Below are 72,089 nucleotides of genomic sequence, written 5' to 3' on the forward strand. Positions count from 1 at the left end.
CTCTGGTTCCTGTGTTTGGCGGGCGTCCTGAATAGGGAGGGCAGGGGAAGGTAGGGCAGGATGGGCACCCAGGGGAGAGAGGAGACTGCCCAGTGAAAGAGCCGCAGCAATGAGGAATTTCACGCCTGTTGGTTGGGAGTGGAGCCCCCTGAAAGGGGCAGTCTGTGCGAACATCGGGGGGGGGGGTCACCATTGTGGGGGTCCAGAGAGGGGATATGGGAGTGACATCATCATCATTAATGCCAATGAGAACAACAGCTGTCTCATGGAGTGCATATGGAAGCCGCTGTCTCTTCTATTCATACTTTTCTGGTGTTAATTAAGTCTACATAATAAGTTATAGTTAGTTTATTACTGCTGTAGCATATTGTCAACTATCACAACCAATATCTAACCCTTGGCAATAACTGAAATTGAGTCACCAAAAGTTGTTTTGTCTGCTTGAATGGTGATCTCTCTCTCTCTCTCTCTCTCTCTCTCTCTCTCTCTCTCTCTCATTCTGTCTTTATTTCGCTCTCTCTTTCTCTGAAAGGATGAGTTGTTGTAAAGAAAGATGTTTTACTCTGAAAAAAAGCATCTGTCCCTTTCTCTGAGCTACAGATTCAAACAGACCTTGGGTTCTTTTGGGTCACTGCCGCCATTCTCTGTCCTGTGTGCCAGTAGCCTCATCAGCCAATCAGATGCCTGCATGCTGCTTGAAGATCTTTACCACAAAGACATTCTTTGAAGTTATTCATTGTGACAGTGCTCAGCTGACATCTTTAAACCTAACGCACCAAAGCGCAGCTTATACTTTAACTCCAAAGTAGGCTATACAGTATCGTGGTGGGTTCTCTTCTTTTCAGTATTGGAATTGCTCTCAGATCTTCTGGACACATTTCCTTTCAGACTTGCTGCCATGCGTTCAACCGAAATGCAGATTCCACTTCTCCATTGAATCTTTGCTTCTTTCCTTTCAGTGTGAGCAGTGGGTGAAGTGGCGGAACGGGCTGATCAAACGTGGACTAGCCTGGGTGCTTGGACCCCTTTTGTCCCGCTAGCTTGTACAAACACAGTCCCCTCTGGCTCACTCAGAAAGCATAAGAGGAGGAAAAGATGGTGTGGATATATATAAGGTGTAAGGATATATAAGGTGCTGTAACGCCTGTCGTCGGAAGGAGTGGACCAAAGCGCAGCGTGAAAAGTGTTAATGATTTTTTTTTTTATTATCAAAAAACACGAAAAAAGTAACAAAACGAAAGAGAACAGTTCTGTCGGGTAACAGAGACTCAACAGAAAATAACTACCCACAAATACAGGTGGAAAAAAGGCTGCCTAAGTATGATTCCCAATCAGAGACAACGATAGACAGCGGCCTCTGATTGGGAACCATACTCGGCCAAAACAAAGAAATAAACAACATAGAATGCCCACCCCAAATCACACCCTGACCTAACCAAATAGAGAAAGAAAACAGCTCTCTAAGGTCAGGGCGTGACAGGTACAGAATATCGTATTACACTATATGTTGATAAAACTGTCAGTTTGGTCTACACAGCCATAAAGGTGGCCAATAATGGATAATATGACACCATATATCCTTCTGCGTTAACAAATACATTCAATCTCTCCCTATCCCAGTTTGCTGTCCCCACTTGCTTGAAGATGCCCACCATTGTTCCTGCACCCAAGAAAGCAAACGTAGCTGAACTAAATGACAATCGCCCCGTAGCACTCCCTTCTGTCATCATGAGAGGCTAGGATCATATCGCCTCTACCTTACTGACATCCTACTGCTACCTCAATTTGCTTACTGCCCCAATAGAACCTTAGACAATGCGATTGCCATTGCACTGCACACTGCCCTATCCCATCTGGACAAGAGTAATACCTATGTAAGAATGCTGTTCATTGACCATAGCTCAGCTTTCAACACCATAGTCCCCTCCAAGCTCATCATTAAGCTCAGGGCCCTGGGTCTGAACCACGCCCTGTGCAACTGGGTCCTGGACTTCCTGACAGGCCGGCCCAAGGTGGTTAAGGTAAGAAACAACACCTCTACTTCGCTGATCCTGAACACAGGGGCTCCACAAGGGTGCGTGCTCAGCCCCATCCTGTACTCCCTGTTCACCCATGACTGCGTGGCCTGGGACGGCAATGGCACCACCCGCAACCGCAGGGCTCTCCAGATGGTGGTGTGATCTGCCCAACACATCACCAGGGGTACACTGCCTGCCCTCCAGGACACCTACAGCACCCGACAGGGAGGCCAAAAAGATCATCAAGAACATCAACCACCCGAGCCACGGCCAGTTCACTCCGCTATCATCAAGAAGGGTAGGTCAGTACAGGTACATCAAAGCTGGGACTGAGAGACTGAAAAACAGTTTCTATCTCAAGGCCATCAGCCTGTTAAATAGTCATCACTAGCCATCACTTGCTGTCTACCACCCGGCTACTCAACCCTGAACCTTAGAGGGTGCTGCCCTATATACATAGAAATGGAATCACTGGTCACTTTAATAATGAAACACTAGTCACTTCAATAATGTTTACATACTGATTTACTAATTTCATATGTACATACTGTATTCTATTCTACTGTATTTTAGGCAATGCCACTACTGTTAGACTTGTGTGTATTGCTGTGAATTGTTAGATACTACTGTATTGTTGGAGCTAGGAACACAAGCGTTTCGCTACACCCGCAATAACATCTGCTAAATATGTGTATATAGCCAATAACAATTGATTTGATTTGAACACATTTCCCACCAGTTGAGAATAATTCCTGGAGTAAAGTTTTTCCCCTGTTTTTATGACTGATAGTAACGGAATCTCCCCTGATATTTAGTTTATACCCACCTTTTTATTGGATCCACACATTGATATTTTGGGGATCAGAGGGGGTTGCCAGAGAGAAGAGAGACTGGTCTCTGTTTATCTCAGTGAAGAACACATGGTCATAGTAGTAAAAGGCTTTGAGACATTGCCAGAGAGTTTTCCAAATTGGTTGCTTGTCTCGACTGGGATAAGGAACTTTTTCCACAAGAGATGAATGCCTTCAAAACGAGGTGAAGGAGAAAAGCTCACCAACAGAAATGTAACAAAAAAGCATCTCGATCAAGCATGTCTTGAATATATTTATTTTCATATTTAGATTTAGATTTATGAACATATTTATTTTTGTGGAGTAGGGCAATTTGTTTGGTGCCGGAGCGCAAAAAAGATATATAAATTACATCATCATTTCACAGTCAACGTTTGTCATCCTCACCAACAGGCCAATGCAACATATTAAAGATTTCTTTTATTTTTACAAATGCATCTACAAATGAAACATCTGCCTATGCCTATACACACATTGGCTCAAAGATTTTTCTCTTCTAACACCCTCAAGCACTAAATTAGGCTCAACTTATTTCAAAATAGGCATCACTGACATTGATTTACCTTTGATCAACCTTCAACCTTTCCTCAACAATTCCAAACGGAAACTGTAAACTCATTGCTGAATCATAGCGACCGAACAGGTTTTATCAAAGGAAGACATCAAACAACATGCCTAGTCACTATTAACGGTATAAAATCATTTAACACGGCACAGGCGAACCAGGCAAGGATGTCCACACTCTCCCTCACTATTTGCTCTATTGATCAAACCACTTGCCACTGCTATACGACAAAGTGAAAACCTCACTGGAATTCAGACTCTCAATTACAAACCACAACATCAGCCTTTATGGAGATGCTATACTGCTGTGCCTAGAACATCCATCAGACTCACTACAAGAAGCCATTACACTCATAAATACATTCTCTGTTATATCGGAATACTTTATAAACTGAACTAAATCCACAATTCTACCCCTGAGTGGAGATTCATGCAGATCTCCTGGAGGAGTCCCATGCAGAATGCATTAGTCTACACTATCTTCCCTTAAACAGATCAGCTTTTCTCTCTAATGTGGACATTGTGATTAAATCAACATAATATCAGTCCCTTTCAATGCAACAAAACAAAACAAATCTAACTTTGCAAGAGTCTGTGATTTTGCTGTAGGCCGAGGAGCGCATTGGAGTAGCCTTTGGTTGTGAGTAGCCTAGATGAGTAGACTTTTGAGATTATAGCACAGCCACTGAGTGTAGATGTGTGTGCACATTTGTTAATATTCTTTGCTGGTTTGCAAGTTAATAGCCCAGTTATAGCTAGTTTTGGTCAGTAATGGAGGAGTGATTGTTGCCTGCAAGAGCACAAACTTGTACATATCTAACTCTCTTTGAAAATGAAAAAGTCAATTCAAGTCAATTAAAAAGCTGTTTTTGTCTTAAAGGGGAACTGTCTTATTTTGAGACAGGCTTAAATGCAAATAAGCCAAAAGGCAGAGGGTAGCATACATTTTTGTCTGATTCTCTGTGTGGTAATAATAATGATAACAATAACTATTTTATTTTGTAAAATGGTTGCTTTCATCATATAACACAATACAACACCATTTTCAGTCATCTATTGGGCCAATGATGTTACGGATCTTTTTGTATTTTTGGAAAAGTGATTGGAGCTTTCGGGAACAAGTAAAACATCCATCCTGAAATGGTTCATATCAAGTCTCTATGGGGTGCCACAGGGTTCAATTCTCGGGCCGACTTGCTGCGGGCGATTCCCTGATCCACCTCTACGCAGAATACACCATTCTGTATACTTCCGGCCCGTCCTTGGACACTGTGCTATCTAACATCCAAACGAGCTTCAATGCCATACAACACTCCTTCCGTGGCCTCCAACTGCTCTTAAACGCTAGTAAAACCAAATGCATGCTTTTCAACTGTTCGCTGCCTGCACCCGCACGCCCGACTAGCATCACCACCCTGGATGGTTCCGACCTAGAATATGTGGTCATCTATAAGTACCTAGGTGTCTGGCTAGACTGTAAACTCTCCTTCCAGACTCATATCAAACGTCTCCAATCTAAAATCAAATCTAGAGTAGGCTTTCTATTCCGCAACAAAGCCTCCTTCACTCACGCCGCCAAACTTACCCTAGTAAAACTGACTATCCTACCGATCCTCGACTTCGGCGATGTCATCTACAAAATAGCTTCCAACACTCTACTCAGCAAACTGGATGCAGTTTATCACATTGCCATCCGTTTTGTTACTAAAGCACCTTATACCACCCACCACTGCGACCTGTATGCTCTAGTCGGCTGGCCCTCGCTACATATTTGTCGCCAGACCCACTGGCTCCAGGTCATCTACAAGTCCATGCTAGGTAAAGCTCCGCCTTATCTCAGTTCACTGGTCACGACGGCAACACACACCCGTAGCACGCGCTCCAGCAGGTGTATCTCACTGATCATCCCTAAAGCCAACACCTCATTTGGCCGCCTTTCGTTCCAGTTCTCTGCTGCCAGTGACTGGAACGAATTGCAAAAATCGCTGAAGTTGGAGACTTTTATCTCCCTCACCAACTTCAAACATCTGCTATCTGAGCAGCTAACCGATCGCTGCAGCTGTACATAGTCTATTGGTAAATAGCCCACCCAATTGACCTACCTCTTCCCCATACTGTTTATATTTATTTACTTTTCTGCTCTTTTGCACACCAATATCTCTACCTGTACATGACCATCTGATCATTTATCACTCCAGTGTTAATCTGCAAAATTGTAATTATTCGCCTACCTCCTCATGCCTTTTGCACACAATGTATATAGACTCTCTTTTTTTTTACTGTGTTATTGACTTGTTTATTGTTTAGTCCATGTGTAACTCTGTGTTGTCTGTTCACACTGCTATGCTTTATCTTGGCCAGGTCGCAGTTGCAAATGAGAACTTGTTCTCAACTAGCCTACCTGGTTAAATAAAGGTGTTCTCAACTAGCCTACCTGGTTAAATAAAGGTGTTCTCAACTAGCCTACCTGGTTAAATAAAGGTGTTCTCAACTAGCCTACCTGGTTAAATAAAGGTGTTCTCAACTAGCCTACCTGGTTAAATAAAGGTGTTCTCAACTAGCCTACCTGGTTAAATAAAGGTGTTCTCAACTAGCCTACCTGGTTAAATAAAGGTGTTCTCAACTAGCCTACCTGGTTAAATAAAGGTGAAATAAAAAATAAAAATAAAAAGCCAAACATAATGTTGCCCCCATTATTACCCAAATAATGATCATGATCAACGGACCAGCCAGTCTGGCATTTGCCCAAACTGCCCCATTTTTTTTACAGTGACACATACCAAACACAAACATCCCCAAAAATGAGGGTAAGGACATGAGCAATATTTGCAGGTCGACACCTCAATGTGATAATGTAAAAATTTTAAAAAATTAAGCAATTTCCAGAGTTGGACATTTCATCATACTAACTTAGTCATTCTATCTTCAGAAGTTGGTAAAAGTGTGTCCCTGTCGATAAATAAAGACATTAGTCAAACGAAGCCATTCGAGACAATGCATTCATCCACATTTGAGTATAGTAACTAATACGACTCCATACTTGACCCGTCTTACTGGTTTGATTGTTCTCAGCGACTGTCTGTTCAACAAGCTCTCACAGTCTCATTGCAGAATTAGACATTTATCCACGTTGCTCCAAAAGTCCCATTTCAAAGTTGCCCTTCCTGCTCTGTAACATTTCATTTCTACAAATGTCAAATTTCAAAGTTAAAGGTGAAGTTTAGGCAGTCAATCCCGAATGGTTAAGGTAACCTAAGGGTTGAGGGACAGGTAAAAAAAAAAAGGGATAGGTAAAAAAAAAGGGATAGGTAAGAAAAAGGGATAGGTAAGAAAAAGGGATAGGTAAGAAAAAAGGATAGGTAAAAAAGGATAGGTAAAAAAAAGGGGGATAGGAAAAAAAGGAGTGGGATAGGTATAAAAAAAAGGGATAGGTAAAAAAGGGATAGGTTAAAAAAAAGGGATAGGTAAAAAAAAGGGATAGGTAAAAAAAAAAAAGGGGATAGGTAAAAAAAAGGTAGGTAAAAAAAAGAGCCAGAATGATGGGATTACACCCATGTGCCATCCCCATCCACAATGCCCTCGCAAAACCCAAGTCTACTAGATGGCTAGATGGTAATAGTGTTGCCACTAGTGTCTGGTTTTGGAGGCTGTGTGTGTGTGTGTGTGTGTGTGTGTGTGTGTGTGTGTGTGTGTGTGTGTGTGTGTGTGTGTGTGTGTGTGTGTGTGTGTGTGTGTGTGTGGATATCACAGGTGTGTGATGGATTCTGCTATAATATTTAGATTTACTTGCGGCAATGCACCAAATTCAGGTTTCAGCAGTGGATCCTGCCTTGATAAATCGACCTGCTGAAGGACAAACAGAGTTGTCTGGGCTTATCGCCATACAGATGGCTCTGAGTGTTCAGTGGGGTTTGGCGGTGGCTCGCGCCTGGACGTGCTATGGTGGTGATGAAGAAATGCTGGCTGATCCCCAGTCAGGGAGAAGCAGTAACTGAAAGATGGGGAATATAAGGATTAAAACCTCTCCAGGGGGAGAGAGATAAAGAGAGAAATGGGTATAGTCTTCATTTACTCCTTTCACGTGGGTAGGTATGTCCACATTTCACCATATGTTAAAATATTAAATCAGCTGTGTTTGTTACTTCTAGACAAGAACGAAAGACTGCACATAGATTGGCCACCGCTGTTTTTGTAGGTCAAGACTCACGGCATAGGTACATGGCCATCTAAACCTATACAATCCAAGTTGCTAATTTATTGGTGCCTGGGAGATGTGGTCCCACTATTCCCTCTTGGCTTATGTGGACATCTCAGACCTAGAAGTGGTGTTCCATTAGTGGCTCAGTGAGGGTAAACTGACTTGGGCCCATATCCACAACGTATCTCAGAGTAGGAGTGCAGATCTAGGATCTGTCCATTTAGTCTTATCCATTATGTTTCTTGAAAAAGACACAACAGATCCTAGATCAGCACTCCTACTCTGAAACACTTTACGGTCCTACAAGTCCCCACACCCTCCCTCCCGGAACCAGGCCCCAGACCCTAGATCCCAGCGTCAGATAAACCAGGTCTGAAGAGGTTATTAATTAAAGCCTGAGAGAGTGGCCGACCAACTGGCCGCTCCACTGCTTGACCTCTGACCCTGACCAGCTGCCCTGACCTTCCCAACCACATTCCCCTGATAAGACAGGAAGATAAAGAGAGAGGAGGGGGGGGGGGGAGAAAGAGGGGGGGTCCAGAGCTGTGGAAAGGGAAGATGGAAGGGGAAGGGGTGAGAGAAGGGGGAGGTGTGCATAGAGAGGTTGAGGTAAGGCAGGGGTGGAAGAGGGAGAAGAGGGTAGGGTGGAGAGGAGAAGAGAGACTGAGTGGGTGAGATAGGAGAGAGGGAAATGGACGGTGGGTGAGAGATAAGAGAGGAAGATAGATGAGGCAAAGAGGAAGAGAGAGAGAGTGGGTGAGAGAGGGGAGAGGAAGAGAGGAGGTAAGGGGGAGGATAGTGTGCATTTCAGCTTTCAGGCGGGCTGCCCTGGAGGCAGTGTTATCAGACCTGTCACTACACACTGATAGGACACAGTGTTCTGGTTGTCCCCGGCTCCAAACAACACATGTAAGGACTCAGCATTTGTGCCTCCAGTGATAGTGAGGAAGATACTGGAGATAAGAGTGTTGGATTAATTGGTGTCTCGCTCACATGAACTCACACACTCAGACACACACACACAAACACACACACACACACAACCACAAAGATTCACAAATACATTCAGACACACACACTCACTCCCCAGACATACCTCCCATATTCCCACACACTGACCTCACAGACTCAGAGAGCCTCCCTGATGTATCATGCATTGTGTAACATTATGAGTGTACTGCATCACTGCATTAGTCCAGAGGAGATAGAGTCATGAAGACAAAGGGAACGCAGCCAGTGGTCTCTGACAGTTACATGTGAGTTATTGTGGGTTGAGATGATTGTAAATCAACGTTGTTTCCAGGCCTGTGACGGAGTTAGGAGTGTAGAACTGTATTTGCCAGGGAATGCATCGGCCCAGTACAGGGAGTTAAAATATGCTCTGGTGTCCTGGCTTGTACACAAACACGCACACACACACACGGCGCACACACACACACGTATCTCACACACACACACATACCAGTGGTGGTCATTAATGTTTAAGATTTTATTATTATTATTATTATTAAACCTTTATTTAACCAGGAAGTGCTCATTGAGATTTAAAATCAATTTTTCAAGAGCGTCCTGGCCAAGATAGGCAGCACCAAGTCATGACAAGAATTACAGACAAACAACATGAACAACTACAAGTAATCTAGTAAAAACCATAGAATTCACAAGAATATAACAAAATCAAAAGCAGTGTGTTTTAATCAGTTATTTGGTTACATTAATATATTTAGTACAGTTTTATCTAAAAAGGATATCTTTTTTCATGTTCACTATTTTACAGTTTTTTTCAACTGTTTACACAAGTTTTCAAAACTGTCTCCTTTTTTTCAAAACTCTACACACAATTCCCAAAACTGCACACACAAAATACAAAATGCCTCACATCTCCTTCAAAATGTAACACTGCATTCAAAATGCCATAAACACATGTCAGAATGAAGCATTTGCATCAAATGGCAAACACTGCTTTCATAATAGTACATTTTTGGATATACCATGTAAACACTGTTGTTCTAAATCTAAAGCTCCTTGGTCTTTCATAGGCTTATATCTACATTTCAATACAATGTTCTACAGTGAAAGTAATCTGCTGAGAGGGGTAACAAGTATACTGTAAACACCAATGCAATGTAGAAACAGAAAATATTTATTAGGCCAAACATTACTGTTGTATACAGTAGCATACAACAAAACCATAAACATATGTAAACCAAAAGTATATTCTTTAGAATACAGTAAAGAACACAATTTGTGTGTGTGGGGTCCGGGGGGTCAGTCCAGGAATTGGTAGGGGGGGGGGGGGGCCTGAGTCTGGCCTGAGTCTGGCCACAATACTTCGTCCACATCACAGGATACGTTTTCTCTTGCCAAACATCGAGGGAAGTATCTCCTAGCATGGCGTATCCAACCTTGGACAGAGGCAACCTCTATGTCCCCTCATAGACCATATTTATAATTGCAGTCTCTTGTACATCTGTAAACAAGCGTCCTCGTCCTCCATGATGTCTTTGCCTTTCCACTCTGTACAGAATTCAAACACAGTATGTGTTCAGCATAGGAACTGTAAACAATGTACAAAAAAATGTAGTACAGCATGATAACCAACCTCATTCATTCAATGCAGTGCAGTAAATGGATGGCTTAGAGTTACAAATGTTTATGCAATACTATGCAGTCATACGTATTTTCCAGTACATTACTGTAATGCTAAAATAGTCATTAGGTAGTTGCATACCTGTTCTCATTTCTGAAGGTTCGAATTATGGATGCCACTGTAAATCAACTCAAGTTGGGCTGGACTCTCAGTCCAGCCTCTCTCATGGTCAAACCGTGGTTGATCACATGATCAACAAGTGTTGCCCTAATCTCATCAGAGATGGCTCTCCTTTCCTTCTCTTCTTTGCCCTCGTCATCTTCTTCCTTTTCCTCTCCCTCCTACTCCTCTTGCTCTCTGTCCATTGTTGGCATCCATTGTTCAAAACAGGTCATCTGACCTTTGACCTATTTATAGGCCTATACTACAGTAAAGCAGTGATTGGTTAGTGATCAGTTAAGCTATTAGTGTTTGCACATGTGAGGAGTGTGTGTGTGACCTGGTGAATAATTGTAGCATTTTGATTGGTTGTGTTTGGAAAAGGAAAGCAAGTCACTTCCTGTTCGATTTTTGTGTTTTAGGTCGATAATTGTGTGTAGTGTTTTGAAAAAAGTGTTTTATGCAATTGACAACTGAGTCAAATGCTGAGGAATAGCTTATGGTTTTGGATATTTGGTGTGTAGTTTTGCACTTTGAGTCAGAGGTTTCAAAAATCGTGTGACATGAAAAGATTTTGTGTGTAAGCAGTTGGAAAAAACTGTAATTGTTGTGAAATTCACTGAGGAGGATGGTCCTCCCTTTCCTCCTCAGAGGAGCCTCCACTGACACACACACACAAACACACACACACAGATTGAAATTGACTGTAAGTGAGGTTACACAGCTCATTTCGCTACATACTGTATGAAACACACCCCCGGAAAGAGGAGAATGTCAATTTTCTTGCTTATCCACCCATGACATCGTATTGTAATGACACCTTGCACTTCCAAGGTGTTACTGTAAATTAAAACTACAAAACATTACCAAGGACCTAATCATTTAGGACAGATTTCTAAAATTCAGTAAAACTAAACACGTTTCCTGACAGCTCAGGTATGAGTTTGAACCTGAGGTTTAGTTTTGAAGCTTGGAGTTGTTTTTCTTCCCAACTCACCCATACCCAAGCCCTCTCTGTATATCAGGCAGGCAGACTTCCTTCCCTAGTTGGCACACTGGGCAGTGTGGGCACAATGAACTCAGATGTCCTCACCCTGGGTGGCATGGTTGCGTGTGCTGGGTGCCCAGACAGTGCCTTGCATGCCCACGGCGTGTGCTGATTACTTCCTTGTCAAGAGCCAGTCACCCACAATGCCCTCTGATAGCATCAGGACTGATGGGAATCTGGTTGGATTTTTCCCGGCCCCATGCTCCTCTATGGCATTCCTCATTCCTAAAGAAAAGGCTCTTTTTAGGTTTGTTTAAGAATTGTTCAACGCAGTTGTTCCATGAACAATGTTTTCTTTGTCGTCAAAAACTTGTTTAGAATTGCTTTGTGATAATGACGTCTCTGTATTTGTGTGTGTGTGTGTGTGTGTGTGTGTTTGTGTGTGTGTGTGTGTTCTCCCTCATTCTGTAGTATCTGTGTGTGTGTGAGTGTAGAATGCAGGGCCGTGTAGAGAGCTGGGGAAAGGGGGGGGGGGGGTCAGGAGAACCTGGGTGACTGCCAGACGACCTTGGAACGACCCCTGACTACATCAGACAGAGACAGACAGAGAGAGAGCAAGAGGGAGGAAGAGAGAGAGGCAATTCAGAGCTTCCATTCTTACTCCCCTCTCCCTCGTCACCTTCTTTGTGCCACGCACGTGTTGCAGCCTTGTAAAACTGGCGCCTTGTGGGCCCGGGTATTAGGGCATTAGGGATGACAGGGCAAGGGCCGCCACCCTGACTCTCTTTATTTGAGTCTGTGTGTCTCTCTATCGTTGCCTCAATCCACCCTCAATCCAGTCTGTCTGTCTGTCTGTCTGTCTGTCTGTCTGTCTGTCTGTCTGTCTGTCTGTCTGTCTGTTTGTCTGTACCTCTCTCTCGCTCCCTGTCTCTCTCTCCCTGTCTCTCTCTCTCTCTCTCTCTCTCTCTCTCTCTCTCTCTCTCTCTCTTTCTATCTCAATTAATCAAATCCAATTCAAAAGGATTTATTGTCATGGAAAGTATTACCACATACGCTGCCAAAGCAAATATATAGAAACATATCAAATAAATGAGTAACAACAGGACAACACAGTAATATTGAATGTGGACAATAATTCACTAATGACCGAGGCAAAGGCAGCAATGTTATTGGCCTGGCTGGTCGTTCCACTGGCTGTCCCTACACTCACAGAAAATAAATGCTATCTAGAATCTAGAAGGAGAAGCCGTTGAAGAACACATTTTGGTTCAGGGTATAACTTTACATTTTTTTTGTAGAACATATGACCCAAAAGACCTCTACCTGAAACCAAAAAGGGTTCTACCTGAAACCAAAAAGGGTTCTACCTGGAACCAAAAAGGGTTCAACCTGGAACCAAAAAGGGTTCTACCTGAAACCAAAAAGGGTTCTACCTGGAACCAAAAAGGGTTCTACCTGAAACCAAAAAGGGTTCAACCTGAAACCAAAAAGGGTTCAACCTGAAACCAAAAAGGGTTCTACCTGAAACCAAAAAGGTTTCTACCTGAAACCAAAAAGGGTTCTACTTGAAACCGAAAAGGGTTCTACCTGGAACCAAAAAGGGTTCAACCTGGAACCAAAAAGGGTTCAACCTGGAACCAAAAAGGGTTCAACCTGAAACCAAAAAGGGTTCAACCTGGAACCAAAAAGGGTTCAACCTGAAACCAAAAAGGGTTCAACCTGGAACCAAAAAGGGTTCTACCTGGAACCAAAAAGGGTTCAACCTGGAACCAAAAAGGGTTCAACCTGGAACCAAAAAGCGTTCTCCTATGGGGACAGCAGTGGAACCCTTTTGGAACTTTGTTGTATTAGTGTACGAGTGTGGCAGGAAGCTACTTATTTACAGTTGCTGTCTCTGCTCTCTCTGTAACTCTTTCTGGCTCCAAGAGAATTGGCTTTAATGTTCCAAACCCTCATTGGTTTGAGTAACGTCAGCAATTTCTATATCATATTCTTTTGAATTTAACAATATGAATTGGGGTATTTAGCGTACTATATTGAACAGAACAAGGCCATGTCAATAAAGCCTTGTTCAGACTGCAGGCCTTAATTCTCAAATAATTTTTTATTTTTCTTTAAAATCCGTTTGGAAATACTCACTGTCCAAAACAGCAAGTTAACAAGTGACCACATCGGATGTGTGGGTTCAGACATTAATTTGCTGACATGGCTACGCTAGTTGTCATAGTAACGACTGGTGTGCGCTCAGCAGTTATAACTCAGCAGTTATGTAGCAAGCTAAGCTGAGAACAATGCTTTCCATGGACGTTTCCTAGTTGCTTTGAATGTTCAAAGTCATAGTGTAGGAACACGTTTAAAACCTCAAAGTATCCAGATGATCCGTCTTTCAAAGTAGTTATTTTTGGCAAGCCACAGCAGTCACTTAGCTAGCTAGGTAGCTGATTACCTTTCGAGTACATTCACTCATTTGTTTGTAAATAAATAACAAGCTAGTTAGCTACCACATATCCTTGTCAAACTGTCAACAGAGTAGCTAGCAAGCAACAGTCTATACCAACAGTATAAAAACACCTTGAGGGCAAATAAATCAGATTTGACCTTTCAGACACAAGTCACATGGCCAAGAATCAGATTTGTATGTAACTTCAAACCACCTGCGAAGGTGGTTTAAAATGTGGCTTGAAATAGCCAATTCCATGTGCTTTTTCACTGTTCAGACAGCAGGAAAAAGAACAGATTCGAATCAGATATGCAAAAATGTTCGATTTGAGTCACTTCAAACTGCCAATGTGAAGAAGGCTTTACTCTTGACAAAAAAAAACAGATAGAAGCGTATAGTCCCAAGCTCTTGCATTGGCTCTCACAGACTCTCATCTGTGATTCTGCCCCCTCGAACACCTACCCTGTGTGCCTTTGAAACCACTGTCCCACTGTCACATTCACTCACTGAAAGAACGCCATCAGTCAAAAATGACAGTAAATGGACAATTACGGGATGGACATAACCAGAAGTTCAGTTCCCTGCTTGTCAGCTGCTAGCTGTCTATCTGCTCCATAGTTAGGGGTCTGTCTCTGGGGACACACTTGCTCTCTCCCCTCCCAAGATGTTGACAGTCTGTTGTTAACACAGTACACAGTGGGGTTCCTGGTAAGACATCTCTCTCTCTCTCTCTCTGCTAGCTTGCCACACTGTCAGCTGAGCTAGACTATACCCCTTAGGTCTCTGGCTCCATATCTAATGCAGCCAAAGTCTGTTTACATTGGTTGTGAGTTAATCACATGATATGTGGCTTGTTCTCCCATTGGATGAAGTCTGTCTCGTTTTGACTACATAATATTCCAGATATGTAGAATGGCTGGTGTGTGTTTTCTACTCGGTGGTGAGTAGGTATAACCTTCACTCCTCTATGCCTGAGAACCACAGTAAAGTACACCCCATCCGGTGTCTCTCTGTCTCTCTTAGGTTTTTACCATTTTCACAGACTTCTAAATCACTTGAAAGCTACTGGTTGAAGTGAATGTGTGTAATAGTTTGGTAGTTGTGTAATCAAGTGGATTGCGTATGAGGAGAGATTTCTTGGATGTATAAACAGTCATTAAAGTGCTAAGAACACACTGTAGAGCTGGCCAGTAGCAGACCACAGGACGTTTCATACCTGCTTCTGGTTCTGTGTTTCTTTTCTCCCATCATAGATTCTAAGAGCTTCCATGTGAAGCAGCAATCCAGATAATTAGCCTTTGCCCAAGTGTGAGCTGAGAAAATAAAGTGTTTCTCAGTGGAAGCTACTCAGAGGAGGAAGGGGAGGACCATCCTACTCCTCTAACATTAAAAAAGTTATCATTTTTAGATAAAACTATACTAAATATATTCACATCACCAAATAACTGACTAAAACACGCTGTTTTGCAAAGAAGGTCTACAGTATCCTCAACAGCACTCTGTAGGGTAGCACCATGGAGTAGCTGGAGGACAGCTGGCTTCCTTATTCCTCTTGCCGGTACATTGACTTCAATACAAAACCCAGGTTCTGGGTTCTAACCCCGTTCCATAGACTTACACAGTAATGATGACGACTTCCAGAGGACGTCCTCCGACCTATCAGAGCTCTTGCAGCATGAACTGACATGTTGTCCTTCCAGTCAAAGGATCAGAGAATGAATCTAGTACTGAAAGCATAAGCTCCAGCTAGCTAGCAGGGGAGTGCATAACGTGTGGTGAGTAGTCTACTCAAAGACAAAGAAAGACAATAGTTGAACAGTTTGGAACAAAATAATATCTTCACAAATTAAGGAGAAGCAGCAGAGAGAGAAAGAGAGAGAGAGAGAAAGAGAGAGAGAGAAAGCTTGCTTGTTATTTACTCAGCTAGCTAATGCAGCTAATTTAGTCTACTCAACAACCTGACTCAAACAGAGAGGAATTATATTTATGTTATATAGCTGGCTAAGGCTATCCAGCACTGCAACTCTTCCAACTCAAGGGAAGCTTTCGATTTTATTCATTTATTGCCACCGGAGCCCACCGGTGTAACTGCTAAACTGCTTGCTGTACACTGTACGGCATGATTGTACACATGGATTGGATTGTGTGTTTACTAACGCATTAGCTGTGTAGAGGTAAGCGGTTATGGTATGACGTTTTGGCTTGGAGAGGTGTTTTCGCCTGGTTGCAGTCAGCTGTTGTGTTGTGCACTGAAGTCCACAAGTGAAGGAAAAAGGTGACAGGAGGAGAACACGTAGATGCGAGAAGGAACAGGCAAAGTGCCGATGCTGGTTGAGGCTGCTATGAAAGTGAACTGTGTGTGCGGTTGATCAGGGGTGTATTAATTCTGCTGATTCTGTATGTGGCTGCTATGAAAGTCAACTGTGTGTGCGGTTGATCAGGGGTGTATTAATTCTGCTGATTCTGTATGTGACTGCTATGAAAGTGAACTGTGTGTGCGGTTGATCAGGGGTGTATTAATTCTGCTGATTCTGTATGTGGCTGCTATGAAAGTCAACTGTGTGTGCGGTTGATCAGGGGTGTATTAATTCTGCCGATTCTGTATGTGACTGCTATGAAAGTGAACTGTGTGTGCGGTTGATCAGGGGTGTATTAATTCTGCTGATTCTGTATGTGGCTGCTATGAAAGTGAACTGTGTGTGCGGTTGATCAGGGGTGTATTAATTCTGCTGATTCTGTATGTGACTGCTATGAAAGTGAACTGTGTGTGCGGTTGATCAGGGCCCTATTAATTCTGCTGATTCTGTATGTGACTGCTATGAAAGTGAACTGTGTGTGCGGTTGATCAGAGGTGTATTAATTCTGCTGATTCTGTATGTGGCTGCTATGAAAGTGAACTGTGTGTGCGGTTGATCAGGGGTGTATTAATTCTGCTGATTCTGTTGCAAAATGTTTCTTAAAAAGGAAGCAAACAGAACGTAACGGGATGGACCTACCTGAATTTGAATGTTTTGCAACTGTTTGGACTAGTGATTGCCCAGATCCACTAGATGCAGGCAAGAGTGTGCATGGCGGTATTGAATGTGTCACTGTCTGTCACCTCGATTACTCCAATTTGTCTCTCGACCTGTGTGCACCTACGTTATAAACTTTCATTTTGTAGGCTCGGTTGTAGCAACCTCATGATGGGTATAGGAAACATTTTAGCATCCTGTAGTAGCCTAAACCTATGGATGTTCCACATCGCTGGGTAAATGGAATGTGAATGACTGTCATCCAATATGCTGTCATAGAAGTGGTCTTCAATGCTGTAAAAGATCCCGCTCATAAAGAATAGTCTCAAATGGCCCCCGACCGCCACTGGAGTTACTGGTTCTTGGAAGTGTGTGTGTGTGTAAGGCGGGGGGTGCAATGCGCGTATGTATGACAGCGAAAGAGAGTTGAAAGACCAAAAGAAAGAGAAAGGCAGTGCAGGTAATACCACTTTCCTCTATATCCCTCCATCCCCACTCACCTCCAGGCCACTTGATGCCTAGATTGAATGTCATGTTCCAGACGTTCACATGTAGTCACCACCAACAACTGCTGCCATTGTTGCCTCTCTCAACAGTGCTAGAGAGAGACACAGGATAGCTGAGACAAAGGCAGGTTTTGAGAGCCCCTGTGACAGAGGACAATGCTGCTACTGTTGTCGGCCCTTAGGGCCACAGTTGGGCCTATGGGGCAAGTGCAGCCAGCATCCATTGTGAGGTGCAAATCAGTGGAGGCTGCTGAGGGGAGGACGGCTCATAATAATGGCTGGAACAGAGCGAATGGAATGGCGTCAAACACCTGGAAACCATGTGTTTGATGTCATTTATACCATTCCACTCCAGCTATTACTACAAGCCCGTTCTCCCCAATTAAGGTACCACCAACCTGACACACACATGCACACACATACATTTATTTTTTATTTATTTTTCCTTTATTTAACTAGGCAAGTCAGTTAAGAACAAATGCTTATTTTCAATGACGGCCTAGGAACAGTGGTTTAACTGCCTGTTCAGGGGCAGAACGACATACTGTACATACATGCAGACACCCACAAACACATAACACACACACTCCGAATAATGTTCTGCATTGAAGTGTGATTCATATGGTGATCTGCAACAATACCATCGCCCAATGCCCAACTTCCCTCTAGCTCCAACCTGCCTATAGCTGCCATGTCCCTGTCTGTCTCTGACATATCTGTCTGTCTCTCATTAGCAGCCTTTAGCCCCGAGGAGGCCTTCTGGCCCTCCCTGCCCCTTCCCCTCCAGCCCCAATCTAGTCCCCCCTGGCCCCCAGGCTCCTCCCCAGGAAAAGCCCTAATCCCCCAGGCCAATAAAACACAGATGCTCTCTCTGGAGACACTCCCCTCACTCTTCCTGTCCCTCACACAAAAGACGCTAGGCTAGGAATAAGCCTTACTCTCTCTCCCTCCTTCTCTCGTTCCCTCTCTCTCTCTCTCTCTCTCTCTCTCTCTCTCTCTCTGTGTGTCTTTCACTCTATCCCTCTCCTTCTCCTCCCCCATTTTTAACTGGCACCAAAGCAACAACGTTTTCCCTCTGACATGAAATCAACCAACTTCAGACCTGTCCCTCTTGATATGAAGCACATGGCAGGTGTCTTCTTATTTGTCTTGTGTCCAGAAGAAAGAAAGCGGTCTTCCCACTAGCTTATAATACACAGCAATCACACACATTCATGCATCAACAGCCGCATACAAGCTAACACATACAAGCCCAGATAGACAAACATGCTCTAAACAAACCGTTAGCGTCACCACACACACACACACACACACACACACACACAAAAACACATGTACAGACACAGTCTCTACACAGACACATTTCGTTACATATTATGCTGGTTGGTTTGTTTTGGAGCGAGGGTTTTTGGGGATGGCTGGCCCGGGTTTACTGGACTCCCAGGCTGTCTGTTATATGGAGAACAGCTGCTGGTACACTGGAACACACCAGTCTATTAAACAGTACTACCAGTGGTTCCAGTCCAGGGGGGACTACATGCGTGACCACAGCCCTATACCTGCTGTGAGTGGGGTCGGAATGTGTGAGACCGTGAAGGCATTTGATTAATAATGTCTACAGTGTATCTACTCACACTGATTTACTCACATTGCACACCCTGGGACAGGAGAGGTAGATTAAGCAATATGGCCCGAGGAGGTGTGGTATATGACCAATATACCACGGCCAAGGGCTGTTCTTAAGCACGACTCAACGCGGAGTGCCTGGACACAGTCCTTAGCCGTGGTATCTTGACCATATATCACAAACCCCCGTGGTGCCTTATCGCTATAATAAACTGGTTACCAACGTAATTAGAAAAATATATATATATGTTTTGTTATACCCGTGGTATATGGTCTGATATGCCACGTCTGTCAGTCAATCAGAATTCAGGGCTCGACCCACCATGTTGTCTAACTGTCATTAACATGAGTAGACCTGCACAATCACTTTAGTGTGTTGTGTCTGTAGATCACGCCATGCTTTACCGAGACTCCTCCATTCCTTTCCCAGAGTCCTCCTTGCCCCTCTTCTGAAAAGGTCCTCCACACTGTGTGTGTGTGTGTGTGTGTGTGTGTGTGTGTGTGTGTGTGTGTGTGTGTGTGTGTGTGTGTGTGTGTGTGTGTGTGTGTGTGTGTGTGTGTGTGTGCGTGTGTGAGTAAATGTGCATATGCTTGTCACTCCCTGTATTTCTGCCCCAGTTACCCTGTGACCAAAATCCCCACTGATTAAGTTGTAGAGAGTATGTGTGTGTTGACACAAGCAGCCTTTGAACACTCAATGGGAAAAAGGATTCCCCTCTATAGGATGCTCCCAGAGTCCCATGGCCTCCCTCTCTCACTGTTTAACAGCCTTTCCCTTTGTCCTGCCCACTCTGAGGTGAAAAGGTCAGGGGCCAAAGGTCACACGGACTCATTTCCACTGGAACGGTCAGACAAAGAGCCTCACAAACACACACACACACACACACAAACAGGCCCTCCCTACACGCACACTTCATGAAGAGTTGGGGAGAGTAAACCAAAGAGTGTGTTCTCTTCATTAAGATGTTGTTTTCTTTCCTGGGTGCTTGAAGGGCCCCTTCAGGACTTCCATTGGGTGCCCTTAGCCCCACAAGCAGGCCCCCACTACCCTAGCCCCCTGGCTCTGTGCAGCTCTTTAAGCCAGTGACCCAGGACCGGTCCAGATGGGCTGCAGGCCCATGCCAGCTTCCAGGGCCTCTTTAACTCGCACTCCGTCCAAAATAGTTCCATGATTGTAAAATTATGTTTGTTCTCAAAACACACACACTCTCTTACTCCTTTTTTTGCAGACTTTTTCCTTTGCATTATTCCTTCTTACATGTTTCCCTCTCTAGAAGTGAAGAATGAGAAACACATCTCCATGTGTTTGTGTCTTTTGTTTGTTTTCACAATGGGCCAGTACTCTGGGGTGATTCCAGAGAAATGTGTCCTCAATTATTTCATCAGATGACAGGTACATCAGATGGTATGGGCAGCATTCACTAGGCCAATCAACACCATCACTGGCTGTACTGTACCCCTACAGTAATAACCTGTACTGTTTACTAAACAATTATCTACCGTCTATATACAGTGCATTTGGAAAGTGTTTCCACATTTTGTTAAGTTACAGCTTTATTCTAAAATGGATTATATTGTTGTTTTTTCCCCCTTCATCAACCTACAAACAATACCCCATAATGACAAGCGAAAAAAACAGGATTTTAGAAATGTTTGCAAATGTAAAAAAAATATATATTATAATTAAATATCACATTTACAGTACATAAGTATTCAGGGCCTTTACTCAGTACTTTGTTCAAGCACCTTCTGCAGCGATTACAGCCTCGAGTCTTCTTGGGTATGATGCTACAAGCTTTACACACCTGTATTTGGGAGTTTCTCCCATTCTTCTCTTCAGATCCTCTCAAGCTCTGTCAGGTTGCAGCACAGCTATTTTCAGGTCTCTCCCGAGATGTTAGATCGGGTTCAAGTCCGGGCTCTGGCTGGGCCACTCCTGCATTGTCTTGGCTGTGTGCTTAGGGTCATTATCCTGTTGGTAGGTGAACCTTCGCCCCAGTCTGAGGTCCTGAGCGCTCTGGAGCATGTTTTCCTCAATGATCTCTCTGTACTTTGCTCCTTTCATCTTTCCCTCGATCCTGACTAGTCTCTCAGTCCCTGCCACTGAAAAATACCACCACAGCATGATGCTGCCACCACCATGCATCACCGTAGGGATGGTGCCAGGTTTCCTCCAGACGTGACTCTTGGCATTCAGGCCAAAGAGTTCCATCTTGGCATCATCTGACCAGATAATCTTGTTTGTCATGGTCTGAGATTCTTTAGGTGCCTTTTAGCAAACTCCCAAGCGGGCTGTCATGTGCCTTTTACTGAGGAGTGGCTTCTGTCTGGCCACTCTACAATAAAGGCCTGATTGGTGGAGTGCTGCAGAGATGGCTGTCCTTCTGGAAGGTTCTCCCATCTCCACAGAGGAACTCTAGAGCTCTGTCAGAGTGACCATCGGGTTCTTGGTCACCTCCCTGACCAAGGCCCTTCTTCCCCGATTGCTCAGTTTGGCCGGGCAGCCAGCTCTAGGAAGAGTCTTGGTGGTTCCAAACTTCTTCCATTTAATAATGATGGAGGCCACTGTGTTCTTGGGGACCTTCAATGTTGCAGAAATGTTTTGGTACCCTTCCCCAGATCTGTGCTTCGACACAATCCTGTCTTGGAGCTCTACGGACAATTCCTACGACCTCATGGGTTGGTTTTTGCTCTGACATACACTGTCAACTGTGGGACCTTATATAGAAAGGGATGTGCCTTTCCAAATCGTGTCCAATCAATTGAATTAACCACAGGTGGACTCCAGTCAAGTTGTAGAAACATCTCAAGGATGATCCATGGAAACAGGATGCACCTGAGCTCAATTTCGGAGTCTCATAGCAAGGGGTCTGAATACTGTAAATAAGGTATTTCAGTTTTCCATTTATTTATAACTTTGCTAACATAAAAAAAAACAGTTTTTGCTTTTTCATTATGGGGTATTGTATGTAGATTAATGAGGGGGAAATATATTTAATCAATTTAAGATAAGAATGTAATGTGACAAAATGTTTTCCAAATGCACTGTATATACTACATATGGTTTTTCTGTAATTAAATAAAAAGATCTGTAACTCAAATAATCACAGACACACACAGAGAGAGAGAGAGAGAGAGGAGAGAGAGAGAGAGAGAGAGAGAGAGAGAGAGAGAGAGAGAGAGAGAGAGAGAGAGAGAGAGAGAGAGAGAGAGAGAGAGAGAGAGAGAGAGAGAGAGAGAGAGAGAGAGAGAGAGAGAGAGAGAGAGAGAGAGAGAGAGAAGAGAGAGAGAGAGAGAGAGAGAGAGAGAGAGAGAGAGAGAGAGAGACACCAACACACACATGTCTCATTTGCCACAAGTTTTGTATTTTTCCATATAAAAATAGCCATCTCATCATTGTCATCATTATATACATCAATGAACAGCCTACACAGTGTTAAAGCTTTTGTAGAATTCACTTTTGGTTAAAAGAAATTCACAATGTTCTGCTTTCACTGAAAGCAAGAGCTCTTTGATACTTGTCTGATTATTTATCTAAAGGTTCATGTCACATTTCCTTAGGAAATTAGAATAGATGGAGATTACTTCCTGCTGTGTTTGCTCTAAACCCAGGGTCATATTCATTAGGGCAAACCATTGCAAAGCGTTTTGCAACAGAAAACGAACATTTGAATTTATTTTGGATAAGTTTGGGTAATCCCTTCCTGTTTTAGTCCCTTTTGTTCCGTTTGGTGCCTAATGAACGCAACCCAGGAGTGGGACAGGAGCCAACACACACTGTCCTCAATAAATACAAAATTATCAAAAAAGTGACCCTCTCAAGGAGGTCACTACACTACATTACATTTGGTCAACATGCAAAATCAACAATGACACAATATTCCAAACAAGTCCTTGATTTTCCCATACGAGAACAATGCCTTTGTTTTCATCAACATAGGATTGAAATGAAAGATATTTGATCTGATAACTCAGCTGTTACAATCCCCTGTTCTATAAGAACAGATTCTTCAGCCACTAAGACGTGGAAATCGATCGCTTATTGAGTTGCTTTTTGAAAGCATAGAGAACCCCTGTTTGACTTAATCGAAAAGTGCTGTGGATCTAACAGAAGACCGAGGAAGGGAAAGGAAATAGAGAGAGAGAGAGAGGAGACAGGGTCGGGAAGGAGGGAGAAAGTCTGAGCAACACTCAGGCGTCAGAGAATTTAAAAAAACAAGAGCTTATTCACTGACTAAGACGTCACAGTAACACTGGAACATCCGTCCTTTGCCAATACCTTTGTTAAAGCCTGAACCTTAGAATAAAGCCTGAACATGGCATGAAGACGCATGAGGGCTCGATTCAGTCTGTATCGCTAAAATGTAAAGGTCATTTCCGATTGAGCCGACATACGCAGCCTTTACCGGGAATGCAATCTCCGCTCACGCGGGAACACTGCCTTTACATTTAAATCACGCTTATAGCACTGACCTTCAGCGATACAGATTGAACCCAACACTAATTTGGAAGTTTTTCTGGAATGTGTTTGTTGAGTACCTTTCCTATGGTTCGATGGTTGACTGATGGTTCCTACTGAGGCCGCCTCGAAACCTTCACAGAATGATGATTAAACACTCTACAGTACCAGAAGGAGATCCTTTTGACCAGATATGTGAAGGTAGTTTAGGGGGCACAGGAGGGGCATCTGACCACAGGGATACATTCTCACCCCTCTTAGCTAGGAGGGTAACCTCAGCATACCCTGAGCTAAAAGCCTGCACAACCCGAACAATAGTCACGTTTAAGCATTGAATGGAGGACAGATCATCAACATCTATGTTACGATAAATGTTCTCCTTGAGTTATTATTGCACTTCAGCAGGAGCTGGTTTGGGTTAGCCTTCTTTACGGCCCGTGGAGGTTCACACTGGAGGGTGTGGTCTAGGATCCATCTTACATTCCCTCTGCCCGACCCATCCAATGGGGTGGCTCACTATGCTGTGAGGGCATGCCCCAGGATCAGGTTAGCCAATCAGAGGAAGGTTTGGTAGTTAAGTCTCCTCCCTCTCCTTTGGTTCAGCTGCCCACTCTGACGTAGGTGACCCGTCCCTTGGCAGAGTTTAGACTGGCAGGGCCTGTCTTGAAGAATACAAGCTGGTGACCTGTAGACAGAGAAGAAGAAAAAAAAAGTAAACGTGAATAAAAAGTAGAAAAGTAGGAGAGACCGTAAAGTTGAAGACTTTATGTTAAATGAACGGAATGTACCCTAGCACGTGCTTCCCTTCTACAATGTATGGTTGGTTAATTGCATGAATGCGATGACAATCGTACAATGCCAGGGATGCGGTGAGAGATATACTGTATGACAAGGGGAGGAGAGGATGAAGAGTGAAGAGAATGAATGTGAAAGTGCTGGCCTGGTTCAATAACGATTAGTGATTGCCATGCTGATGTGCCCCCTTCAGACTGCGCTCCAATTAAGTGTGTGTGTGTGTGTGTGTGTGTGTGTGTGTGTGTGTGTGTGTGTGTGTGTGTACAATACAATGATAACACTGTAGCGTGAACACATTCATTTAACTCTTACCTGTCCAGGTTGTCTGATTGGTCAGTACAAATGCTCGGCACTGGGCGTGGCTCTCACATACACCAATAGCCTCTGTGATGCTGTAGACTGACAGCAGACATCCATCGTGCTGATAGGATGGCCAGCAGCGGTAGTTCTCCCCAGGAATAGAGGCATCCACTACACGCTTATAGTCTGCAGCGGAGAAGGAATTTAGTTAGCAAGGAAGGGTGTGCGTGTGTGTGTGTCTGTGTGTCTGTCACTGGCAGGGTGTAGATGCACTGAGGGTCCTGCACGCGTGTAATGAGGTAGGTCATTGTGTGAGCGTGGGGGCTCTGTTTTGTCTGTCTGTCAGAGGGAGTGCCATGGAGCTATTGGGGAGTGAGAGGCTGACATGTCTTCTGTGATCCTCGACGCCACCCCCCCTCTCACCCTCCCCCCCCCACACACACACACACACACAGAGACACGGCACACACACACTCACACTCCCCTTCTCCTATCTCACTCTCCCTTTGCCCCACTAACTGTCTGACACACATTGTAAAGGCCACTTTTCTACAATGGTTGCCACGGCAACCGCGACCCTGGGCAAACTGAACTCAGGAGTGACAGAGAGAGCAGAAGAGAGAAAGGGGGGAGAGAGAGAGATAAAGGGAGAGTGGTCTGAAGGGCCCAGGAATGAGGACCACACTAGAATACCTCTCAAATTCTTTCTTTTCTCTCTATTTGTCTTCTCTGTTTTTATCATTCTAATCCTAAATCTTAAAGGGACACTTTAAAATAGTATTATATATACTGTATATATTTTTTTTTACCTTTATTTAATTAGGCAAGTAAGTTCAGAACAAATTCTTTTTTACAATGAACGCCTACCCCGGCCTAACCCAGACGACACTGGGCCAATTGTGCACCGACCTATGGGACTCCTGATCACGGCCGGTTGTGATACAGCCCGGGATCGAACCCGGGTCTGTAGAGATGCCTCTATCACTGCTATGCAGTGCCTTAGACCGCTGCGTTACTCAGGATCCCTAAAATAGAAAAGGGCGATTGATTTAAAACATACAAATCAAATGAGATTACATTTCGATGTAATACATGTGTAGACCTAAGTTGCAATTTAAATGTACATTTACCATGGCAATATAGTAACATAACTTTCATCAAATTGTATAATAGAGTGAATTAAAAAAGATCAAGATTGTTTTAACCAGATTCAGAGTTCCCCTGAGGATCCACTAACAATATACAGATGAAGTCAGAAGTTCACATACACCGTAGCCAAATACATTTAAACTCAATTTTTCACAATTCCTGACATTTAATCCGAGTAAAAGTTCACTGCCCTTAGGTCAGTTAGGATCACCACTTTATTTTAAGAATGTGAAATGTCAGAATAATTGTAGAGAGAATTATTTATTTCAGCTTTTATTTCTTTCGCCAAATTCCCAGTGGGTCAGAAGTTCACATACACTCAATTAGTATTTGGTAGCATTGCTTTTAAATTGTTTAACTTGGGTCCAACATTTTGGATAGCCTTCCACAAGCTTCTCACAATAAGTTGGGTGAATTTTGGCCCACACCTCCTGACTGAGCTGGTGTAACTGAGTCAGGTTTGTAGGCCTCCTTGCTCGCACATGCCTTTTCAGTTCTGCCCACAAATGTACTATAGGATTGAGGTCAGGGCTTTCTGATGGCCACTCCAATACCTTGACTTTGTTGTCCTTAAGCCATTTTGCCACAACTTTGGAAGTATGGTGGGGGGTCATTGTCCATTTGGAAGACCCATTTGCGACCAAGCTGACTGATGTCTTGAGATGTTGCTTCAATATATCCACATAATTGTCCTCCATCATGATGCCATCTATTTTGTGAAGTGCATCAGTCCCTCCTGCAGCAAAGCACCCCCACAACATGATGCTGCCACCCCTGTGCTTCACGGTTGGGATGGTGTTCTTCGGCTTGCAAGCCTCTCCCTTTTTCCTCTAAACATAACGATGGTCATTATGGCTAAACAGTTCTATTTTTGTTTCATCAGACCAGAGGATATTTCTCCAAAAAGTAAGATCTTTGTCCCTATGTGCAGTTGCAAACCATAGTCTGTCTTTTCTATGGCGGTTTTGGAGCAGTGGCTTCTTCCTTGCTGAGCGGCCTTTCAGGTTATGTCGATATAGGACTTGTTTTACTGTGGATATAGATACTTTTGTACCTGTTTCCTCCAGAATCTTCACAAGGTCCTTTCCTGTTGTCCTGGGATTGATTTGTACTTTTCGCACCAAAGTATGTTCATCTCTAGGAGAACACGTCTCCTTCCTGAGCGGTATGACGGCTGCGTGGTACCATGATGTTTAAACTTGCGTACTATTGTTTGTACAGATGAACGTGGTACCTTCAGGCATTTGGAAATTGCTCCCAAGGATGAACCAGACTTTTGGAGGTCTACAATTATTTTTCGACGTCTTGTCTAATTTCTTTTGATTTTCCCATGATGTCAAGCAAAGAGGCACAGCGTTTGAAGATAGGCCTTGAAATACATCCACACGTACACCTTCAATTGACTAAAATGATGTCAATTAGCCTATCAGAAGCTTCTAAAGCCATGACATAATTTTCTGGAATTTTAAAGGCACAGTATGTAAACTTCTGACCCACTGGAATTGTGATACAGTGAATTATAAGTGAAAGAATCTGTCTGTAAACAATTGTTGGAAAAATGACTTGTGTCATGCACGAAGTAGATGTCCTAACCGACTTGCCAAAACTATAGTTTGCTAACAAGAAATTTGTGGAGTGGTTGAAAAATGAGTTTTAATGACTCCAACCTAAGTGGATGTAAACTTCCGACTTCAACTGTACGTTTGTCGACGAACATTAAATAAAAGCAAAAACTGCAATCTAAAATAGGAAACAAATGAACAGTAAAGTCAATAGAATGAAATAGTTTTCCTTTGCCCAGACCCATATCAAACTACTGCTGCTAGCCAACTGTTAATAGCTGTATGTTGTACAAATTCAAAGTCTTTTTCTCTATTAGAATAGCCTGTTTTAGTGTCCTGGGTTTTATGCTCAGTAGAGCAAGTCTTATATCTCAGAGTGTTCTCACGTGGAACAATAACTACATAGACATACTGTACAACCAGAGTACATTACTGATTAAGCCCGACCAGACATGGTTAGCTGGATCTGAGATGGAAAAGATCCTATTGAGTGCATGGCTACCTGTGGAACAGTCTTTGCAACTTAGATGCAACTAACCGTATACAAGTATACAAGTATCAGTAAGTAGTTTGAATGATCAGACTTCAACAATGTATATGATACTTTGGAATATGCACATGGTCATGCTCTGGATTTGAGTGTTTTCTACAGCAGGAAAATAATCCTGCAGCAACAGTAAATGTGAATTATTATGTGGATTATATTAATGGACATTTTTGTAGGGGCTGATACATTTTTTGTGAGGGAAAATCAAGTCTGAAATTTCTAAATGGAAATTACAAACTTCAGAAGCCTTTTTAAATGTCAAATACACAACGAGTTTTACATTCCCTGAAAGTTCTCCTGCAACAGGGTGATCAAATTAAGATCCTACATATGTAGCTTGATTGATGTGTGGCAATTGTCATTCTCACGAAGTTAAGTAAAATAAAACACAATTGTTCTATGCTACTTTTTCTAGTAGTTAGAAACATCACTGACTATGATTACAGGCCATTGTTATGCTGGCCTTAGGATGCTAATAGTGAGGTTTTCCTCTGTCTCATCCCAAATGGCTATGATTACACTGTGGTTCTAATGGCTAGAAACCACACTCTACACAGTCCAGTCAGCAGGATAGCCGTGTGTGTGTGTGTGTGTGTGTGTGTGTGTGTGTGTGTGTGTGTGTGTGTGTGTGTGTGTGTGTGTGTGTGTGTGTGTGTGTGTGTGTGTGTGTGTGTGTGTGTGCACGTGCATATGTGTGTGCACGTGCATATGTGTGTGAGTGCATGTGTGTGTGTGTGTGTGTGTGTGCGTCTGTGTGTGCTTGTATGTGTGTGCTTGCATGCTTGTGCATGTATGTACAGTGCCTTGGGGAAGTATTCAGACCCCCTGACTTTTTCCACATTTTGTTACGTTACAGCCTTATTCTAAAATTGATTAAATATTCAAAAATGTTCATCAATCTACACACAATACCCCAAAATGACAATGTGAAAACAGGTTTTTAGACATTTTTGCAAATGTATTAAAATAAATAACAGAAATACCTCATTTACATAAGTATTCAGACACTTGCTTTGAGACTCGAACTTGAGCTCAGATGCATCCTGTTTCCATTGATCATCCTTGAGATGTTTCTACAACTTGATTGGAGTCCACCTGTGGTAAATTCAATTGATTTAACACGATTTGGAAAGGCACACACCTGTCTATATAAGGTCCCACAGATGACAGTGCATGTCAGAGCAAAAACCAACCTATGAGGTCGAAGTAATTGTCCGTAGAGCTCCGGGACAGGATTGTGTCGAGGCACAGATCTGGGGAAGGGTAACAAAACATTCCTGCAGCATTGAAGGTCCCCAAGAACACAGTGGCCATCATTCATAAATGGAACAAGTTTGGAACCACCAAGACTCTTCCTAGAGCTGACCTCGGGGAGGTGACCAAGAACCCGATGGTCACTCTGAAAGAACTCTAGAGAACCTTCCAGAAGGACAGCCATCTCTGCAGCACTCTGCCTTTATGGTAGAGTGGCCAGTAAAAGGCACATGACAGCCCGCTTGGAGTGTGCCAAAAGTCTCTCAGACTCTCAGACCATGAGAAACAAGATTCTCTGGTCTGATGAAACAAAGATGGATCTCTTTTGCCTGAATGCCAAGCGTCACGTCTGGAGGAAACCTGGCACCATCCCTACGGCGATGCATGGTGGGGGCAGCATCATGCTGTGGGGATGTTTTTCAGTGGCAGGGACTGAGAGACTAGTCAGGATCGAGGGAAAGATGAACAGAGCAAAATATAGAGAGATCCTTGATGAAAACCTGCTCCAGAGCACTCAGGACAGACTGGGGCGAAGGTTCACCTTCCTACAGGACAATGACCCTAAACACACAGCCAAGACAACGCAGGAGACAAGTCTCTGAATGTCCTTGTGTGACCCGAACTTGAACCTGATCGAACATTTCTGTAGAGACCTGAAAATATCTGTGCATCAATACTCCTCATCCAACCTAACAGAGCTTGAGAGGATCTGCAAAGACGAATGAGAGAAACTACCCAAATACAGGTGTGCCAAGCTTGTAGCGTCATACCCAAGACTCGAGGCTGTAATCGCTGCCGAAGGTGCTTGAACAAAGTACTGAGTAAAGGGTCTGAATACTTATGGAAATGTGAAATGTGAGTTTTTTTATGTTTAATAAATGAGGGAAATTTATTTAAACTGTGTGCTTTGTCATTATGGGGTATTGTGTGTAGGTTGATGAGGGGAAAAAACAACAATTGAATCCATTTTAGAATAAAGCTGTAACGTAACAAAATGTTTAAAAAAGTCAAGGGGTTTGAATACTTCTCCGAAGGCACGGTATGTGTATGATAATGAATGTATGTATGTACTGGTTAGTATGGCTCCATGAATCAGCAAATAAATCATTATTTCAATAACCTATAAGTTGTGATTTTAACTGAGACAGCATTCATGCTGTACATGAAGCAGTTTGAGCATCTGTACTTCCTCTACACAATCAGGACCCACTTTTCCTCTCTTCTGTGGCTTTAACTAAGCTTCACAGGACTGTGACAATGGGCCTAATGAGAAGGGCAGCTCAAAGCAAGTCCCCCCGCTCCTTTAAAAGCCCCCCAGCCTATGAAGCATGAATCATTGAGTCCAGCTTTCTCTTTCTTTCACTTTCTCTCTCTGCTACCTACTATGTTTCTGTACTTCTCTTTTTTTTTAAGTGTCATGCCTGGCTGGACCAGGAGTAGTCCTGGTGATTTACAGGGAGGGTTTACATGCCTGGCTGGACCAGGAGTAGTCCTGGTGATTTACAGGGAGGGTTTACATGCCTGGCTGGACCAGGAGTAGTCCTGGTGATTTACAGGGAGGGTTTACATGCCTGGCTGGACCAGGAGTAGTCCTGGTGATTTACAGGGAGGGTTTACATGCCTGGCTGGACCAGGAGTAGTCCTGGTGATTTACAGGGAGGGTTTACATGCCTGGCTGGACCAGGAGTAGTCCTGGTGATTTACAGGGAGGGTTTACATGCCTGGCTGGACCAGGAGTAGTCCTGGTGATTTACAGGGAGGGTTTACATGCCTGGCTGGACCAGGAGTAGTCCTGGTGATTTACAGGGAGGGTTTACATGCCTGGCTGGACCAGGAGTAGTCCTGGTGATTTACAGGGAGGGTTTACATGCCTGGCTGGACCAGGAGTAGTCCTGGTGATTTACAGGGAGGGTTTACATGCCTGGCTGGACCAGGAGTAGTCCTGGTGATTTACAGGGAGGGTTTATATGCCTGTTTGAAGAGGAGGAAGAAAGATGGCCTTTAAATGGAGGGAGGGGGGAAAGGAGAGTATGTCTCTCCAGGCACACCTGTCCGCGATTTATTATGTGGAGGTACACATATGCACACACACACACGCACGCACGCACGCACACACACACACACACACACACACACACACACACACACACACACACACACACACACACACACACACACACACACACACACACAAGCTGCCCCCCCTGCATGTGTGGCAGCAGACAATCAATAACTGCAACAATTGGACACTTTATGGCCATATTTAAATGCTTAACGTAGCTCTCACTTTCTGCAAATGTAGGACTTAATAGCTCCAGGAATGGCATGACAGGGAGAGGGAAGGGGAGAGATGGAGGAATGAAGGGAAGGAGGGCGCAAGGAAGTAGGCATGTCCATGTGTGTAATTGCAGAAAAATCACATGATGCAAGGCCACATTCCACAGGGAAGCCCTGCATGGGCGAACACTTCCCCAGCAAACACATAACGTTCTGAGAACCATATGTTTCTTAGAGCTTGGTGAGAGTGTGGTTGTCCTATGGTTAGTTTGCATACAACTAGGGCTGTGGCGGTCACAAAATTTCATCAGCTGGTGATTGTCAAGCGAATAACTGTCAGTCTCATGGTAATTGACCGTTAATTAGCATATACACATTTAGCATCTCCTGGCTTCCACCTCAAGCCACTGATGCAGACCTTTGGAACATCTACATTTTAGAAAGTCTAATAAATCCATGTAATATAGTCTACACCTTCACAATAAATCCAGTATTTATTTTAGACAGATCTAAAGAAACATTATATGAAGAAAATATAGTATATTTCAGAAGAACAGAATAAGATACTGTGAGTTGTCCTTATGTTAGGTCCTGATCTGGTTATGCCATATGGCTGTATGCTACACTGGCTCATTTAGCAGACAAGATTTGTTTAGAATTCCATGGCATTATTTAATATCATTTTATAGTATGAAGAATCAAATTTAACAAAGCTGAATAAAATGGAAAGGATATTTTCTCCAAACGATTTGAGGGAATTCGCACATGTCGCTACTGTGTTGAGCAGTTAAAAAATAAATAGGTATTCCAATATACTTAATTTAGTTATTAATGTAACTTTAGTCGTTTTACAAACGTTGTGCTATATGTTTTGTTTTTTAATACATTGTAAGGCTGCATGATGAGATTCTAATGACGATTTGAGTAAAGTCGCTTGAAAGGCAAGAGCTCTGCTTAGTTTTTTGCGCAGGCTGTACACACTTCATCAGTCTTTCATTCACATTTTGAGAATTTCTTGACGGCATCCCCTTTGTGTGGCCGTAATGCCTTTTGCAGCCCTTCTCCCTGAGTGCATTCCCCGAAGCACCTCTCACTCACATGGCTACGGGTCTTTCTCACAGGCTACAAGTGAAGACAGACACATCGGGAACGCAACTGCACGCATCCTTAACCAATTCCGAGGTGCATATTGAAGACGTTGGAAAAACTGTCCACATTTACTTTTCGTCAGCCAACAAGATGAGTAGGCCTAAAGAACAGTAAAAACACTAGCCTATGTCAATCTACTATCCCCCAGTACATAGGTTGACCTACTCTATTCTGTGGGAGAAATACATATTCCAAACATAGTCTGGGACAGTTGTGGGATGCGATAGATCCCAAATTAACACAACCACTATCATCAAAAAAACTTTTTCAAGCAATGAGGCCGACGCAACAGATCAGAACGTTTAGCTTAAAATGTTGATAAAAAATTAGGCTATTTATTCACATTATAAGCACAAACACAAGGGAGTAGGCTATTAGCGTGAAAACACCATTATCAAAAGTGACTACAAATGTGTGTAATGTTTTTATTATAAATGTGCATTTTTAAGGTGAAAATTATCTTCCCCAAACTGCGTATGTATGCCAGTTAGGCTCTACACCCCCTGTAAAGCAGATTAATGTGCTTCATTTTAAGAAGTTATTTGTCCACTTTAGTTGTGATACCTTATCAAAACATACTGTATAGGCCTATGGTCTAGGCTTCATAAGGTGTCCGGCTATGATTCGATAAAGTCACACAAAAAAAGGCATTGTTTCTTGCCTTGCGCTGGTCATCATTCAGTGATAGGCTAATATTGTCATCCATCAGACTATTCTTGAATTAATCTTGTCTTTACATATACTAAATAATAGATTTAGAATGGACCATTATCATGCACCTGTTTCGAAACAGAGGCAGGGGAAAAAATACATGTAATCTCTGCACTTAAATAGCAAATGGAGGACGCTTTTCCCAGTGGCTTATTTTCATGCCAGCCAGGTAGGCTATACTCCTGTTGTAAATAGAAGCAATGTGCTTAATATTAGGAAAGTTGAGAAATAAATATAGTAGGCCTAGCCTATAGAAAGCTGATGGAATCCTCCTATTTTTAATAGAGGCCATCAACTGTTTTCTTGCACAATTGCATAACCTATAGAAATGTTGCGCAACATGAGCTCATGAACTCTCATGAACTGTTTGATTAGATTTCCAATTACAATTGCATTGATGTCAAAGTGATTAGAGAGTGCTGAGTGCCAGGCAGTTGGCAAGTTTGGTAGGCTACTAATGACCAGCAGCAGCATCAGAGCTTGGAGAAGCCTAATTACCGTGACTAAACGGTCACGTAGAATTTAATTGCCTTCAGGTGTAGCAGTGATACGGTCACCGCAACAGCCCTACTTACAACCTTCCCACAACTTTCTGGGAATGGTGCAGGATAGTTGCTTGGCTTTGGAACATTCTCAGGTTCTCTGTATTTCATTACTTTAACAGAACGTTTCCTAAAAGTTCTAGGAATGTTCTCCAACTGGTTTGGCATTGGGAATGTTCTCAAATAGTTCAGAGACTGTTATGAAACAACGTTCTTCTGTGGGAATTTCAGTTCTTCAGCATAACGTTTCCTACGGGTTCCCTCATGGTTCTATTCAAAGTCATGCTCTCAAATTGTTCCAAGAACGTTAAGAAGCAACGTTCTTCTGTGGGAATGTCAGTACTTCAGCATAACGTTTCCTACAGGTTTCCTCATAGTTCTATTTAAAGTCATGTTCTGAGAAAATATACAAATGTCCATAAAAACCATAAGGAAACATCAGTAACTTTCAGAAAACGTTCTATGCATGTTATTTAAAAACATAAACATACTTTCTCCATCTTGTTAAGGGTGTTCAAATGTGTTGTCCACACCTGATCTTAATGAGCGCTTGTTTAATTTGAAATGGAGTCTGTTTGAATAGACTAAAATGAACAGCATAACATCATGGCATGCTAGCTCCATCCTGGTGGTGCAGTGGACTAATTACATGGATAGAGAAGAGAAGATTATAGGTTTGAATCTCACTGATGCCATATAAAAATGTGTGTTGCATGATGCTTAAGGAAATGAATTTCTATGTGTCCTAGAATAAGCTAGCAGTGTTTTTTAAAAATCTTATTGAAACATTCAGTTTAAGGAAGTTATTAAAAAACATCCAAATAACCTATAATTACGTTTTCATAGTGTTAATAAAACCCAGAAAAGGCTAAATTGTCACTTCTGTTCTCATTTCAATTTTACCATTCAGTAAATGAATGGCTTTGTTCCCACAACCAATGTGAAACCAAAAGCATACGTTCCCCCAACTTCCAAGGAACCAAATGTGATAGCTGGGTAGCCACTGAGAAAGACCCTGCCTGTGTTCCTGTGTAATAGTTATAGTAATAGTGTTCTGTGTCAGTGAGAGAGGAGCTCAAGGTGCGGACTGGGGAGTGAGAGGCCTACTGGAGAAGCAGTGTCTTTGTGAATAGCTAAGCAGACCCAGTTGTGTTGGGCCCTTGGGCTGCGAACACTCGTCAGTCAACAACTGTCTGAATCTGCTTTACACTGCCAATGGAGGGAGGCGATTCGACACGAAGGAATGGAGAGAGAAAGAGCATGTGAAAGTAAATGAAGAAGAGCAAGGGACACCAAGTCAACATTAGAAAATGAAAACTGACTCCTTCAGATAGAGGAATGGAGAAAGGTGAAAGGATAGAGAAGGAAAGATTTCGAACATACAGTAGATGAGAACTGAGCGGGAGAGAGGGAGAGCTCACTCAGTCTAACCTCCCCCCCCCCCCCAAATGCACCCTGGGATTACCAGAGCTGTCCGTCTCTCCCATCCCCCACTGAGTTCCCTCCCGTTATATGAAGTGGAATCTTTTTAATCTCATTCCATTTGTCCGCATCATATCTGATCAGACTCCTCTTTCTCTCCTTACTTCACCCCACTGGGCCTCTAGGCGTACTCACCTACACACACACACACACACACACACACACACACACACACACACACACACACACACACACGCACACGCACACACACACGCACACGCACACGCAAACACACACACACACACACACACACACACACACACACACCAGCCCCTCTAAGGGCAGTCCATATATGGCCATCTTCACGGGCCCTCCAGTCTGTTATGTGGCAGTTCCAACCCCAGACTTAGGCATTAGTGTGTTCGTCGAGGGGATAAATGCCAGTAGCCCAGACATATAGCCAATTGAAAGGGGTAGTCCAGGACACAGAGAGTCCAGGGGAGTCCCGCCAGTTATGTAACTATATTACCATATGAGCTGATATCTAGCACAGTGTGTGTGTAGGATGCACTGCTGGTTTTAATTACATTAGACTGTTATCTTACACAGGAATGCATGGGAACAGAGGAATGATGTACTGGATTTGCTGTGGTATGACAGTGTGTATGCGTGTTTGGCTGTGCGTGTGCGTGCATGTGTGTGTATGCGGGTGGGGGTGGGTATGTATGTGCATGCGTGCACATGTGTGTGCACTGTATGTATGTATTTGTGTTTGCATGCATATGTACCTGCTCTGTGCGTCTGTGTGCTGTTCTGTAGGTAAAATCCATTTCTGTACAGGTGCAACACTTCCTCCAACTGAAGTAGTGTCTCATCTATCCCCCATATCAGCTCTCCTGAAACCAACACAGGAAGAAACATTCAGATAGTGCAACACAGTTTAAACTCTACACCTTCAAACAAAATTCCACATAACAAGGTTAAGACAGACATTAAAGCATACAATTGAACCAAAATCTGGTTGAAACGCGTGTACAATGGCACAAACAAAACAGGCGCCGCTCAGTCTTTGAACATCAAGGGACATGGGGCTGTGTCTGTGTTGGCTATTCTTATAGCAGGGGTTCTCAAAGTGGGTCTGCGGAGGGACTGCAGGGGGTACGCAGCCAGATCTGAATTATTTTTTAAAAAATGAATACTACTAACAACAACAGATTAAATACATTTTGGCCAAGGGATCCATGGAATAAGTTTAAAGGGTGTAATACAAGACAATACAATGTAATATTAATCTAGAATGTTCTTAACCCTGGGTAACATGGGCCTGGGAAGCTCACAGGGATATTGGTGTCCACACCTATTACGCACTCAAAACTTGAAATCCTAAAAATAAAAATACAAATGTTTTTCATAATGGACTGTGATTTAAGGTTTAAATAAAACTGCAAAGTTTTCACAACTGCCTCATGGCAAAATGTGTAGAATTGCAGGAAATTAGCTTCAAAACTGAAATATGATCTCTCCGATGCCAAGAGGCGTGCCTTTTAAATGTTCCTTCCCGGGGCTCGAGACTTGGTTCATCAGGCCATGGACTGCCAAAGTCATGGTAAAGTCTTAGTAAAAATCATTTTGTGCACACAAAAAATATCTCACTCCAGTTTTGTTCTGATTATGAGGAGGTCCCTGATGAATTTTCTATCACAAAAGGGGTCCCTGGCACCAAAACGTTTGAGAACCCCCGCCTTAAAGGAAAAGCTGCTCGGAGGTTGTGAAGCTGTCTGTCCGATAGGCTGACTGGGAGAGATAGGATCACCTGACTCATCCTCCAGTTGGCGCACACACTCACAAACACACAGATGCATGCACACACACATGCACGCAGACAGAGACACACACCGCCCGCCCACGCGGCCTGGCCTTCACGGCCTGTTGTGTCCCAGAAAAACAGATTTCAAACCACAGGCTGACATACCATTAACCTGAGGATAAGCCAGATAGGGAGGAGGGGGAGGGAGGGGGAGAATGGAAGAGGGAAGGGTAGAGAGACGGGAAGCAAAGAGAAGGGTAGAGAGACAGGGAAGCAAAGAGAAGGGTAGAGAGATGGGGAAGCAAAGAGAAGGGTAGAGAGACAGGGAAGCAAAGAGAAGGGTAGAGAGACGGGGAAGCAAAGAGAAGGGTAGAGAGACGGGGAAGCAAAGAGAAAGGGAGAGAGACGGGGAAGCAAAGAGAAAGGGTAGAGAGACGGGGAAGCAAAGAGAAAGGGTAGAGAGACGGGGAAGCAAAGAGAAGGGTAGAGAGACGGGGAAGCAAAGAGAAGGGTAGAGAGACGGGGAAGCAAAGAGAAAGGGTAGAGAGACGGGGAAGCAAAGAGAAGGGTAGAGAGACGGGGAAGCAAAGAGAAGGGTAGAGAGACGGGGAAGCAAAGAGAATGGTAGAGAGATGGGGAAGCAAAGAGAAGGGTAGAGAGACGGGGAAGCAAAGAGAAGGGTAGAGAGACGGGGAAGCAAAGAGAAGGGTAGAGAGACGGGGAAGCAAAAAGAAGGGTAGAGGGACGGGGAAGCAAAGAGAAAGGGTAGAGAGAAGGGGAAGCAAAGAGAAGGGTAGAGAGACGGGGAAGCAAATAGAAAGGGTAGAGAGACGGGGAAGCAAAGAGAAAGGGGAGAGAGACGGGGAAGCAAAGAGAAAGGGTAGAGAGACGGGGAAGCAAAGAGAAAGGGAGAGAGACGGGGAAGCAAAGAGAAGGGTAGAGAGACGGGGAAGCAAAGAGAAAGGGTAGAGAGACGGGGAAGCAAAGAGAAAGGGTAGAGAGACGGGGAAGCAAAGAGAAGGGTAGAGAGACGGGGAAGCAAAGAGAAGGGTAGAGAGAGACGGGGAAGCAAAGAGAAAGGGTAGAGAGACGGGGAAGCAAAGAGAAAGGGTAGAGAGACGGGGAAGCAAAGAGAAGGGTAGAGAGACGGGGAAGCAAAGAGAAGGGTAGAGAGACGGGGAAGCAAAGAGAAAGGGTAGAGGGACGGGGAAGCAAAGAGAAGGGTAGAGAGACGGGGAAGCAAAGAGAAGGGTAGAGAGACGGGGAAGCAAAGAGAAGGGTAGAGAGACGGGGAAGCAAAGAGAAGGGTAGAGAGACTGGGAAGCAAAGAGAAAGGGTAGAGGGACGGGGAAGCAAAGAGAAGGGTAGAGAGACGGGGAAGCAAAGAGAAGGGTAGAGAGACGGGGAAGCAAAGAGAAGGGTAGAGAGACGGGGAAGCAAAGAGAAGGGTAGAGAGACGGGGAAGCAAAGAGAAAGGGAGAGAGAGAAAAAGAGAGGGCAGGGTGGATAGAACGGGATCCAGCTTAAGCAGATAACGTAGAGAGCACTGAGGCAGACTATGTATACTGGTAGCTAAAGTGGCTTCATCCCGAAACCAAACAGGAACTAGTGAGAAATGGGAAAGAGAGAGAGAACAAACACCCACTAGGCACAAACTGGTTGATTCAAGGTTGTTTCCACATCATTTCAACAACAACAAAAAGTGTGATCACGTTGAATCAACGTTGAATGTACAGGAATTTCAAGATTTGGGGTATTTGCTTCACCCCCTCCAATGACATGGTTCAAAGTTCACGTTAGTTGACAACTCAATGAAGTGTACATACAAAAAAGGTAAGTTGAACTGATGTCTGTGCCCAGTGGGCACTCACCTGTGGAGTTAACTATCTTGTCCAGTAGGGGTCTTAGAGTGGGCGGGGCACTGTGAGGCAGCAGGTAGGTGAAAAAGAACCTGGAAATCAAAATCAATGCAGTTTCAAACACCACAGCCAAGATTCCTTAGACTCCAACAAATCCACCCCCACATTCTGAAATTGCATTCTCCCCCCCCCCCCCCCAAGTTTTATAAATGGAATGTGAAACAAAACGAGGCCCCGGTGTGCTTAAAGACCTGCAGACGCCTCAGAGCAGTCGGGTAGGCTGTTTAGAGTGTTTACCCGACTAGATAATTATTTTACTTTTATGCGCCCCTGACTCTCAAAGGATGACGTAACTAATTCAGAGGAGGCTGGTGGCCGCTAAAATCGGAGGAGGCAATCATTGTCATGGCTGAAATGCAATGAACCCAACCAATCCTCGGATTACTCCTTCCCCACCAGTCTTCCCCGAACTAATTGGATGATCCTCTAAAATGGCGGGGGTCTTGATTCTTCTGTCAAATGGCAAAAGCTTGCTCCTCACCTATAGGCGTTGTAGAGATTGCGCTTCTCGTTGATGCCCAGGCAGCGGCCTCTGCTGCAGGGGAGGGTGAAGTTGCGGGCGGGAAACTCCATGACGCAGTCTGAGGTGGAGGAGGGTGAGCAAGGGGCCTCCTCGGTGCTGGCGTCGTCCAGGTCGGTGACTTTGAGCTCTCCCGCCACCAAGACAAACTGGCGTGGTCTGAAGTCCAGCAGGGTCACAGAGCCTAGAGGAGAGTGGGCCAGGTAGTGGAGAAGACGTACCAGACTCAGACAGATCTACAGCAGAGAGAGGAGAGAGAGAGAGAGAAGTGATAAAGAGAGAGGTGGGAGAGAGAGTAATCAAACGTTAACACACATTTACATCACATCGTTTACAACCCATTCAACTCCTCGTTTATGCAAGCAACTGCACTTTCTTTCTTTATGTGGCAATTCTCTAAATCCCTGAGAGGACCCTGTGTGTGTGTGTGTGTGTGCGCGTGTGCGTGTGCGTGTGTGTGTGTGTGTGTGTGTGTGTGTGTGGTGTGTGTGTGTGTGTCCCTCTCTCATTGTGTGTGTCCAGGGGGCAAGGGTAAGGGCTGAGAGTAGCAAGAGGACGTGTGAAAGGGGGACTTGAGACCTATAGAAGATATACTCTGAACCACACAGAGAGAGGGATTGAGACGGAGAGAGAGAAAAGAGGTGAAGAGGAGGAGCTGAACAGCTCATTTATTTTCGGGCAAGACAAAATCGTTTTTTAATGTACTGTGGATTATTAGTGAGTGGGAGAGGTCAGACTCAGAGCACTGAGGCGTGAAGGAAGTCTCTTTCTTACCCTAGTGAAGGAAGAGTAGTGCTGGAGGGATGCAATACTATGTCACACTGTGCTTAAATGCTGGGTCATAGTCCATATTTCAGTGTGGGTCCTTCTCTGTGTACAATGATGAGGCTAAAGCTGGAATTGAATCAGACTAGTCACAGGGTTGTTGCAGTGTCTTTGCTTACAAACTTCTCATAGTCTGTAATCAGATTTTTTTTAATGATTGATTTGATTGATAGTCATGGTTTTTTTTTAGAACCCAAAACTAATCTTGTTTGACCATGGTAAAAAGTGCTACTGTGTATTGTAAATTCTACTATTACGGGTTTGATTGAATTCAACCATTAGTTCATAATATCCATACATGTAAATGAGCAGAAGGTTGACAGACTGCTGGGTGGGAGTGGTTGGTGAGGGAGGGGGAGGGGCTAAGGGGGATATGGGTGTGTCTGTCTCACTGACAGGGGCTGCAGGCCGAGGCCATCAAAGCCTTCATCAACGCTTACAGGAAATGGCTACAGACTTACGGTAAATGGAGCGTTTGAAATTCAGTGGGTTTACAGCGGGCCTCCCTAGAGTCTATTAATGTCTCATGCGAATTGCAAAGAAGCGTTTTTTCTTCACTTTGCACTCCACATTTCAAGGGAAGGATCTTGGGTGAGAAGCGGGAAAGATACCTGACACTTATGTTGTGGGGAAACAAAGGAGCAACCAAAAACAGCACACACTGATGCCTCCACGAACACACACATCAAGATCCATAGACAGTGTGTGGTGATACTCCAGTCAAATATTATTATTATATTAAAGCTGCAGTATCTCATTTTTGGGGGCGACCTGACCAAATTCACATAGAAAAGTCAGTTACAGATCTGTGTTTCTCATTGAAAGCAAGTCTAAGAAGAGTTAGCTCTGTTCTATATGTGCTATTTCTAAGCTTCCCATTCCATTTCTATGCGTCTTTTACTTTCGGTTTTGTACACCAGCTTCAAACAGCTGAAAATACAAAATGTGGGGTTATTGAAAATATATTTCACAGCCGTTTAGATGGTACAATGATTCTCTACACTATAAATTGCTTGTTTTGTCACATAAATTGAAATGGGGCGAACTATTCAAATTTTTGAAACCAGGAAATGACGGAGCAATTTCTGCATATTGCACCTTTAAGTAAAAATATTTAAATGATCATCTCATTACATTTTTCTAACCTCATACTCTGATATTGCATTACGGTAAAATCGAGTTACACAGACAAAAAACATATATTATTTAAATGCATAGTTTCTCTCAAAGGAAGACAAAGCCTTTTTCCAACTGAGCCTCAGATCCAGTGAGTAAACCGCAAAGACATTAAATTAACAGAGCCATTTGGAGAAAAGCACGATTTTTATGTGCAAATGAAAGTTATTTGAATGCTGTTGCTATCCTACTTACAATAAGGAGCCAGCACTAGGAAGGAGTCTTAAAAAGCAGGTATTTCATGGTTGCTGTTTAAAAGGTAAAAGGGGGAATTTATTTCACTTTCCACACAGTGGCTTAGAAACCTTTCTGGCTATCATTCAAGGCCCAGGAAATCAGTGGAAAGTTACCTCGATTTATATACCAGAAGGCTGATGTATTTGATGTGTCTAACTACACTATGCACCTCCCCGAAGGAGACAGCTCTGACTTTGGTTAACCTTTTACTGCAGTGGACTAAATCACTGTCACACAGTGTTTCTTGGTAGTCTTAAACAAATCTACTTTGAAACAAAAGTATACACCTCACACACATGGTTATGGGCATAAAAATGAAGACACCTGTACAATGTCAGATATTGAGTTGAAATGTCTTTTTATTTTTAATTGCATCCCAATATTACACTTTATATACATCACAGAAGACTGAACTATAACAAAACCATTGACATAGAAACACTGGATTTTGGGCATTTAAAAAATATATATGTTTATTAATTATGAAACTATGAAATATATTAATAACATTCCACCCATGAGGCCACTGGGTCATTTGACTGCAGGAAAGGGATAAAGTTCGCCTCTTCTCTACAAATACAGTGTTGATTAAGGGATGAAACAAATAATGCTTTAGGAGGTCATAAACTAGTGTGATGACATGTAGATGGGCGTAGTGTGTAGTGTTATAAATGACAGTGATGACACATCCAAGGACGTGTTGAGCTGTGCATGTGTCAATGGTTACACTGGGAACTCTACAAATAACTCCCCCATGCCCAGGTCCCAATCCACCCCTAGCCCCTACACCCTAGTCCCTACCCCCCAGACACTTATTCAAATCTGAAAGGATTGGATAGATGTAAATGATATGGAAGCCCAAGACACTTAAGGAAGCCCAAGGCCTATCGGAGGGCAAGGTGAAGCTAATAACACATTTGTTGTATATCTATCCATTCTATGTTTTTGTATATCTATCCATTCCTTTCAGATCCATAAGTGCCTACAGCTATACGATTTGGATTTGGCAAACAATCTCAACTGAACTTTCCCGCCCCGTATTCATCACTATACTTTTCCGTTGAAGGACGTCTCTCAGTAGAAGAGCTGCCTGTCTCAGGGAATCTCCTCCAGTCTTGCCAGAGAGAAATGAAAGAATACCTAGTAAGTTGTACAACTGAAAGAGAGCACTTGCTGGTGATTTCATGCACTGGAGCTCTTCCATCCTCTGTGTGGCAGGCGGGTGGACACTCCCAGGCCACAGGAAGCAATAGGGAATAATTAGAGTGTGGCGCTGTGGCGATAGTGATCGGCAGACCAGGCCCAGCAGCCCCAGCGGCCCAGTGGCACACAGGCCCATGCTGCTAAGCTAGTGAGGCAGGAAACTGGGCAGGCTCTGGAAATACCATCTGCTGTACCAGTAGTGTCCCTATAAACCAAGTCAAGCCAGCCAATGCTACAGCCAATTCGCTCTGCACTCAGACAGCCTGTAATGTGTTTGAGTCACAGGAGGCTCAGTAAGACCACTCATGCATGTGATCCACCCTCAGTCCCTCAGTAACCCCAACCAGCATTCAGCCTACTCTGCTGACTCAAACATGTTGCACTCTGTTCAGTGAGAGACAGAAAAGCACAAGAAGCGCACAAGAGAAGTGTTCATGTTAATGTGGCATTAGATGAAATACTGGTAGTGCTTTAAGTGAGGGTCTGTGTTTAAGTGAAGTGTGTGTGTGTGTGTGTGTGTGTGTGTGTGTGTGTGTGTGTGTGTGTGTGTGTGTGTGTGTGTGTGTGTGTGTGTGTGTGTGTGTGTGTGTGTGTGTGTGTGTGTGTGTGTGTGTGTGTGCATTGTTATCACTCACCCTGAAGCGTTCCTCCCAGGAGGTCTGCAGTAGTTGGATCATCTCCAGAGGACTACCGAGCTCTGTAATGGCTGTCACTGTGTCCTGGATGTCATTGCTGTCCTGGTAGCAGTAACCATACAACTGGACAGGGACAAAGAGATACACTGGTTATTCATGTATACATACTGTACATGGTATAAATCTGAGCGGTCAAATGCAAACAATCTCTATCAGAGGATGACATTTGTGTATGTCAATTGCATGCATTCTGATTCTGAAAAGGCAATGACACATGAGATAGCTTTGGCACTGATGAATGTTTCTTTTGGTCGATTCCAGTTGTTTACTCTACTCTGTATTACCATGGCGACAGCCTCCTAGAGAATCTGGCTGGCCCTTTGCTTGCAGAAACATTTACATAAGATCATTTGTGCCCAGAAGAAGTCGTTTGAAATTAGGGGGCATGAAATTCAATCTAAAAGCTAAGCAACCGACATCGCCGTCAACCATACCACCAAACCAAATCAAGGGGAAAACATTGACTATGCAAAACAGAGGAGGTGGCATTGCGTGTTGTTCTTTGGTTAATAAAATGCTTCACATGTGAATGATGTGAGAATGTAGCGTGTCGGGGAGTGAAGTCAAGGGTTCATACACCTGGAGTCCGACTAATGTTTGTTGGCAGTTTTGGTGCATCTGTGAAGAGCAATGTGAAGAGCGATGCAGAGACATTTATAGCAGTGGTGTGTGATAGGAAATGTGAGGTGCCCAGTGGGTGCCAACCCTGTGGGAGGAAAGGAAGGGCCTGTGGGCAAGGCTGGCAGAGTGCCCCCTCACCCCACTCATGGGTGCTGCACGAGAAATACAAGGAGAAGACTTCACCCTTGGCTTCTTTGCACTCGCGCTTGTCTTTTCCTACCAGCACTAACTTTCCTGATAATGACTTTGTTAAGGAAAAATGTACACTCTGACTGTGATATGTGGTTGTCTCATCCTAGCTCTCTTAAGATGAGTGTAAGTCGCTCTGGATAAGAGCGTCTGCTAAATGACGAATATGTCATGTAGATGTACACTTCCAGAGCTTTATTCAGGCCTCCAGGATAAGTCCGATTCAATATTTTCCCTGTGCAATGAGAATTGCAAGTTTGAACTGATAGAGTTGAGTTTTCTAGTTTTGTGGTCTCTTTTATTACTCTATAAATAGTGTTTTGTTGAGTACATTCATCCAAAGTGCATTTTTGCAGCAAAGATTTGCTATCTGAGATTAAATTCACATGAATTACTATTATCACCCTACTCCATCTCCCTCTGATTCAGAGGGGGTTGGGTTAAATGCGGAAGACACATTTCGGTTGAACCCATTCAGTTGTGCAGCTCCCTTCCCAGATCGTGTGCGCGCACCACATCTGCAGCCTGTGCTGAAGTTGTTGGTATCGTGCAGCAGAGGCTTTCTTATGCGAACATGACTGCATCTGGGCAGTGTTGTTCCTCCGTGGCAGACTAGATTCATCGGCAGCTCCGCATGCCCTGAGTGAGACAGCAGCTGTACGCATGCTGGGGCAGTGTTTGTGTTTACTCTGAATGTGGTGCCATTTTGTCTGACTGGAGTTCAGAGGTCACTCACCTCGGTGGTTTGCTAGAGTCTTTCTACTGAGAAAGGCATCACTGAAATATTTTAGGGAAATGTTTTTTTTTTTTTACTGATCTGTTGTGAGTTCAGGCTTTGATATGTCTCGTTTTTTTGCTGGAAGAAGTGATGTATCTATTTGCATTGTTGGACGGGTGTATATGGAGCATGACAGAGCGTGGCTTCCAGTGGAAAGGCTGAGAAGCTGTGAGGTGAGGTAAGTGTCAAAAGGCAGGTACGTTAGGAACAAAGCATGGTACGCCAATCCCCTGGCAGTTCTCCCCTTTCCTGGCCACAGGCAGGAGTGAGTCAGCATGGTACGCCAATCCCCTGGCAGTTCTCCCCTTTCCTGGCCACAGGCAGGAGTGAGTCAGCATGGCACGGCTCGGCATGGCCTCACCAGGAACAGAGAGAGGGGACCAAGGGCCAGGGCCACAAACACACACCAGCCCAAGGACCAGATACACTCACACAGGCCATACCCTGGGGTTTAACCCCATTGGCCAATTGGCTGTACACACAGGAAGTAAGTTGAAGGAAGGAAGTTCTCTCTGTTCTTACTAAACCGAATGTAGGGTAGTGGGAATGAACATTTCAACTGAGACAGTCGTATAGAGATATTATAGAGAAGTGAGAGATGAAGATGGACAAAGAGAAGGAATCCATGCAGGTTCTGCTGGAGGTGGGACTGGGTAGTGGTCAAAGTGAGACGTTTCAAGCAGCCAAGAGGGGGTGCTGCTGCTGGAACAGTTGCCCCGCTCGAGAAGCAGATGAAATAGTCGAGAACATATGCTATACGAGTCATAATATGCCAACACATCAGTGCTCCACAAAAGCATTTCTGTGTGGGACATTATTAATGTGTAAATAAACGCGGGGGCCGGCAGGGCAAGCCGAGCTGGCTGTTACCCCATTCACCACACTTTCTTTAACGAGGGCCTCCTGGTCCCTGATCAAACCGGCCCCGGGGCGGACATGTTTGTCCAGAGATGAAATCCCCAGCATCTGCCAGAGCCCAGAGCACACTGCTGCTATTCTGTTGGACAGGGTCACTGCAGGACTGAGTGTCAGGCAAACAAGAGTACCTCTATCATACGAACAGGATTCTCTCTGGATCTCTGCTATGGGCTGGTGGGGACTTACTATAAGCCCAGGTCAGGTCATAGGCCCAATAAAAAGGTAGAGATTTTAATTTCACTCACAAATCATGTAATATTTTGATTATTATTCATGTGGAATTCATCAAATCCATGTGTGAAGAGTATTCATGTAGAGTATACGGGTTTAACTTAGCGCTCCTGTGTGTGTGTGTGTGTGTGTGTGTGTGTGTGTGTGTGTGTGTGTGTGTGTGTGTGTGTGTGTGTGTGTGTGTGTGTGTGTGTGTGTGTGTGTGTGTGTGTGTGTGTGTGTGTGTGTGTGTGTGTGTGTGTGTGTGTGTGTGCGTGCGCATATGTAAGCCTGTGTGTGTATTCTGTGTGTATCGCATGAAGTTAATGGTTGAATTTTTTATGCCTTGTTTTAATCAGAGACTTGGGCCAAGTGCCACTGGCAGAAAAACCTCTAATGTCATTTTTATTTTCCATGTGAATTGATCCTAGTACATTAAATGGATTTGAGACTTATAATGCATTAAATAAATGAGGGTGAAATTGTTAAAACCATACGTTTGGGTGCATAAAGAGGTTTAAAAGTTTTGAGTTTCGATGATTAGACTCCGTTTATTACATTTTCCCCTTATATAATTTGCATGACTTCATATGGTTGAAAACACAGAGTTTGGGAGAAAGTGTTCGGGCAGCAAAGACGTATGACTGACTTAGTATGACTAAGTTAGGGACTGTACGCTATTTATAATGAGCCATACCGGAGAAAATCGGACCTCTGAAATGAAATTGGATGGCCCACCCTTCAGTAAAATATTTTTTTATCTGACCATCCCTGAACGCTTAAAAAAACGTAACTTGGATAGCAGAGAACATGCCTACCATTTACCCTCACTCCCAGGACAGACCCAGAGACTTAGATATGCAGTTTTGGAAACTGTTCTTCGTTTAGCCAGAAGGTTGTGGATTCGCAGACCACCGCGGACAAGGGTAGGGGAGAAAAGATATCCATTAAAATAAAAGCACAGCATGAATCTATCAACTTATTTGCGCTGAGAAAAAAATGTCCTTTTATAAACGCATTTCATGCCATTTTAGATCATTTTACATGATTGGAGGCAAGCAGAATCTTTTTTTATTCCACGACAGAGCATGACAACAAATGAGTGCAATGCTGTTGCACCGGAGACGTATACAGGCTATTGTTTAAAAAAAGAGGATAGTCTAAGTTTGGAACAGTGTTGAAGTCGTCTGTAAGCTGTAAAAAATGTTGCGCAACAGAAGCGTTTACAACTGAAATGTATCTGATCGTCAGTGGTTGTTTACTACAGCAGCCGCATATCATCAGGTAGACCGATATGCATTTGGGAAACTATCATTGTGTTGACTGTGATTAGGGCCCGCGAATACAAGAGCAGCTGCTATGGTAAATGAACAAACTAGGCATGCATAGCTCACTGCATGATCCTCAAACCAATGACTGGCCAAACTCTTGTTTCTAAAGGGGATTTCAAAGGCACCGTAGAATGACTGTACAGCCTAAAAAGGCATTTTGCGTTTCATTATTATGTAATTCGAAGTAATTGTGTTTTCAATTATGTCACAAATGCGTCACAGTCGATTTCCTAAACACCAGGCTATAGCCTTGAAATAATAACAACATAGTCTAAATAATAAATGTTCATTCCTTCTTAGGCTACCTGGCTTTGCTCCTGACTGATTTAGAGTTGGCGTATTGTTTAATAGCCTGTTGAAATGTCGAACGTCAATTGATAGCGACAGAATCACACATTATACTTCCAAAGCAAAGTTACATTTTTGTCTCCTCGGCTACAGAAGTTTGTAGTGCAGCTTCTGAATGTCATAGAGACAAACCAAAGATATCTCAAAATATATTCCCCAACATTGTATAGCTTGTTTCTAGTGTAAAGCATTGCGGACAAACATGTTGTCTTAGATCGCTGTATATAATCAGGTCCATTAAAAGCTTAAGCTAACAAGGGGTAGGCCTATGCTTTTAGCTATTTTTTTTAAACAAAAGCCACCCTCACATACCCCCTTAATTCAAGCCCTGGTTTTAATTTAGAAGACCTAGCTCTTCAGTGACACTGAGATATTTAAGGGGTGCATGGTGACTGAAGGAATTGTCTGACCAAGTCTATGGATGGTAGACTATGATTTCATCTGTCAAAAAAGTAGGCCCACCTCTTATTTCGTGAATAGGAAGAAGTAGGCTCAACAATAAAGCCCTCTTCTTGTTAGAGGCCTAAAGTCAAATTAAGATGAAGACTGTATGAATTAGGCCTCCTCGAATTAGCCTACTTTCAGCACCCATGCGCTGTCTATTCCCGCGGCTGCCGCTTCATGTAAATGACTCGAATATGGCTTATTGTGAGTTCAACAATTCTAATAAATAGACGTCATTATGGGCTACGAAACATATTGTTTTTATTCAAATAAATTATAACAGTAACAAGCTTTACATCCGGTCCTCCTTCTCATCTTCCGCGCTTTCCCTCTAAAAACTGAACAGGACATCGGTAGGCCTAGTCCACGCGCAGAGATATTGCAATTTGGTTAGGCAGCACAAAAGGGTTTACATCAGCAAGAGCAGGGCAGGCCAGGGCTCATGATTGTGAACGCCTATCCATTGCAGTGTGTAATGCAGAGTAACCTCCTTTCATATATACCATCCCAGCAGCGCCCAGCAGAGAATCAGGGATGAGGGGCATCATCGGGGGGGAAAAAAAATCGAGATTCTACAATAAGCAAATCATTCTCAAAACCTGATCAATACAAAATCAAATCAAATTGTATTTGTCACACGCGCCGCATACAACAGGCCTTACCGTGACATGCTTACTTACAAGCCCTTAACGAACAATGCAGTTTTAAGAAAATAAAAGTAACACGATAAAATAATAATAATGAAGCTAAATACAGGGGGTACCGGTACCGAGACAGGCTAGTCGAGGTCATTTGTACATGTAAGTAGGGGTAAAGTGACTGCACAGATAATAAACAGGGAGTTGCAGCAGTTGTAAAAATAAAGGGGGGGCACTCTGTGACTTGGGTGACTGGAGTCTTTGACATTTTTTTCGGCCCTCCTCTGACACCACCTAATATATAGGTCCTGGATGGCAGGAACCTTGGCCCCAGTGATGTACTGGGCCATATGCACTACCCTCTGTAGCGCCTTAAGGTCGCATTCCATACCAGGCGGTGATGCAACTAGGCAGGATCTTCTCGATGGTGCAGCTGTAGAACTTTTTGAGGGTCTGGGGACCCGTGCCAAATCTTTTCAGTCTCCCGAGGGGGAAAAGGTGTTGTCGTGCCCTCTTCACAACTGTCTTGGTGTGTTTGGACCATGATAGTTTGTCGGTGATGTGGACATCAAGGAACTTGAAACTCCCGACCTGCTCCACTACAGCCCCATCGATGTGAATGGGGGCGTGTTCGGTCCTCCTTTTCCTGTAGTCCACGATAATCTCCTTTGTCTTGTTGACATTGAGGGAGAGGTTGCTGCCCTGGCACCAAACTGACAGGTCTCTGACCTCCTCCTTATAGGCTGTCTCATCGTTGTCGGTGATCAGGCCCACAACTGTTGTGTCGTCAGCAAACTTAATGATGGTCAGTGGTGGAAAAAGTACCCAATTGTCATACTTGAGTAAAAGTAAAGATACTTTAATAGAAAATTACTCAAGTAAAAGTGAAAGTCAGCCAGTAAAATACTACTTCAGTAAAAGTATAAAAGTATTTGGTTTTAAATATACTTAAGTATCAAAAATAAAATTACAAGTATAAATTATTTACAATTCCTTATATTAAGCATACTAGACAGCACCATTTTTTTGTACGCATAGCCAGGGGAATACTCCAACACTCAGACGTCATTTACAAACAAATCATGTGTTTAGTGAGTCACCCAAATCAGAGGCAGTGGGGATGACCAAGGATGTGCTCTTGAGAAGTGTGTGAATTGGACCATTTTCCTGTCCTGCTAAGCATTCCAAATGTACCGAGGACTTTTGGGTGTCAGGGAAAATGTATGGAGTAAAAAGTACATCATTTTCTTTAGGAATGTAGTGAAGTAAAAGTAAAAGTTGGCAAAAATATAGATAGTAAAGTACAGATACCACAAAAAACTACTTAAGTAGTGCTTTAAATTATTTTGACTTAAGTACTTTACACCATAGATGATGGTGTTGGAGTTGTGCTTGTCTACACAGTCATGGGTGAACAAGGAGTACAGGAGGGGACTATGGTGTTGAACGCTGAGCTGTAGTCAATGAACAGCAATCTCACTTAGGTGTTCATTTTGTCCAGGTGGGATCTGTGGATCTGTTGGGGCAGTATGCGAATTGGAGTGAGTCTAGGGTTTCTGGGATGACAGATTTCAAAGCCTTTTAAAGTACTTCATGGCTACCGACGTCAGTGCTATGGGGCAGTAATAATTTAGGCAGGTTACTTTCGCTTCCTTGGGCACAGGTACTATGGGGGTCTGCTTGAAGCATGTAGGTATTACAGACTCGGTCAGGGAGAGGTTGAAAATGTCAGTCAAGACACTTGCCAGTTGTTCTGAGTACACATCCTGGTAATCCGTCTGGCCTCACGGCCTTGTAAATGTTGACCTGTTTAAAGGTCTTGCTTACATTGGCTATGGAGAGTGGAATCACACAGTCGTCCAGAACAGCTGGTGCTCTAATGCATGCTTCAGTGTTGCTTGCCTCGAAGCGAGCACAAAAGGCATTTAGCCCATCTGGTAGGCTCGTGTCACTGGGCAGCTCATGGCTGGGTTTCGTGGCTGGGTTTTCCTTTGTAGTCTGTAATAGTTTGCAAGCCCTGCCATATCCAACGAGCGTCAGAGTCAGTGTAGTAGGATTCAATCTTAGTCCTGTATTGGCTCTTTGCCTGTTTGATGGTTCTTCTGAGGGCATAGAGGGATTTCTTATAAGCGTCCAGATTAGTGTCCCGCTCCTTGAAAGCGGCAGCTCTAGCCTTTAGCTCGGTGCAGATGTTGCCTGTAATCCATGGCTTCTGGTTGGGATATGTACGTACGGTCACTGTAGGGACGACGTCGTCAACGCACTTATTGATGAAGCCGGTGACTGAGGGGACATACTCCTTGTTGTACGCATCTCTGTGTGTGAAGTAAAGGTAAAACTGATTTAAGTTTGCCTGCATAAAAGTCCCCGGCCACTAGGAGCGCCGCTTCTGGATGAGCATTTTCTTGTTTGTTTATGGCCTCATACAGCTTGTTGAGTGCGGTCTCAAAATACATGACCCTCCCCTGGACTAAATTTAAAAAATACAAAATCATGAAATTGAAAAATCATGACCCTCCCCCCATTTTCCTCCGGGTAACAATTGTGTACATTTCGACCGCTCCCTTAGCGCTCTTTTGATGACTGTAAAATGGGCAGAAATATGTTTTTGGTGCCTTTATCTCAGTTAAATATAGAGAAGGCAGCATATTGAAATATGAACAAGTTTGATGAGTTAGAACTGTCAACAACTTGTTTTCTCCAGCCGTTCAGTAAAATAAGCAACATTTCAAACGGTGTCAGGGAAGGAGAGAGAGAGAGATGACAGAGAGGGCTGCACACATGAGGCGTTTTGCAGAAAGAATTGACTCCAATACTCTGGAGTTATCTTCATCTTCTCATGTCCTCTTTAAACACGTCTAATGGTTTCTCTAGGCACAAATCAATAACTGAACTTCAGATTACCAGTTAACAGGAGCTGAAGATGTTCTCCGGGGAAATGAAAGCAATAAGTTACAGAGCTTTAACTAATGCAAATGATGTGGGAGACTCGCTGGCCCTATCAAATAGTGTTCCACACAAATTGATCGTCATCTGATCAAATCATTTTTCATGTGTCTGTTTTAAGACTGGGGAGATATCCTTAGATATTCTGTGAGCACTTCTAAACGTATCTTATCGTTCCTTTACTTCAACTATTACTTTTGAAGGGATGACATGTATGGATTGCATATTCTTTGAAAGTTTCAGAACAGGAAGAGAAGCAGAAATGGCTTGTGTTTATGTGGTGAGGGTGTAGGGGTCTTGGGGGAACCCTGCTCTCCCTGCAGAGTGTGGGGGCTGCAGGGCTGTTGAGCCCCAACAGACCCAGACCCACAGCAGGGGTTGATCAGAAACAGGGCTGAGGGCTGAGAGAGGTATTGCAGGCATTGGACCACATTTGTGTGGCGTCCCCCCCCCCCCCCCCCCCCCCCCCCAGCTTCCTTCCCGTGGAAGTCGGAGGTTAAAGTGTTAACCCTGGCTTAATTGCAACTCTGTCTCCAGCTCACGCCCCCTCTGCACTCCCCCCACCCCCCTCATCCTCAAACTGACCCCAGGGCCTCTGTGGCCCGGGACACCCAGCTTTCACATTAACACAACCTGGTTACTGATTCCCCAACTAATGGAGGAGATCTACAGAGCAGGCCCTGGGGGAGAGAGGGAGAGGTTGACAGAATGACACGCTCGTGTAAATATAATCCAACTACATGGCCAGAAACAGGCCCAGACCCCTGCAGCAGCCCAAAGGTCCCACCACTCTCAGATCATCTGTATCCACCATACCCACATGCAAGTGTGCGTACGCTGACACACACACACAATTTCTCTGAAGGATAACCCTTACCCTTCCACCTCCCTCTCCTCCTCCTTCCCTCCCTCACCCTACACACACTCAGGCAGGCAGGCCGACAGCCCCTCTCGTTATCTTACTCTCTGATCAGCTCAAATTCATCTTGTTCACACTCGCTCTAACATGGACGAGGGGAAAGAAAGGCGGTCCGCGCCTGCCACGCGTGCTGGTGTGAAAAGACGTGTCCACAATCCACATCCAACTACACCGCCCAGTCAGTCACCTACCCCTTCTCTCCTCTCCCAAGGAGCGTCCCCCATCTACCCTGGACAAGCAGTATCAGTCAACATGGCTATTGACACCACAAGTGTGCTGAGTTAGGAGAACAGAGATGAACTGCTTTGGTTTCTACCTCTGATCCCATCTGTGGTAGTTTAAGGGGTGTGAGTCCAATAAGATCCCACCATCTCTAGTGAGAGAAAGCATGGGCCTCTGTCTCTCCTCTCATAGTGAGGGACTGGCCAGAGGCAGACACTAACCAGACAGTGTGTTGGAGACTGTTTTGCTCAGACGGAGCCAGACATCATCACTCTAACAGGATGTGTTGGATCGGCGGAGCGGGACATGAATTGCTCTTTGTGACATTAAAACACGCTAAATAACGGTTAAAAATATTCTTATACAGACAGATTTCAAGTTGCGATTCTAGTAAGTCAAGTTAATGTGGACCGAGGTCGGCTAAAAATAAACATTCCTTTTTTCGAAGTGAGATGCCGCTGTAATTCAGTTTTAAAGTTAATATATTGTTAATTTGTACAGGTAGTGGAGCATGTCAATAGAATTGACCAGAAGTCATTCAGACATTATTTCCTGGTGCACAAAAAAAGGGCCTGGATTAGCCTTAAGGCCAGTGTGCTGTTTTAAATTCCTTGCATATTCCTCATGTTCATAGAGGGATGAACAATTAATAATCCTTTCCCTATGATTTGAAAGAGACATCTCAAACCCTTTTCAGTTTATGTTAACATGTTCTAAAGCTATTCCAGTAATCCTTCAATATATCTTCCATGCCAGAAAATGAATTTTGTTATTTTTTTTATGTTTATCCTGAAATAAATAATATTGCTATTATTTGCTTATGACAACGATGAGAGAGTGGGATAAAGCCAAAGTCCACTTTCCAGTCACGCAATGCTAGCGTGTACATGTGTGTGTAGAACTACGTGTTTATATATAGGCCTGCGCACGCTGTGTGTGTGTGTGTGTGTGTGTGTGTGTGTGTGTGTGTGTGTGTGTGTGTGTGTGTGTGTGTGTGTGTGTGTGTGTGTGTGTGTGTGTGTGTGTGCGTGCATTGCAGCATGATGGACAGAAAAGTCTGAGTGGACAGAGGGCATATGTGTCACCTTTGACCCTGACCGAGTCCACTCCCACACAAACCAAGACTCCAGTATCACAGTCAATATCAATGTAAATATATACCTAGAAAGTACACTATCACAACATGGACTTGTACGAAAGCGGTGAGAGATGGGCCGCTGCTATTGGCTCTGCTCCCCCTTGACTCCACAATGGAACTTATATAAAGAAAATAACTTCCCATCAATGAACAAGCCAAGTAAAAGTAGAAGACACAGGGATGTGTAATAACGTAGAAGAAAAACAGCCCATGTAAAAGTCGTGCTCTTTTTAATGCTGTTGTCAAAAAAATGATCTCTGGTTATAGTGGTCATCAGATTTTGATGAGAGTTTTGATTAGAGTTCATATTTTGAAATATCCCAAATATTTAATGCAAATCAAATGACACATTCAGTTATTGCAACAAGTGTTTTGTTGTTGTTTGGTAAATGTAACTAAGTCAGTTAAGAACAAATTCTTATTTATAATGATGGCCGACACCGGCCAAACCCAGATGATGCTGGGCCAATTGTGCACCACCCTATGGGACTCCCAATCACAGCCAGTTGCGATACAGCCTGGATTCAAACCAGGGTGTCTGTAGTGATGCCCCTAGCACTGAGATGCTGTGCCTTAAACCCGTGTGCCACTCGGGAGCCCAAGTTCAAATATGTATTATGCCTTACTAAAGTCTATACATTTTATGTACATTATCATCTTGGTTTTATATTTTCATTTGGTATTTTAATTCAGTATTAATGTAGGTTTAACATTGTTTGACAATTATATGTCCTTTGCAATACTACACATGAGAGAGTGATATTTCTTTATTGTATGAAATTTAAATCTTGATAAGAATGTAAGCTACATGTAAAAGCATCAAAAAGGGTAAATAACTTGATTATTACCAAATATTCTCTTATATCCTCGGTTATCATACATTATTATCTTCAAATTGTTCTCCATTCACCAATGCACAAAAAAAAATGTAAAGGCTGATAGAATTTTTTCAAAGTAAGTGTGACACGTTTCGTTTTGTCAATGTTTAAACAGATACCTTCCCATTCGAATGTGCAAACCAAATACTAATGTGTAGAAATTCGGATCAAAAGGTCACAGACGTATAATATTGTCCAGAAAATGATTTTAGGGAGTATAATTGATTACATTTGCACCACGCTGTAGATAGATTTTTATATTGTGCTATTGACTGTACGTTTGTTTATCCCATGTGTAACTCGGTGTTGTTGTTTTTGTCGCACTGCTTTGCTTGATCTTAGCCATGTCGCAGTTGTAAATGAGAACATGTTCTCAACTGGCCTACATGGTTAAATAAATGTGAAATAAAAAAATTAAAACGTATTGTATTTTAATAAATGTTCTGTATAGACTATTTGGCGGCTGTCTTGGTTCCTTTGTATCGTCCTAAAAACAGTATAGGCCTATCTTGAAAACATACCACTTTTTACTTGGTTAAAGTGCAACACTATTTCTTACCTTGAATTACCCAATATTTATTCAGTTATAATAACTATCCTAAACTTTATTTCAGAACATAAAGGCACGTCTTTCACTTGTTTGGTGGCTACTTATCTATCCATTCAGTAAAAGTTGCATTGAAGGCAGGAAGTTCCCTCAACAACATCGTTTGGATATTTTAATTGGGCCTCATGCGGTGCATATTACAAGCACTAATTTAGGCTCATACTGTAGCCTAGAAATGACACTGTAACCAGTACTTCAAGGTCCTATATTTTTTTATCTAGTATTAGCAAAATATGTGAAATAGTAGAAGAACATTTTTCTAATATATGCCCTATAGGCTATTGAAAAATTGGACATTCGTGAGTATAAAGGCTTTCAGATGACATGTTCTAGGGATACTTGTACAGGCATAACTATTTGTAGACCTGTATTGTAGGCCTAGATGAATTATACATGATTCGTGTGGATATTGATAAGGTCATTTTGCAGATTTATCTCGGTTTGAATTGTAAAATCGTCCTTTACGCATTTATTTAGAATATGTGGTAAAACGTTGACTGGCGCTTCTTGAAAATATACGAACAAAAAGGGCCTAGGTGTAGAAAGACAAGCTTGTATATAATTACAGGAGTTAAAAGGCCTTTTTCTTGTTTACAGAACTTGTCTAAATGCAAATAAATACGAGGTAGAATGCGACAAAGCCTCGGGCATCTCACCGGCTGGTGCGCCATGCAGAGCCAGCAATCTGCTGATCGGATTTAATCCACAGGGTAACAATGGAGCGATGGCCCTCATTCAACTGTTTAGCCACTAAACGCACAACACATCATCCAAATAGCACTATTAAATAATAGGCCAATCATGCACTTATTTCATGCTGACTATTTTGTTTTGACTGCACGCAACATGAATTGATTTCTCAAGGAATCTCGTGGAAATGGAATACACACCAGTGCTCCAAGTGTTCAACCCATGTGTCACTTTTGAAACGCTGAGAGTGAAGTTTCACACCTATGGTTATTCAGTCATTAGGGAAAGAATGATTCATGGTTTGGCTGTTGGTATAAGACAAAATTGCTATTAACCGTAACTTCGATATGTATAACAAGCGCAAATTGGGTTAAATTTGAAGTCAAACTGAAATGATTTATAAGGCCACTGCTACTGTTAGTTATAATGACGTTATAATTAAATTAATGGATGTCAGATAAATATCCTGTCGTTCTTGGTCTGTAGGCAACATAAAACATTTAGGTTGCATCTTAAATGTGTATGGAATAGGCCTATAGCTAAATAAGTAATTGTGCTAATCATTTACAGAAATAGGCTAAAACAGATTTAGAACATTACAATTTTGAAATCATTCATCACTAATTTGTTAGCTAGCCTACATATATATATTACCTTTAGAATGTTGGGGTGCTGTAGCCTTTCCATTAGCGTCATTTCTTTCACTATTTTGAAGGACGCCAGTCTGTAGCAGTCTCCAGGTGAACCATATTTCTTTACGCAATTTTCCATATCGTGTCCCCCGAAATCCACCGATTTCAGAGCCACGGACAAGCTGTTGTTGAGAGCCGCCTTGTAGACAGCCTTTGTGTAGCCTGAGCCGAGGTACTGAATATTGGTCACGTTGTCTATGCTGCTGCAGTCAAGCATCGGTGTACTGTTAATGCTCCTCGAATTCATAGTTAAATCTTTCCGTGATTTTGTTTGCATGTATGTGGAAGATGAAAGCCGATTTTGAAAATGCGTCTGTTGATTATCAGTTCGCTCAATGACTTTGATAGGGTCCCAATTGTCCCCTGGCTCTGAATCCATGAGCCTCCTTCTCTCCAGCGGGCGGACGGGGTACCCGGTCCCAGACCCATGTCCTTGGCGCCGACGGTACCGCACAACCTCATCGAATCTCTCTCGTATCTGCAGTAATAAGTCCTGGTGATGCCTGCTTCCCGCGGCGTTTTTACTATTGGTCTCCGCCACAGCTTTAGTGTCTGACACGCCGACGTGAAGCTGTGAATCGCCTGTAACCCGCTGCTGTTTTTTGTGGTAGTACCGATGTACTCTATTGTCGTGGTTCTGATGGTGCTCGAACCCTGGTATGTACAGCAAATTCATTAGCGTACCGAGGAAGAAAGAGAGGCAGAAGCCTGCTGCAACCACAATCTTTCTTCGCTTCATTGTGATCAGTTGTATTAATAGCATAAAATATATTTGTCCGTCTTCGGCTCCAGCCCCCGCCTAAGTGTCTACCACCTCTGCAGCGGTGCCCGGCGTTCAAGGTTCGTGCGCGACAGAACTTAATGGTATTCCGATGCCGAATGCGCTATGATCACGTCTTCATCTTGAATTATATGATTTATGCAGCCACACAGGTTTAAGATCCTCCCCATATAAGGTTGACCATGGTGACACTTGCCTTCACACACTACAAAACCCACCACTTCTGTAGCCTATGAGCGCATCAGGCAGGGGTCCTCTAGCCTACTAGAAGCCCCCTGAGCGACTAAACAGCCGTGACGCCACTGTGATTGACAGCATACGTAGGTCATGTATCTGTGAGCACTGTAGTTTTCAGGAAGTCCATTTCCCATTAAGGTACGTTGAACATATAAAATCTTAAAACCACACTACCCATGGTGCAATGTAAAAATCCAGACAATTCCAGCAAACCAGCAGCTGTGGAACAGTGTTTGAGGTTTCTTAGAACTGCCGTTTCGAGTAGACCTAATGGCACGCGCAAAATCTGCCCACTGACGTTAGTGATGAAAGCGCATGAGTTGATGGACATTAATTATAATATCTACTATCTAATGTGTTGTTTTATTTCAAATTTTGAATGGCCAGGCTTATATGTGTTTTAAATATAGCCTTATTTGAATGTTTGCAAAACCTTTCTAATAGGCCTATACGCCTTAATATGTCAATTGGTTATGTCATCCGGATTATTAATTATTACCATTGCGCATAGTAACATTATGTAGCCTAGCCTATATCCAGTAGATTTTCTGCTGATGGTCTATACACAACATGGAAAGTAAGCTAAATTGATATGTTTCCAACGAATAATGAACATTGCGCTATGAGACAACTGTGCATACACGCATAAGAACGCTTCATGCTTTCAGCAAGTAGGGTATTCCATTTAGCTAACGCTTTTGGATTACTTTAAATCTTCCACCTCTGTTTTAAATTGGTTGAGAAGTCCAGACTCCTTGCAGGCTGAAGCTCTGCTGGCCCCTCTGTTACTTGGAAAGAAAAATGTGTATAATTATGTCTCTGGGGTCGGAGAAGTAAAACTCTAAATTAAAAGCAGACATTACGAAAAAGGGTGTATAAATAATCAAATAATAGGCTCCAGTACGGCTTTGTTAAACTCGGCCGAGATAAGCATTCCTTGACTGGAATCTCATGTTAGCCGGCACCCCGTCCCCCCAAATAAATCCCGTTGTGTTTATCTGCTGTAAATATACTATAGCAGTGCCAGCGACGTTTAAAAAATGAGCCACCACGACCCCTTTTAAGTGGGCCCAAACAGAGTTCACCACGGGGTCTCGCTCTCTATTGTGGTAGGCTAAATGATGATGAACTTTAAAATAATGTTATTAATGCTCTCATTGTTTATCGGATTACTTTAATAATGACACATTAGTTATTTCTGGTGCAGCTGAGGCAAGACCAAGCGGCCTCTATACCTTCATTAGGCCAACAAACCAGAAGGATGACGCGGGGAGCCCGGCCTGAGCCCTGCTTGAGATCCGGATAGTGTAGACCTGAATGCTAGTGACATGGCTATCCATCAAACCGACATTACCATGTAGTTAGCAACTAATTAACAAATACAATCAACCTGGAAACTGAACAAACAAAGCGGAGACAGCGGGGCGCAGCCGCACAACGGCCTGGGGTCGAGGGGCCAGACGCAGGGAGAATTTGTACAAGAGGCGTACAAAATGGTAACATTTTTTAAAAGGTCAAAGTAGTGTAAATATAATTATATTATATTAGTCCTATATTATATTGTACTATTTGGAACCATTTTATTGGCCCTTTTTTGACAGGAAGGATAATTTGGGATGGAACTGCTTTGGAGCTGAAGCATTTCAGTAGCCTAACTATAGCCTACCTCTCGCGCTGAAATGGCCGCTATATCCCACACCAACTGTTATCATATCTGCCACTTTGAGACTGTTTAATGTCCACACATTTGACAAGTGGCAAGAGGGATGTGGAGAAGCTTAGCTCCATCTCCTGGACAACAGTCTTTGATGGTGATGATTATAAATTGTGACAATAATAATAATTTATAATTATTATCCGATAATTAACCGTTTGTGTATTTGGCGGTTATTTTTCTTTCATTTTTATGCACGATGATTGGATTCAATCATTGTTATCTCTGCATATTAATGGGCATTAGAGTTGATTGTCCGTCATTATATAGTCCAATAAACATCCGAATGATTGACTACACTTATCTTGCCCTATTTAGCAAGTCATCTATACATTGTGGTGTAAATTACATAATATAAATATTTAGGGTACTTTTGCAATCCAACTGTCAAGAAGTTTTGACAGGATAGCCTAACCCAAAACGTATAATTAATTATTTGGCTGCATTTAACAGTAACAGAAACGATGTGTAAGAAAACGGTATTTGCCTCGTCAGTGGTGCAACTGTTGCTTTAATTTCCGATTTCTTACTGTGAGTGGAGTGGTCATTTGCATGGCCTAGTTTGGGGCGGACAGCTCTGCGGGAGGGGAGGCTCAATGCGCCTCGGGGGAGCTAACACGCAGTAATCCCACTTAAATAACTTCATTTTCTCTAGGATTATTAGGGACAATAGGCAAACAGTGTATTCTAACCACTGTGCTGGGTCCTTTCCATTTGACCAGCCGTTTACATGGAGAATCCGGGAGTGGCAGTTGGCTGGCTCGCGGGTAACGGATTAGCCCGCTGCAGCGCAGGAATGTTACATTTGCTGTGCCTTTGTGATTGGCTCAACCTACGGCGGTATATGACTGAACAAATCCTTTTACACTTCTATTTTCTGAGGGGAATAATTATATGCCTTTGTTACTGTAAAACACATGAATTAAAATGGGGGCGTAGGTTGGCCATTCATTGGCAATGTGCGCTTTAGTAGGCCAAATACATTATGTCACCCGAAGTAATGACGTGTCAATTAATCAAGTTTGAGCTGAAAGTATTTATCGCAATTTGCAACCTGCAGAAGTGAATGCCATGGAGAGAAGGTCTCAATATAGAAGTTGTAAACTTGTGCATCCATTTTATTGCAAGGACCAAAAGGCTCAAAAGAAATAGGCTATATATCTTGAATAAGACATTTTTAGTCAGAGCCATTTCTGAATCAGAGCTTCAATTTACATTGGAGTCAGTCAACTTGAGATGTTTTTAATGAACTAAAGACATTTCTGAACTGTATCTCGATGATGTCCAGTATCTATTAAATGTGCTGTGCATCGTGGTTTTGATTTTGTAAATGCATTGTTCATGTATTTAATCTCCCACTTAGGTGCCAAGCTTTTTTATGTTCCGTTTAAGTTGAAATGGACTCTTTTTCCATCTGAACCTTTAGTCAGGAGGTTTGTGTGGTTTCTTATTCATCCTCTCTTGCTGGCTGCTACAGAAAAGTGGAGTAGACCCATATCAGTGTCTGAGACAAATGGGTGATAAGGAGAGCGTTCTCTACTCCATAAGAGTTATGTTTCTAGAGAGGAACTTCTGGTTCTGTTTAGTTGAGAAAGGAGGGAGTTGGCGAGAGAGGAGGAGAGAGAGAAAGGGGGGGGGGAATCTCAATTGCATTCTCCTCGCGTCCTTTCCTCTCTCCTCTCTCCTTATCTTCTTCTCAAACCCCATTGGATGAGAAGGTCAGATGGTAGGGACGAGGAGAGAGGAGTGGAGGATAATGCAATTGAGATCTTCCCTTCGAGGGAGGCCTGTGCCGCCAGCAAACACTCAGTCACACTCTTGTGAGTTTATGAGCCTCAGACTAGTGTGGATATGACCTTGAAACAAGCATGTGCGTTGGTTGGAGCCATTAGGAAACTTGTCAGTGCGGCCCAGGCTCGGGCCACCGTATGCCAGCGTGTGTGTGTGCGTGTGTGTATCTATAACCTGCCTTACCTAACAGCCCTGGCTATCAGTCAGATGTTAAATGCAATGCAGGTGATGGCAGATACTTATCTCAGTAAGACAGTGCAAATGTATGTGTTTAATAAACAGTGCTACTCCCCAGGACTACTACCAGCCACACGGGCCAGATACACCTCACAGCATTTATCCCATTTAGCCCTGAATAGAAGCTGCATGCAGCCCTCCCGTTTTCTCTCCAATCTTCCAATTTAATGGTACATTAGCATATCTAATTAGTTGTGAAGTGGATCATGGCTTGGAGCACAATGGGACACTTGTCTGCGTTTTGCCAATACGATGCAAATTAGTTTGAGAAATCTTGTGGCCGGAGAGGTGAAATACAGTTGAAAAGAGAAAACAAAATTCCTGGACTGGGGTCTTACTGTGAGATCTCAGGGGCCAGCAGAGAGAGAGAGAGCACTGACATTTGGGTGTGTTTGTATCTGTGTGTGCACTGGTGCAAAAAGTACCCAGTTGTCATACTTGAGTTAAAGTAAAGATAGAAATAGAAATGTAGTAATAGAAATTGACTCAAGTAAAAGTGAAAGTCACCCAGTAAAATACTACTTGAGTGAAAGTCTAAAAGTATTTGGTTTTAAATATATTTAAGCATCAAAAGTAAATGTAATGGCAAAAATATACTTAAGTATATAATTTAAAATATTTTTGAAAATGTATTATAAACAAAAAAACTGAAATATGACATTTACATAAGTATTCAGACCATTTACTCAGTACTTTGTTGAAGCACCTTTGGCAACGATTACAGCCTCGAGTCTCCTTGGGTATGTCGCTATAAGCTTGGCACACCTGTATTTGGGGAGTTTCTCCTATTCTTCTCTACAGATCCTCTCAAGCTCTGTCAGGTTGGATGGGGAGCGACTCTGCACAGGGTTCAAGTCCGGGCTCTGGCTGGGCCACTCAAGGACATTCAGAGACTTGTCCCAAAGCCACTCCTGCATTGTCTTGGATGTTTGCTTAGGTTCGTTGTCCTGTAGCAGGTTTTCATCAAGGATCTCTCTGTACTTTGCTCTGTTAATCTTTCCCTCGACCCTGACTAGTCTCCCAGTCCCTGCCGCTGAAAAATATTCCCACAGCATGATGCTGCCACCACCATGCTTCACCGTAGAAATGTATCCAGGTTTCCTCCAGATGTGACGCTTGGCATTCAGGCCAAATAGTTCAATCTTGGTTTCACCACACCAGAGAATCTTGTTTCTCATGGTCTGAGTCATTTAGGTGCATTTTAGCAAACTCCAAGCGGGCTGTCATGTGCCTTTTACTGAGGAGTGGCTTCTGTCTGGCCAGTCTACCACAAAGGCCTGGTTGCAGAGATGGTTGTCCTTCTGGGAGGTTCTCCCATCTACATAGGGGAACTCTGGAGCTCTGTCAGAGTGACCATTGTGTTCTAGGTCACCTCCCTGACCAAGGCCCTTCTCCCCCGATTGCTCCGTTTGGCCGGGCAGCCAGTTCTAGGAAGAGTCTTGGTGGTTCCAGGCCACTGTGTTATTGGAGACCTTCAATGCTGCAGACAGTTTTTGGTACCCTCCCCCGGATCTGTGCCTCGACACAATCCTGTCTCGGAGCTCTACGGACAATTATTTTGACCTCATGGCTTGGTTTTTGCTCTGACATGCACTGTCAACTGCGGGACCTTATATAGACAGGTGTGTGTTTTTCCAAATCATGTCCAATCAATAGGATTTACCATAGGTGGAATTCAATCAAGTTGTAGAATCTCAAGGATGATCAAGGGAAACAGGGTGCCTCTGAGCTCAATTTCAAGTCTCATAGCAAAGTGTCTGAATACTTATGCAAATGAGGTATTTCTGTTTTTTGTATTTATACAAAAAAATCTAAAATGTCTGAAAACCTGTTTTCGTCATTATGTGGTATTGTCTGTAGATTGATGAGACAAAACATTAATTTAATCAATTTTAGAATAAGGCTGTAATGTAACAAAATATGGAAATGGGGAATGGGTCTGAATACTTTCTGAATGCACTGTATATTAAGCAATCCAGATGGCCCAGTTTTCTTGTTTTTTAAATTTAGCGATAACAGGGTAATAACGACAACTCCAACACTTAGACATCATTTACAAACCATAGCATGTGTGCTTAGTGAGTCCAGATCAGAGGCAGTTGAGATAACCAGGGATTTTCCTGTCCTGCTAATCATTCAAAATACTGTACTTTTGGGTGTCAGGAAAAATGTATGGAGTAAAAAGCAGATTATTTTCTTTAGGATGTAGTGATGTAAAAGTTGTCAAAAATATAGATAGTAAAGTCAAGTACAGATACCCCAAAAACGACATAAGTAGTACTTTAAAGTACTTTTACTTAAGTACTTTACACCACTGTGTGTGTGTTTGCCATGCAGCTGAGCAGCGGTATGCCACCTATGCCTTGGAGTGGAGATGCTAGTATTCTTCACTCCTTCTGTGTTTCACATCCATCTGACATCAGCCTGCTTGCACATCACCGCATTCCACCAAGAGACTCCTCATCAGATTAAAATATCTACTTCCTGGACAGAGTCACACAGTAGGCAAGCAGGTCACATGTGCTGAGTCAGTATTTACACGTTGATTCAGTGATTCAAAAGTAAGACGTTTGGAATATTTAAAAAAAGTACAATTGTAAATTCAATCTACCTTTATACCTGTTAGAATAGTCTAAATGACTCTTTCCTCTCCTCTCTAGGGCTCAATTCAGAGGTGTCATGCCCATAGGAGTCACACGTGCTCAGATTTGTCCTTTAAAAAAATATAAAACATTTAAAAAATAATAATACTTTTTTGGTTACATTTTTTGTTGTTTCTTTGTAATAAGCCACCTAGCAATTTTATGAAGTTGGCTTTAGCTAGCGCAGATAGGTTCCCAATCTCCCAACCTCATAATCAAATCAAATACAGTTTTATTTGTCACATGCTCTGTAAACAACAGGTGTAGGTAGACTAACAGTGAAATGCTTACTCATGGGCCCTTCCCAACAATGCAGGGAGAAATATTTACATTTTTGGGGAAAAAATAATGACACATAAATACACACAATGAGTAACATTAACTTGGCTATTTACACAGGCTACCAGTACCGAGTCGATGTGGAGGGGTACTAGGTAGTTTTTAAAAATTTTAAATTTATTTTACCTTTATTTAACCAGGTAGGCAAGTTGAGAACAAGTTCTCATTTACAATTGCGACCTGGCCAAGATAAAGCAAAGCAGTTCGACAGATAAAACGACACAGAGTTACACATGGAGTAAAAACAAACATACAGTCAATAATGCAGTATAAACAAGTCTATATACAATGTGAGCAAATGAGGTGAGAAGGGAGGTAAAGGCAAAAAAGGCCATGATGGCAAAGTAAGTACAATATAGCAAGTAAAATACTGGAATGGTAGTTTTGCAATGGAAGAATGTGCAAAGTAGAAATAAAAAATAATGGGGTGCAAAGGAGCAAAATAAATAAATAAATAAAAATTAAATACAGTTGGGAAAGAGGTAGTTGTTTGGGCTAAATTATAGGTGGGCTATGTACAGGTGCAGTAATCTGTGAGCTGCTCTGACAGTTGGTGCTTAAAGCTAGTGAGGGAGATAAGTGTTTCCAGTTTCAGAGATTTTTGTAGTTCGTTCCAGTCATTGGCAGCAGAGAACTGGAAGGAGAGGCGGCCAAAGAAAGAATTGGTTTTGGGGGTGACTAGAGAGATATACCTGCTGGAGCGTGTGCTACAGGTGGGAGATGCTATGGTGACCAGCGAGCTGAGATAAGGGGGGACTTTACCTAGCAGGGTCTTGTAGATGACATGGAGCCAGTGGGTTTGGCGACGAGTATGAAGCGAGGGCCAGCCAACGAGAGCGTACAGGTCGCAATGGTGGGTAGTATATGGGGCTTTGGTGATAAAACGGATTGCACTGTGATAGACTGCATCCAATTTGTTGAGTAGGGTATTGGAGGCTATTTTGTAAATGACATCGCCAAAGTCGAGGATTGGTAGGATGGTCAGTTTTACAAGGGTATGTTTGGCAGCATGAGTGAAGGATGCTTTGTTGCGAAATAGGAAGCCAATTCTAGATTTAACTTTGGATTGGAGATGTTTGATATGGGTCTGGAAGGAGAGTTTACAGTCTAACCAGACACCTAAGTATTTGTAGTTGTCCACGTATTCTAAGTCAGAGCCGTCCAGAGTAGTGATGTTGGACAGGCGGGTAGGTGCAGGTAGCGATCGGTTGAAGAGCATGCATTTAGTTTTACTTGTATTTAAGAGCAATTGGAGGCCACGGAAGGAGAGTTGTATGGCATTGAAGCTTGCCTGGAGGGTTGTTAACACAGTGTCCAAAGAAGGGCCGGAAGTATACAGAATGGTGTCGTCTGCGTAGAGGTGGATCAGGGACTCACCAGCAGCAAGAGCGACCTCATTGATGTATACAGAGAAGAGAGTCGGTCCAAGAATTGAACCCTGTGGCACCCCCATAGAGACTGCCAGAGGTCCGGACAGCAGACCCTCCGATTTGACACACTGAACTCTATCAGAGAAGTAGTTGGTGAACCAGGCGAGGCAATCATTTGAGAAACCAAGGCTGTCGAGTCTGCCGATGAGGATATGGTGATTGACAGTGTCGAAAGCCTTGGCCAGATCAATGAATACGGCTGCACAGTAATGTTTCTTATCGATGGCGGTTAAGATATCGTTTAGGACCTTGAGCGTGGCCGAGGTGCACCCATGACCAGCTCTGAAACCGGATTGCATAGCAGAGAAGGTATGGTGAGATTCGAAATGGTCGGTAATCTGTTTGTTGACTTGGCTTTCGAAGACCTTAGAAAGGCACGGTAGGATAGATATAGGTCTGTAGCAGTTTGGGTCGAGAGTGTCCCCCCCTTTGAAGAGGGGGATGACCGCAGCTGCTTTCCAATCTTTGGGAATCTCAGACGACACGAAAGAGAGGTTGAACAGGCTAGTAATAGGGGTGGCAACAATTTCGGCAGATAATTTTAGAAAGAAAGGGTCCAGATTGTCTAGCCCGGCTGATTTGTAGGGGTCCAGATTTTGCAGCTCTTTCAGAACATCAGCTGAATGGATTTGGGAGAAGGAGAAATGGGGAAGGCTTGGGCGAGTTGCTGTTGGGGGTGCAGTGCTGTTGTCCGGGGTAGGAGTAGCCAGGTGGAAAGCATGGCCAGCCGTAGAAAAATGCTTATTGAAATTCTCAATTATGGTGGATTTATCAGTTTTATTTTTTTATTTTTTATTTTACCTTTATTTAACCAGGTAGGCAAGTTGAGAACAAGTTCTCATTTACAATTGCGACCTGGCCAAGATAAAGCAAAGCAGTTCGACAGATAAAACGACACAGAGTTACACATGGAGTAAAAACAAACATACAGTCACTAATGCAGTATAAACAAGTCTATATACAATGTGAGGTGAGAAGGGAGGTAAAGGCAAAAAAGGCCATGATGGCAAAGTAAATACAATATAGCAAGTAAAATACTGGAATGGTAGTTTTGCAATGGAAGAATGTGCAAAGTAGAAATAAAAAATAATGGGGTGCAAAGGAGCAAAATAAATAAATAAATTAAAATTAAATACAGTTGGGAAAGAGGTAGTTGTTTGGGCTAAATTATAGGTGGGCTATGTACAGGTGCAGTAATCTGTGAGCTGCTCTGACAGTTGGTGCTTAAAGCTAGTGAGGGAGATAAGTGTTTCCAGTTTCAGAGATTTTTGTAGTTCGTTCCAGTCATTGGCAGCAGAGAACTGGAAGGAGAGGCGGCCAAAGAAAGAATTGGTTTTGGGGGTGACTAGAGAGATATACCTGCTGGAGCGTGTGCTACAGGTGGGAGATGCTATGGTGACCAGCGAGCTGAGATAAGGGGGGACTTTACCTAGCAGGGTCTTGTAGATGACATGGAGCCAGTGGGTTTGGCGACGAGTATGAAGCGAGGGCCAGCCAACGAGAGCGTACAGGTCGCAATGGTGGGTAGTATATGGGGCTTTGGTGATAAAACGGATTGCACTGTGATAGACTGCATCCAATGGTGACAGTGTTTCCTATCTTCAGTGCAGTGGGCAGCTGGGAGGAGGTGTTCTTATTCTCCATGGACTTTACAGTGTCCCAGAACTTTTTTGAGTTAGTGTTGCAGGAAGCAAATTTCTGCTTGAAAAAGCTAGCCTTGGCTTTTCTAACTGCCTGTGTATAATGATTTCTAGCTTCCCTGAACAGCTGCATATCACGGGGGCTGTTCGATGCTAATGCAGAACGCCATAGGATGTTTTTGTGTTGGTTAAGGGCAGTCAGGTCTGGGGAGAACCAAGGGCTATATCTGTTCCTGGTTCTAAATTTCTTAAATGGGGCATGTTTATTTAAGATGGTTAGGAAGGCATTTAAAAAAAATATCCAGGCATCCTCTACTGACGGGATGAGATCAATATCCTTCCAGGATACCCCGGCCAGGTCGATTAGAAAGGCCTGCTCGCAGAAGTGTTTCAGGGAGCGTTTTACAGTGATGAGTGGAGGTCGTTTGACCGCTGACCCATTACGGATGCAGGCAATGAGGCAGTGATCGCTGAGATCTTGGTTGAAGACAGCAGAGGTGTATTTAGAGGGGAAGTTGGTTAGGATGATATCTATGAGGGTGCCCGTGTTTAAGGTTTTGGGGAGGTACCTGGTAGGTTGATTGATTATTTGTGTGAGATTGAGGGCATCAAGTTTAGATTGTAGGATGGCTGGGGTGTTAAGCATGTTCCAGTTTAGGTCGCCTAGCAGCACGAACTCTGAAGATAGATGGGGGGCAATCAGTTCACATATGGTGTCCAGAGCACAGCTGGGGGCAGAGGGTGGTCTATAGCAGGCGGCAACGGTGAGAGACTTGTTTTTAGAGAGGTGGATTTTTAAAAGTAGAAGTTCAAATTGTTTGGGTACAGACCTGGATAGTAGGACAGAACTCTGCAGGCTATCTTTGCAGTAGATTGCAACACCGCCCCCTTTGGCAGTTCTATCTTGTCTGAAAATGTTGTAGTTTGGAATTAAAATGTCTGAGTTTTTGGTGGTCTTCCTAAGCCAGGATTCAGACACAGCTAGAACATCCGGGTTGGCAGAGTGTGGGTGAATAGAACAAACTTAGGGAGGAGGCTTCTAATGTTAACATGCATGAAACCAAGGCTATTACGGTTACAGAAGTCGTCAAAAGAGAGTTGAGGTAGATATGTACTGTGCATATAGGTAGGGGTAAAGTGACTAGGCAACAGGATAGATAATTAACAGTAGCAGTATGTGTGATGAGTCAAAGTATTTAGTACAAAAAGGGTGAATGCAGATAGTCCAGGTAGCTATTTGGTTAACTATTTATCAGTCTTATGGGTAGGAGCTGTTCGGGGTCCTGTTGATTCCAGACCTGGCACATCGGTACCGCTTTCCGTGTGGTAGCAGAGAGAACAGTTTATTTTTTTAATTTTTTAATTTTACCTTTATTTAACCAGGTAGGCAAGTTGAGAACAAGTTCTCATTTACAATTGCGACCTGGCCAAGATAAAGCAAAGCAGTTCGACAGATAAAACGACACAGAGTTACACATGGAGTAAAAACAAACATACAGTCAATAATGCAGTATAAACAAGTCTATATACAATGTGAGCAAATGAGGTGAGGAGGGAGGTAAAGGCAAAAAAGGCCATGATGGCAAAGTAAATACAATATAGCAAGTAAAATACTGGAATGGTAGTTTTGCAATGGAAGAATGTGCAAAGTAGAAATAAAAATAATGGGGTTCAAAGGAGCAAAATAAATAAATAAATAAAAATTAAATACAGTCGGGAAAGAGGTAGTTGTTTGGGCTAAATTATAGGTGGGCTATGTACAGGTGCAGTAATCTGTGAGCTGCTCTGACAGTTGGTGCTTAAAGCTAGTGAGGGAGATAAGTGTTTCCAGTTTCAGAGATTTTTGTAGTTCGTTCCAGTCATTGGCAGCAGAGAACTGGAAGGAGAGGCGGCCAAAGAAAGAATTGGTTTTGGGGGTGACTAGAGAGATATACCTGCTGGAGCGTGTGCTACAGGTGGGAGATGCTATGGTGACCAGCGAGCTGAGATAAGGGGGGACTTTACCTAGCAGGGTCTTGTAGATGACATGGAGCCAGTGGGTTTGGCGACGAGTATGAAGCGAGGGCCAGCCAACGAGAGCGTACAGGTCGCAATGGTGGGTAGTATATGACTTGGGTGGCTGGAGTCTTTGACAATTTTTAGGGCCTTCCTCTGACACCATCGAGGACAGAGGTCCTGGATGGCAGGGAGATCAGCCCCAGTGATGTACTGGGCCGTGCTCACCACCCGCTGTCGTACCTTGCAGTCGGGTGCCTTGCAGTTGCCATACCGAGCGGTGATGCAGCCAGTCAAGACGCTCTCAATGGTGCCGCTGTAGAACTTTTTGAGGATCTGAGGGAACATGCCAAATCTTTTCAGGCTATCTTTTCTTGGCTGGCATGCCTGCTGGCGAGGTTGGTAGACTTTAGCAATAACTAAATGTACTGAATAAGACTCACATTCCTTTCAATCTTTCACCCAGATTTTTTTGCAGAGCTGTAGAGAAGAATATTTGGTTTCTTTAAAAAATAACCACCAGTCAGGAGGATACAGAGAGCAGAAGAGGTATGCTTAGATAGACAGAAAAATGGACATATTTTGTTTAACATAGAATTAAGAATAATTTTTATGGCTCTAGATTGCAGGAAAAAGCCCTAGCCCTTGTCTGGACGACACCCCAACCATCCACATGTACTTTGTGGTCCCTCAGACTTTTGGGGTGCATGACGCCCCTGGCTCTATTCAATCTGCCTCTGAGCCAACAAACAGTATGCAGCGTGTACCGTGAATGCAGTCTCCGCTAACGTGGAAACATTGTCTTTACATTTTTAATCACGCTGTAACGCTGAACTTCCACGATACGGATTTAATACTGTTTAACACACTTTTTTATGGCTGTGAAAAACAGCAGATTAAGCAACACTAAAAATGTGACCTTCATTAAGCAGAAAGTACATGGGAACTAACATCAACCAACAGACCCTCAAGGTCTTGACTTAGACGGGTAGCCCTCAGTGCACCGACTTGGACGTGCTCCAGTCATGACCACGGTTTGTAAAACAGTGTTGACCGAGCCATGTTTGCCATCTACTGATAGCCCTGCTGGCTGGCATATAAAGACACATCAGTTGAAATGCTGGGGGCCGGTCTGATTGGTTATCTGGCCTCAGCAGTAGATGAGATTGATATGTGAGGAGAGCAGGGGTTAAACTGATCCTCTAGCACCTGGTCCTGTGTTGCAACACAATCTTCGTGCAAATATGTACAATTGTATGTCCAAATATGTACAATTCGTGCAAATATGTACAAAAAGTATTTCAGCAGATGTTGCGCGTTTTGTACGTTTTTGTGCAGCTTAATTCGCGTGAAAATACACACATTTTTGTGCGACTTAGTTCTTTAGGACACAAATTCATAGGAAAAAACAACTCCGGCACAATCTTTAGAAAATGATTGGAGCAATACGTTTTGCCTTTTTTGTGTCCCACATTTATTTATATATATATAGACAACATTTTGTTAATCATCCAGCCTTACATTTGTTTTTGTTTTTATTAATGCTAATGCTAATGCTGTTTTCTATGCTTGTTTTCGCTACATACTTTGGAATACTGGTGCTATGACGGATTTTGAGGGTTGCCAGATTGGAGTAAAATGCTGTATTTGTCTGTTTTTGTGTGTGGTATCAATGAAGGTATTTGATTGGGGAATGGGGATACATTTTCATGATGGGAAATGAATTCATCAATAAATGTGGGGAAACAGAAGACCTGCAAAATAAATCTTTTTGGTTTAAATTCCCCTGTTGCAACTGCATAGTATTTGCCACTATAATGAGTCTGGACTATGATCAATTAAACCATATCAATGCAGTTAGGCAGGTTAATGTAAAATAATGAATTATGTTGGTTTCCACTTATGGCTCTTCCAAGGCCATTTCATGTTTATTACGGTCATGTCAATCATGTTATATACTAGGTCTGTAGGTCTGCATTGTAGACCTACTGCCTCTGCCCAGAGGCCTACTAGCCTTACGGAGAGCAATTTTCAGTGGTGGGACCAAGTCATTGTTTTACAAGTCACAAGTAAGTCTCAAGTCTTAGCACTCAAGTCCCAAGTCAAGTCCCAAGTCAAGGAAGGCAACTCCGAGTCAAGTCTCAAGATAAGACCGTCAAGTATTAACTCAAGTCTCAAGTCCTAAACTTTGAGTTTCGAGTCCTAAACAAG

At 43.2% G+C, this 72,089-nt stretch overlaps 1 protein-coding gene across 1 annotated transcript; it reads right to left on the reverse strand.

Annotated features, from left to right (window-relative positions):
* Positions 1–22,297: 22,297 nt before the first annotated feature.
* On the reverse strand, positions 22,298–58,088 carry pkdcca (protein kinase domain containing, cytoplasmic a). The gene is made up of 7 exons (XM_020481574.2): positions 57,035–58,088; positions 43,444–43,566; positions 39,329–39,603; positions 38,800–38,879; positions 35,910–36,017; positions 24,521–24,694; positions 22,298–24,098 (listed from the first exon to the last, which is right to left on the reverse strand). Exons 1-7 carry the CDS (start codon positions 57,833–57,835, stop codon positions 24,013–24,015), a joined length of 1,647 nt encoding a protein of 548 aa, XP_020337163.1. The 5' UTR covers positions 57,836–58,088; the 3' UTR covers positions 22,298–24,012.
* Between the last annotated feature and the right edge of the window lie 14,001 nt (positions 58,089–72,089).

The sequence above is a fragment of the Oncorhynchus kisutch genome, linkage group LG4 (assembly GCF_002021735.2).
Source record: "Oncorhynchus kisutch isolate 150728-3 linkage group LG4, Okis_V2, whole genome shotgun sequence".
Taxonomy (NCBI): Eukaryota; Metazoa; Chordata; class Actinopteri; order Salmoniformes; family Salmonidae; genus Oncorhynchus; species Oncorhynchus kisutch.

Excerpts from the sequence above, each read along its gene's own strand:
- pkdcca (XM_020481574.2), bottom strand. The coding sequence starts at position 57,835 with ATGCTATTAATACAACTGATCACAATGAAGCGAAGAAAGATTGTGGTT. Across the intron at positions 24,695-35,909 it reads CACACAGACGCACAGAGCAG|ACTATAAGCGTGTAGTGGAT; the intron begins GTACATATGCAT and ends TCTCCGCTGCAG. Across the intron at positions 24,099-24,520 it reads CAATCAGACAACCTGGACAG|GTCACCAGCTTGTATTCTTC; the intron begins GTAAGAGTTAAA and ends CTCTGTCTACAG.